Source organism: Lontra canadensis, unplaced genomic scaffold, assembly GCF_010015895.1.
Source record: "Lontra canadensis isolate GAN:19392208 unplaced genomic scaffold, GSC_riverotter_1.0 scaffold115, whole genome shotgun sequence".
Taxonomy (NCBI): Eukaryota; Metazoa; Chordata; class Mammalia; order Carnivora; family Mustelidae; genus Lontra; species Lontra canadensis.
Window position 1 is genome coordinate 5748533 of NW_022631109.1, and position 67053 is coordinate 5815585.

The following is a 67053-nucleotide window of genomic DNA, read 5'->3' on the forward strand; positions in this document are numbered from 1 at the left end:
TATGGTAGTTTCTAGGCTTGGACCCCTGGAAGAGTTTTGTTAGCTCACACCACACTCCAACTTCATGTGGGCAGCAGCTCAGACAGGGCCCAAGAATACACAAATTGCCCTACACAGAGTGAGAAGGGGGGAAAGGGAGGAACTTATCCCTGGGATTCATCTCATTCTTAGCTCTGCTTTGAAGTTCCTTCCCACCAAGACCTGGACCTGTCCTTCCCTCTCTCCCTTCTGGCTTCTCTCTAATGTGGTTTTGGCTTCGCCTCAGGAGCTACAATAGCTTTGTTCTTGAGCAGAAGATTCTAGAAAATGGAGTTGTCCTACACACACACACACACACACACACACACTTCTCACCTAAGGATGCTCCTAGTTGAGGCAAGCACACACTCTTAAGCAACAATTATTAGCCACAATGGCAAGATTGCTTTCCTGGGAGCAAAAGCCAGGCATCTGAGCAGAAGGTGGTTACTGTTTGGTCCTAGTGAAAGGTGGCGGAGCCAAGATAGCAGGAAAGGTAAAGGGGTCACTCCTCTGGGTCTATCAGGGAGACAAGCCTTTGGCACTAGGTAGTATGATGTTCTTGGGGCTGGAGGTGGGGAGCTGTTTCCTGCAGGGCAGGTGCCTGCAGCTCCTTTCTGGGTGCTACACTGAAGGAAGAGGGGGTGACATGACCAGTAAGTGGTCCATATTTGCAAATGGGATTCCAAAAGCTGTGAAACAGTTTGTTCTGCCCCTTCTTCAGAGAGAGGTAAGGGCAAGGCCTCTGTGGTTCTCAGGAGGCCAGAGAGACCCATAAGGTTTGGTCAGAGGCTCTTGACCCACCAAAGCTGGGGCCCTAGCCCTGGCCAGCAGTTTGAGTGTCCAACAGTCTGTGCTCTGTAGAAGAACTCATGGGCTTAGCCCACCTAGGGGAGAGATCAGAAGGGAACCATGGCCCAGAACTGGCAGGGGTAGAAGTGCTGGAGGGAGCAGAAAAACAATGAGAAGAAATTTCAAGAAGTCAACTATGGCAGCAGGAGGAAAGGCTGGCTCCTAGTCCTAGAACGTGAGAAGTCAGCCATGGGGTGTGGCTGCATGTGGCTGCAAAAGAGAGGTGCTCTGCAAGAAATGCAACTGAGGTGCTAAGTGAGAAGTAAGAGAAATCCGGGAAAGTCCTGGTGTGAGGGAGGAGAAACTGAGAAGCCGAGAGGAAAGGTTCAGTTCATCATTGATAGGTGTTTGGGGCTATAGAGTCAATCTGTAGAGGGAAGACCCTCTAGGGAGAGCCCATGAGAGGGTCTTCTCAAGATAAGGGGGACAGGATTGGGTGAGACCTGGATCCTAGCAGGAGGTGGGGTGTTCCCTGCCTCTGCTGACAACATACTTGTATCACTTTTCATCCTCACAACAACCATGAGAGGGACCGTTATTGTCCCCATTTCACAGATAAGAAAACCAAACTTAGGCCTGTGAAGTCACTAATGCAGGACCACACCACCTATTCGCTTGGGAAGCCAGGCTGTGAGTTCACACGACCTGACTCTAAGCCTGGCTTGCTCTAGGAGCCCACTCCTGACACCATCTCGCCTTTCTCTGCTTTCCTCCAACGGTCCTACTTTCCCTGTCCGCCTTCTTTGTCTGCTGCTGGGGACCAACTAGGACCCTGGGGACCAGGGTCCCGCCATTAGTTCCCTCTTACCCAGGCGCTAGGCCCACCCGAGGAGCAGAACCCCCAAGGCGCGAAGGCGCTACGGGAGGGGGAAGAGGGCGGAGGAGTCAGTGTGCGACTCAGAGCCGGGCTCGTGCGAGCCTAGGAGCCGCGGGGGCCGCCACTTCAGCACCTCGGAGAGCGCTGGCGGGGCGGGGCCGGGGGCGGGGCGGGGGCGGAGCTCACGAGACCCCGGCGAGGGCCCGGGGGCGCGCGGCGGAGCTCGCGCCAGTCCCGAGAGCCGCGCGCGGTCCGGAGCCGCGCCCTGCCCTGCGCAGGTGCGCCCGCCGCACCCGCCCGAGCCGCACCCCGCGGCGGCGGCGGTCTCTCGCCGCGCCCCCGCCTCCTTCCCCTCCGCCGCCGCCGCCTTCGCCGCCGCCGCCTCTGCGCCGCGCTCCGCCCGGATGGCCAGGGCTGTGCCGGAGAATGGCGGAGCGAGAGAGCGGCGGCCTGGGCGGGGGGGCCGCGTCCCCGCCTGCCGCCTCCCCGTTCCTGGGGCTGCACATCGCGTCGCCGCCCAATTTCAGGTGAGAGTCCCCGGCCGCTGCGCCCCGCCCTTCAGCCCAGGCTGATCTGCCCCGGCTTCTGCGTCCCCCGGCACCCCCAACGGACCCCAGCCCCCAGCACACACACCCCGATCCCGGGAACGAGGGGGCGGCATGGGGATGGGGTCTCTCCCCTGGACAGAGTCCCCAGAAACCCCCCTCAGCCTCAAGTCCAGGCTGATAGCCGCTGCATAGCCAGTGGTGCAGCTCCCTCCGCCATTCCATGTCCTAGGCTGGGAGATTCCGAGCTGGAATTGGAGGAGGGTCGCGGAGGCCGCCTTCTCCCCCACTTTGGGACTGCGGCAGGGCCTGGGGTCTGGACTGAGATCCCAGAGGAGGCAGGCAGGCTAAGGCTTCGCTTATGCCCAGTCCGAAAGCTTATGAATAGAGATGGGAGCAGGCTGGGGTGCCTCGTGGGTCCCAGTTTCTCAGGGCAACTGACAACCTTGGTGCTGGAAGGAGGAAGTCGGGGCCCCTCCCCCAGCCCTGTCTGGTTAGAGGGGCCTAACTCCCAGGACTGGTATGGCCAGGACCCTCTGTGGATTTGGGCAAGCACGACCCGGTCAGGTGTGTGCGGGTGCAGAAGGCTCAGATTCAACCAGGAGATTGCCCGCCCAGCTCTGGTTGGGGAAGTCTGGTTTGGACAGCCCAGGAGTAGCCAAGGACATTGGGTGGAAGGTTTTCTGCTGGAGCAAGTACCCGGGACCACTCTCTGAGCTCCCCTTCACCCCTCTCTCTGCCCACTCTCTGGTATTGGGAGGTGGATTTTGGAAACATGGACAGTGGATGTTGTGGGGAAGGGATGGATATCCCTCCATCATAATCCTGGCCCTATTTGGAGAGAAGGAAGAGGAGGGTGTAACTGCTCCAGAGCCTAGGAGGAGGCCTACACTCCATTGTTTCTTCATCTAAGGAGCTGGCGCCTTCCCCTCTCCTGGGCCCCTCACCCCAGCCAGGCCCCAGCTGGGCTCTGGCGCCAGCCCCTCTCTGACCAAGGGGTTGCTGGCTCCCTGGCCCTCAGGTGGGTAGGGACCCCTGGGGATCTCTAATGGCATCATCAGCTCTAGAAACCTCCCTGGAGGCCCTGAGCTGAGGAGTCAGGAGGACCGGAGGGAGGGAACCAGATGGAGGAGGCCAAGCGTGAGGGCTCCGGGGCTGGGGCCTTTGTGGTTGGTGCCTCTGAGTCATGAGGCTGAAGCCTGAGACCAGTTCCCCCTGGCATGACACGCACTGCCAAGAGGCAAATACTGCCTGCCTACAGGAGGCCCTTCTGCAGTGGCACAGCATAGAGGAACCTGGGTTCAAATTTGAGCTCCACCACTTTCTAGCTAGCAAAGTGACCCAACAGTCCCATCTGTCAGGCGAGCTACTGAATATTGATTCCTGAGTGTGCATCAAGTCGGTGTTCAACAAGTGTCCGCCCTCCATGCTGGTGACCGCTTCTGTAGCTCGTGACTGTTCAAAGCATTCCCAGTGCAGGTTCCTTTACCCCCACGGGCGTGGGCACCGGTCTGCCCATTTTGTAGATGACAAGATTGAGGCTCAGCAAGGCAGTGGCTTGCCTGAGGACCCCCAGTCAGAGCCTGGGGCCATCTGTGTGTGTTCAGTGCACTCAGCTTCCAGGCCCTGCCTCTGGCCCAGAGGACAGCTTTGCCTCACTCTACCCGCTTCCAGATCCCCAGGAGACAGTGCCCTCCACCCCACCCCATCCCTGGCTAGCAGGTTCTCATGGATGCTTTAGTGAGAGGAACTGATGAGGTGGGCGCCAGCCAGAGAGAGTGCTCTGTCCGGGCCAGGTGGGCGAGAACAGCAGTGCGCCAAGGCTAAGGCGTGGGCCGGCCCTCCAGGACACCGTGGCCTGGCTGTGGAGACAAGGCCAGCTTCTGGGAATAATAAGGGCAGTGTTTCCAGCCCCACATGGCGTTCCCTGCCTGCTCCGGCAGCCCCCGCTGACCTTTCCCTTGTCCTGCCTCACAGAGCCCTGCGCCCAGCTCGGGTTAACCCTGGGTGGTTAAGGCTCTCCCACCGCTCTTTGGTGGGACCGTGGATCCAACTGGCCTGGGTTTACCAGCTGGCTCTGCTTTCCTACTTCTGTGCCCCAAGACAGGGCCCTTAACCCTGGAGCCCCTGTTTCTTCTCTACGATGCCAGCGTTGGCTCCCACTCAGGATGGTCCCGGGACGGCACATGTTGGCTGTTTCAAGGGCTGTGGAGAGCTGTGTTCCTGCAAGGCTGCTGTTGTTAACTCTGTATGCCCCCAGCCCCACTGTCAGCTTCCAGAAGCCAGAAGAGCTGATACCTAAACTTGGGTCTGCACAGTGCCCAGCCCAGAGTCGGTGCTCAGTAATGCCTCCCTGGGTGATGACGCAGATCAGGTGTGCACGGGCCTCCTGGAGCTCGGAGGGTAACAGACCGACTCTGCTATCAGAGGATAAGGTCGGGGCGCGCTGGCCCCCGGGAGGCGCTCACTTTGCCCAGCGCCCCTTGAAGGGCTTTCTGCGCAAGAGCGTCTCATCCTCACCAGATCCGTGTAAACTAAGCATTGCCATTGTCCCCACTTTGCAGATAAGGAGACTGAGGCCTCCAGAGGCTAGGTGAATGGCAGAGCTGGGGTTCGGATGCAGGCGGTCTGACTCCAGAGCCACCCTGAAAAGAGAGCCTGGGACTAGCAGGGGAGAGTGCATGCAGGGAGTGAGCACGCTGGGACACGTGGAGGCTGGAGAGAGAGCACCTGCTTGTTGCTGGTTGGTTTCAATAGATGGGTGGGTTGCTTCTGTTTTCTTTTTTTGGGTTTTTTTGTTTTGTTTTGTTTTTTCCCTTCTGATGATGGAAATGCTCCAGCCAGTTTCCTGTAGTTGTTGATGGGGAACTGGGGAAGGGATTTCACTTATTTGATGCGCCGCTGTTATGATTTGACTTCTTCTCCAAGGAGCATGGGTTACTTCTGTAACTTACACAGTTAGAAAACAGAATTTAAAATTCAAGTGATACATGTTCATTAGAAGGAAAACTCTAGAAAAGAGACTTTAGAAACATAGCTTTTGACTACACTGAGCTGGGCGGGTGGGATAAAGGGGAGGGAGGGTGGACGGCCCATGGAGGATGCAGATGAGGGGACCCCAGAAATCAGCTCGTCCTGACCGCCCCACCTTTTACCGAGGAGGAGACAGGAGAGGGTGAGTGTCATCCCCCAGAACACACAGCACGTGAGTAGCCAACTCCAGGCCCCCTGACTGGCCGGATGGTGTGGTTTCGACCTCCCCGTACTGCCTTGTAGATGAGAGATGTGGCCCCCGAGAGGCGCAGAGACCTCCTCATTTCTCTCTTCACACGACGGCACGCACGTGGCTGTTCCTTCCCCTCACTCAACAAATATTTGCACTTTGGAGGGCTCCCTGGACAGAGGCTCCAGAGACAGTCATGGGCCTAAGCAGTCTGTATAGAGGGGAGACAGACAGACAGACGAGGACTTAGCAGACAAGGTAACAGTGACTGAGGTTCAGGGCCCACGGGAGCCCAGGCCCGTGGGTCGGTGGCAAGCAGCAAAGGTTCAGCAGGAACGGCAGCATCGGCTCGCTGTCTTGGGAAGGTCCCGCCAGCCACTAGGTACAGTGGACAGGGAGGCAGGGAGACCCCTGGAGGCTGGTCATCCTGCGTGCGACAAGCAGGGGTGGGAGAGGACGGGAGGAGGACTTTGGGGGTGGAAGGGATTAGCCCCGTGGGTGAGGTATCTGGTCTTAGGGTTGGGGAGGCTGGCGTCCAGGATGGTGCTGGAGATGGGTTGCGCTGGGGGAGAGAAGGAGCTTGGCAGGCAGGGAGGGGAACTTAGTAGGAGACCTCCTGAGTCTGAGGTTGGTGACCACTGGGGTACCCAACTGGAGCGCTCAGGCTAGGGGTTGGTCTGGGGCCTGGGGTCACTGGAGAGGATGGGGCTGGGGCCAGAGACCCTGGGAGGAGTCTCAGCTTAGAGAGGTCCCCCCACCCCAAAGCCTCAGAGAGGACATTGCTACCCAGGGGGCAGCAGAGAGCGGGGCGATGGGAGAGAACTGGGGCCAGGCTGGTTCCAGCAGCCACGTTTCAGCAGGGGGAGGGGTTCCAGAAATGCCATTGCTGCTGGAGCCACCTTCCCCCCATCCCCAAGCCCTGGGTGCCCCGGTTCCTAGCGAACCCCCAATCTGGGGCCAGAGTGTTGACTTGGCTCACTTGCCAGGATGTGGCCACGCAGGGTCTGCGCCCCCCACCTCTTTGATGTCCATATCCTTGAAGTCAGTCTCTGGATTCTTGGCTTGGGGCCCCGTGGATCCTACAAAATGGGGTCACTGCCACCATCCCCACTTAGGGGATCTTAGCTGTTCTAGGAGGTTATCTCTGCCCCCTGGCCCTCCTCCTGTGTCTTCTCCCAGCCCTGACCATGGGCCTTGCTTTGCTCGGGCCCCCAGAGCAGCCAGCGCTGCCCTTCTTCCTCTACCTCGTGGTCCTTTCCTATCTGGGGTATCCCATGGGACGTCCCAGGGCCCGGGCTCTGTGCGTGCGTTCGCACGAGGGTAGGGAGTCGGTGCCAAGCGGAACACGAGGGCCCCCTGCCCTCAGGAAGGCACTCCGCGACAGGGCCAGCGGCCCCAGAACCCAAGTGGGAGCCTGGTGCACCCTGTCCAGAAAGCTTCTGGGGGATTGGGAAACAGAGGAGAAGAGATCTCCCTGGGTCCCACCATGTCTCCTAGCTGCATCCCTGTTCGTGCTTCTGGGTGCGCGTGATTCCGCTCGTGAGACCATGGACTCTAGCGTTCCCTTCGCTCCTTAATGCCAGTCGTCGTTTTCCACGCTCCCTCCAGAATTTGTAACGTTTGTCCAGGAGCCTATGTGATGTTCCTTCCCTGGACACCCAATCGCACCATCCCGCGCTGAGCTATTTGGCTGTTTTCTGTCTGCGGTTATGCAAAATACGCATTCTCGGGTATGAAGGTATAAAGCTTTCCGTGTATGGGACTGTTTCCCATCGCAGCTTTCCAAAAGCCAGAGCGCTGGGTTTCAGACTTCCGGCTCCATATCAGCCCCGGGCTCTGTAAAGCCATCAGACACATTATAACCCCAAGTAGGGATTGGCCCTGAGGACTTATTTCTGGGGTTGGCCTCGGTGTTTCACTGGCAGTGACCCTGGTGTGGATATGGTCGGGGAGGGACGGATTAGAGGAATAAAGCTCATCTGAGCCCAGCGTCCACTCAGAGCCAAGGGCTCCCCTAACCCCACCGTCTCGGCCAGCACCTCCTTGCAGAGGGCTGCACATTCTACCCCGGGTTCTGACTTAGGTGGGGACTCAGAAAGTTGAGTTGGAAGGGCAACTGACTTAGGGAGTTTTAAGGGGAAAAATCTAGAAAGACCTGTGGTTCACTCAGTCAACATTTATTAAGTAGCTCCCAGGCACTGCTTTGTTGATCAAGACAGACATGATGCTGCCTCTGAGGGAGCCCCCCACTGGGGGCAGAACCCAGAGGTGCAGTCACAGCAATCTAGGAACCCAGCAAGTGGGCCTAAGAGAGCGAGTAGCAGGGCTGTGTGCCAGGTCAGGGAAATCAGGGAAGGCTTTGAGGGAGCCAGTGGGGCAGGAGGTTGGGGGTCGGCAGGGCGGGGTGGGGAGGTGGTGAGGACACCCGAGATTGGGGGAGGCCCTCCTGAGCCTTCAGGCCACAGGGAAGGACCCCTTTCCCTAAGGGCCAGGGAAAGCTACTAAGGGACTCTGAGCTGAGGCGGGGTGACCAGACCAGATTTGCAGGTCAGATGTTGCCTTTGGTGGCCTGGTGGAGAATGGCCTATAGGGGAGCCAGCAGGCAGTGGGGAACCTGCCTCTCTGCGAGCGCACTGGGAGCCAGCTGTCTGTTCAGCACTCACAGGGCAGCAGAGGGACAAGCTGGACACTTGAACCACAGATGCTCTCAGCCTTGAGAGGGGCCCATGGGGCACCATGGCCAGGACCCAAGGTCGCTCAGCTGGCATCCTTACCTGGCTTCCAGAGAGCCAGGAACAGGGAGACAGGAATGGCCTCTGGACAGCCAAATGCCTGGCTCAGGTTTGGCCCTGCTCAGCTAAAGCCTCAGCACTTTGCCACTTAACCCTTCCGCTGCCTGCTCTCCTAACCCAGCCCACTCCTGGGAGGAGGAATTGGCCAGGGCTATGCTGCCATCGGGGGACCGAGGATGCCAGGGAGGCGGGACGGCACATGGAAGGGAAATGGGCACGTAATAAACATCAGAGCACAAAGGCATGTTTGTTCATTTTGGAGGGCTCATGGCAGGAGGAGGTGGGGAGCACGGGGGAGGGGTGGGGGACAGCACGTTTAGAACGCAGCGAGGAGGCTGATCGGCTAGAAGACAGGACTGGGGCGCTCTGGAGTAAGAGGTAGGGTTCGTGCAGGAAGAGGGGGCCTCGAACAGAAACATAGACTCCAGAGGTCCGGGAGGTCCCGGGAGAGCAAACTCATGACACAGAGCCTCCAAATGTCAACCTGATGAGACCTTGGGAGGCATCTCACCCAGACGGGCAAGCAGGTCTGACTGATGGACGGGCTGGCTCCGAGGCCTCCAGGCCGGGAGGGGAGGGAGCCGTCCTCACGTGGTCGTGTGATTCGGCTGGAGGAGAACCCCTGGTGCTCGGGGCTCCAGTTTCCAGGGGAAATGTGGGCACCCTCCCATCAGAAGGGGACACCCTCCCTCCTTCCTCCTCCTCCTCCGTCCTCCCCCCAGCTTTTCCTTCTTCTTCCCTTCCTCCCCACAGTTGCCTTTCTTGTGCTTGGAGGGGCCAAGGGTCTGTTCTCAGCTTTTCCTCCACGAAGGACCCAGAACATCTGGGGCCTTCGAAGCAGGAGCTGAGGGCAGGGACAGCGCAGGTGGGGGGTGACGTGCAAAGGAGACTGCCTGACCGGTCCCTCCCCTTGTCCCTCGGTCGTGACCCCCTCACAGCACTCCAGCCTGCCGCCGCTCCACTCTGTGAACCCCCCGTAGCGCCCTTGGGGAGCAGGTGTAAAGAACTTCACGGCACCTTCTGTCAGGGCCTTCGGGCTCCTCATCTGGATAACAGGCCGAGTCAGACCCTCTCCCCGGGTGGTGGAGAGGATTGAAGGAGACACAGAGTGTGAGGGTGCTTTGGTGTCCAGGGCTCGACAGCTGCTCAAGTGGTGCTGCGGCCAGTCCTGCTAAGTGAGGGCGTCCGTATCTGGTCCCGTGCGTCCTGACCCCAAGCCTGCTGTGGTGACCCCTCTGCCATCCTGCCTCACGTAGGAGAAAAAAGTCAGATAAGAAACTCCCTTCACCTTCCCCACTGGAGCCAGAACCCGGTGAAAGCCCCGCGCTCCCCCCCACTGCCCCGTTCACCCCCGTGCCCTTCATTGCAAGAGGCCAAGGCTGTCCCCGCCTGCCCCCAGACCTGCCATTCCGGGCCGTGGGTGGGCAGAGATGAGCCGAGAAGGTTCCCCCGCAGGCATGCCCTGAACGCTTGGGTTGGGGAGGAGCACGTGGATGCTGAGAATGTCCCTTGGCAAACACCTGCCAGGCGTGTTCCGGAGAACCTGGTGTGTGCGAGACGGCCTCCCCAGCTCTGGCCTCCAGAAACATGCAGTCCAGCTGGAGCTGGGTGAGCGGGGGCCTGCCTGCCTCCCCTGCTGGGTATGAGGGTGGATGACGTGAGCTCTATCCGCCTTTGGGGCAGCCTGGTGGGGTGTCTGATGGAGGCCTGGCTCTGTCTGTCCCCCACAATGCCTTGCATCCATGCAGATGGTGACACCAGCTACAAGTGAGGGAATGCCCGGGAATCGGCGAGCATTGCCAGGAGGGCTGTAAGGCATGGCACAGGCGGGCTAGGAGGGCTTCCTGGAGGAGTGGGCTTAACCAAGCCTTCTTCCAGCAGGCACAGGTTGAAAAGCCTGCCAGGGGCTCCATCCGAGCCCTGGACTAGACCCCGGGGAGGCAGGCGTGGGAGGCGTGGGCAGTCACACCCAGAGCTGGAGACCTTGAATGCCAAACCAAGGAGTCCACCACTAGCAGAGAACCTTAGGGGGTTTTGAGTGGGGGCAGAAGGGTGGTGTTTCTGGCAGCTTTGCGGGGTGGCGAATGGGGTGGAGTGCTTCCAGCATGGGGGCACTGAGGGGAGCAGGCTGGTGTTTGCGGGGCGGGCGGGTGGGGGTCTGGGGCTGCAGAGATAGGAGCTGAGCCGGGACCCAGCAGAGAAGAGAAGGAGAGAGGTGTGCAGGGATTCCTGGCAGAGTAAGGGGCACCCGAGGGCACATCTGGATCAGATGCCCAATGGCCCTGCAGCTCCCTGATGCTGGCAGAGTTCCAGCTGTCCCGGCAGCTGGGGTGTGCTGACCACTTACTTAGTGCCAGCCACTGGCTTCTCATCTCCAGGCCCGAGATGCTAGGCCGTGCTGGCCAGATGGTAGGGCTGTTCTGGTTTCTGGGCCAGCCCAGCCCCTCCCCAGCCTCCCCCAAGTTCCACACCACACCCTCCCCAGCCCTGGGAGCCTACCAGCCTTGGGCTCCTCTGTCCAGCTCCCTCGTCCTGGTCAGAATCCCTCTCTGCTCTTCCCTCTGGCTTCAGTGGGTGGCACTCCGCAGTGACAGGAAGCTCTTTGCCTTCCAGTCCTGCCCCGAGGGGTCCACACCCGGGTCCAGACCCAAGGGGTCTGCCCTTAACCCTGGCTGTGGAGCCCCCTGAGCCCATAGGCACGTCCTGGGTGCTGAAGGATGAAACTCTGGGGGATGCCAGGGTTGTGTCCCGCATCCAGCTTGTCCGTGGAGGCAATCCAGACCCTCCTCGGTCACCCGCCGCTGTGTGGATGCGGCCCGGGCCCACAGAAGCCTCCCTGAGGGGTTGTGAGGGCTGAGCACATTGCCGTGTGGATGGGGGCATCCGTTCGTGGAGAATTTCAGAAGCCCCCCATCTTACCACCAGGCACCCTGAATGTGGTGCTGGCCCTTTAAAGCAGATCAGGGCTGGCTTTTGGGGGGAGACATCCCAGATTTCTGCCATCTGCCCACGAGCCTGGGCCAGGGAGAAGGGCCACCGCAGCCCCTGACAGGGGCATTAGAAGGGCAGGTGGAGCCGGTGGCATCGATCAGATCAGATCGCAGTAACCCGATCCTGAGGGGGAGGTGGCAGCCACGGCAGCTTCAGCGCCACTGCTGGCCTGGCTGGGAAGGCAGCGGCCTGCAGTGGAGGGCTGGGCTGGGAAGCGCTGGGGCTGGGGCCCGGGTGGGCAGCCACTGCCTCTTCTGTTGGCACATCTATTTTTAATGAGCTCCCCGGGCTTCTGCAGCGGGCAGGACGCAGACAGGGAGGCCCAGGCAGTGGAGGCCCGAGGCCCCAGCCCTGCCCTGAGCCCTGGCCTCCCAACCTTTCTGGGCATGAGAGGGCGGCCCTGGGGCCCTGCAGCCCCCCAGCCGGGCAGGGCTCTCCATGAAGCTGGTGCTGAAGATGGATTCGAGCCCAGACAATGACAGCTGGTTGGAGGATCAGTGGGAGCGCTGGTAGGGGGTATAGGGATTGGTGTTGGGCTGGGGGTGGGGGGGATTTGGGGGGCAGCTCCATGGAGCTCTGGGTCTCTGTTTGGTCTGACTAAGGCAAGAGGCAGGGGGTGTGGGCCTCCTAGTTCCCCCTGGGGGCTGGACCACCACCTCTCCCCAGTGACCTTGGACTCCTGGGTATCCCTTGCTCTGTACCTCAATCTCCTTATCTTATTTGGGAGAAGAGGCTCAGAACTGGCCCCAACTTCCCCCAACAGAATTCTCCCAAACATACCATCCACACCAAACCAGGTGGAGTGCCCGGGGCTGGTGGTGAGTCAGGTCTAGGGGACAAGCAGACAGTCGCTGCAGTGGGGTGGCGGCATACAGCGGACCTAGGGGACAGGGGGAGAGGGTTCTAGCACAGCCAGAGTCATGGTGGTGACCTTCTTTGGTTTGTCCTCCGAGTACACAACCCCTCTAGCCCCAACCCCAGGCCTCCCTTGACCCCTCTGCTGTCTTCTGTTTAGGGTCTGTGCACTGGGCAAGCGATTATGTGGTTGGAGAGATGAAATGGAGAGCCCAGAATGGGGGTGTAACCTCTCCTGGGATAGGCAGCAACTCGCCACGTTGACACCAGATTTCCCTTCACTTGCTCCCAGGGCTCAAGAGGCATTGGTTTTCCAGGGGGCGGGGGGCACGGAGCACTGTCCCGAGGCTGGGGAGGGGCCTCTGCCAGCTCGTGGGTTTTTTCACTGCAGGGGTTGCACCGGGAACCCCCCTACTCCAGCCATCCCTTGGAGTCACTTCTCAACTCTGCATCCTCCACTGGCCTCGGCACCTGCCTTGACTCCAGGAGGCATTTCTCTGGCAGAGCCTAGGCTCTGACCAGCTGGGCCTTCTAGGCTCTGCCTCCTGGTTGGCAATAGAGCGGATAGCTCCCAGCTGGGAGGAGCGGGAGTAACCTGGACCTCCCCTTTCCCTGCCTGTTAACCCCGGCCTTGGCGCAGGCGGACACCAAGTCCCACCCTCTGGGGGCTGTGATCTGCCTTCGAGGGGCCACCCCTTGGAAGAGGTACTAGGAAGACTTCGGTGGGCTACGTAGTGCCCCTGGGTTGGTAACTTCGACTTTCTGTGCTCACCAGGCTCACCCATGACATCAGCTTGGAGGAGTTTGAGGATGAAGACCTCTCAGAGATCACCGAGGAGTGTGGCATCAGCCTGCAGTGCAAAGATACTCTGTCCTTGCGGGTAAGAGTGGGCTCTCAGGAGCCCAGGGGGCAGGGGGGTAAGGGGGACAGGGTGGGTCGGGACAGGAGTGTCGGCACCCCCGTATCTCTATATGGCATCCTCAGAAAATGAAATGACATCCAAAAAACACATCCAGTTTAGTATTTGACACATCTTGGGGGTGCTCAAGCAGGATTTTTTGGTTGTTTTTGCCAGGGGGGCTAAAGCAAGAGGCAGCACCTCCAACTGCCCACCAGAAGGGAGAGGGCAGGTCGTCTTCAGGTGTAGGGTTAAAGGAAGGATCAGGCCTACTCTAAACCCTTTCCTGGGCGGCCTTGGCAGAGGGCCTGAGGCAGAGCAAGGGTGGAGTCCGGTGGAATCCGCAGTGCTCCGGGGCTGGAAGAAAAGAGCCAAGGTGCTCCCTCAGCTGCCATTGCACCAACCCATGCCACATAGCCCCGCAGACCCTCCCTGGCCCGCTGTTCTGAGGGCCTCTCTAGAGGGTTCATCCAGCATTGCTGCTGCTTTTGGTCTCCTGGCTTTGTCATGTAGGACAGATAGCTCTCTCCATTCCCTAAGTTCTGAAGCCTGCCAGGAGGTCCTCAGCATCTGGGGAGCTTGGGTCAGACAGGGATCCCCCTGTGTCTTTTCAGAACAGGAAGAAGGGGCCACTGGCCAGGACATGGGAGGACAAGCGTGGGACTAGGTTGCAGAACCCAGAGCTTCTGGCAGTCTCTAGCAGGGGGTGGGTGACCACCCTGGTGGCATTAGGAGAATAGTTCCAGTTAGTAAAGGAGAGCTGCCGTGTGAGCTGGGGTGGGGGGGTCAGCCTCCAGGTGACCTCCTGCCTGTCACAGAGATTGTGTAAGCTCTGCCAGGCAAGAGGAAACCAAGGGGTGAGGATGACCCTGCAGAACCACATACCCCAACCCTCCCCACTCTGGTTAGGCCAGCCAGGGCGGGAATGGTCACAGGGCCCTAACGTAGCTTCTCTAAGGTCACACACCTGTTCCGGAATTCCACACCACCCTTTCACCCAACACACAGCGGCACAGTTTTAGAGAGGGTGGTCCCTACGACAGCCAGGGCCCGAGGCAGTACTAGCTGGAGGTGTACCTCGTGGGGCCTTAGACAAGCTCTGGGGGGGCTCTCACACCCTGTTGCCCGTGAGTCCTCACCTCCCTGGGAAGCTGGGAGGCAGTTAACTGGGGAGGGAATCCGAGGGTCAGGGGATCTGTCCAGGGTGCCCAGGCGTTAGCGGCAGAGCTGTTTAGGATGGCCTGAGGGAACACCCCAGGTCGGAGGGCCTTCAGACTGTGGACGGGTGCCGCGTCCAGGTGCCCCCACTCGCCCCTCCCCCCCCGCACCCCGGCCGCGCTTAGGGCCTCCTGTTCACCCTGCGGCCCTCCACCACCCTCCGCCTGGCTGAGGCTGTTTTCCCAGTTTTCCTCACTTCCCCCTTCAAATACTAACCTCCCCCCTCCATCCCTTGTGGGGCCCCGAACTCCTTGGCGACCCTGTGTACCCATAGCAACAGCGGTGACCTCACTCTGGGCTCGGCTTACAACCCCGGTGAGGTCACTGGCCGTTGCCAAGGGAACGGGAGGGTGCAGAGAGTCAGGAAGGCTGGCATCGTGGGGAGGGGGCGGTATGGACCGCCAAAGAGGCCGACTAGATTGGGGAGCAGTCGGTCTCGCGCATCTTCGCTGGGGTCGGGAGGGCGCGGCCCCCTGTCGCCGGGCCCCCTGCCTCTCTCCCGTGCCCTCCCCCTTTGCGGCCGCAGAATGGACTCGCCCGGGCGGGGGGCGGTGCGTGGCGGAGTCGGCCCCGCCCCGGCCTCGGCCCCGCCCCGGCCCCGCCCCGGCCCCGCCCCCTGACGCCCCTCCGTCCGCGCCGTGCAGCCCCCGCGCGCCGGGCTGCTCTCTGGGGGCGGCGGCGGCGCGGGGAGCCGACTGCAGGCCGAGATGCTGCAGATGGACCTGATCGACGCGGCGGGGGATACTCCCGGCGCCGAGGACGACGACGACGACGAGGAGGATCGCGCGGCGCGGCGGCCGGGAGCGGGGCCGCCGGAGGCCGAACCCCGCCAGGAGCCGGCGCCCCGCGGCCAGGGCCAAGGCCAGGGCCAGGGCCAGGGCGGCGGGGACACTTATCGACCCAAGCGGCCCACCACGCTCAACCTCTTCCCGCAGGTGCCGCGGTCTCAGGTGAGGCGCGAGCGGCGTGGGGCGGGGCTGAAGGGGCGGCGCCCGGGGGCCGGGCACGCGAGGCGTGGGGGGCGCCGGGCAGCTCGCTGCCCACCCCTGGCCCGAGGGCTGGAGGAGCGAGGAGGGGCTGTGTCAGAGTCAGAGGGACCTGCGGGCCAGGGCAGGGAGAAGTCGGCCTGCTGCGACTTCCCAAGGGGGCCGGCCCAGGGGAGGTGGTCTGGGGTGGGGGTGGTGGCAGTGGAATCTGCCTTAAGGGAGAGGGACCAGTTCCGGCCAACAGGATTTGGAGCCTTGAGTCTGAAGGAGTGAAGGGACCGAGAGGGACAGTGGAAGGATCTGGGTAAGGAGAGCAGTGGGGGCTTAAGGAGGACAGAACAGAGCTTTGAGGGCTAGTTGCAAGGGTTTGGAGCTTGGGACCTAAGGCTGGGGCAGGGTTTCCCCTTTAGGGTGTGGGGCTCCTGGAGAAGGGCAGAAGCAGGCCAGGAGAAAAGAGAGTCTAAAGTGGCCGTTGCTGGGGTAAGGTCATGGGAAATTGTGAAGAGGTGGGGACGGGGAGCTCAGAGGCAGCAGGCAGGTGGAAATGTGGGCAGCTGGGAATTCCCAGAAGGCGGGGAAGAGGCATGGGAGGCGGAGCTGCTTGGCTGAGTTGGGGGCCCAGGGTCCCTGGGCTGGATGGCTGGATGCCAAGGAGGGTTGAATAGGGTGGAGGAGAGCCTACTGTGGCCCTTTGTCTTCCAGGCCCAGTCAGGAGAGGTACAGAAGAGGGGCTCAGGGAGCTGGGGCTGTTGGTGGAGGGTGCAGGTCCTGCAGGCAAAGGACTGGTGCCTTTCCCAGAATCGTCTGGGGTGGATTTTGGCAGCCAAACTCCCATGAGGGCCTATGAGAGTGTTCCCCCGGGAGGGGACCTGAACAGTTTGTGGGGAGCCTTGTTTGTAGGCATGGTGGAGAGGGGTCCTAGGGCACCAGCCCAGGAGATCCAGGAGAAAGGCTACTGACAACTACATCTGTCACTCCTCAGTCATTGCTTCTGCAGGGGCGGGAGAGCCATGCTATTGATTCATCATTTGGGTGACTCATCCTGGTCCCCCAGGCCAGCTGCTGAGAGACCCTTCCTCATCCATTTTTCAACTTCTAGAATGTCCCTGTCCCCTAGGCCATAGCGCTCCAGAACCTGGCTGGCAGTGAGCACCTACTGTGTAAAGCCTCTGTGTCTGGGACTGGGGGTCCGGCTGTCTCCCCAGATGGCTCCTGCTTCTCCCCCACTTCTCCCCCATTTACCACCACACATATTGGTCATCACCGCCTTTGAGGAGGCTGATAAGAGCACCTCCCCAAGGGTTGGCCAGCTTCCCTGAGTCAGGATGGAGAGCCATCTAGAGCTAATAGGTCGGGCTGGGAGGGCTGTGACTTGCCACCCCTCCCGCCTGTTCGAGGAGGGTTGGGGGTGAGGCCCTGGTCGGGGGGTGGGGCATGCAGCAAATGGCCTAGGGATGGCCTGATGGGGGCAGGGCCAGGGCCTCCCTGTGCCCGGTACTGTTGACGCCTTCTATCACAAGGGCCTTTTGTTTTCTGCACAGGACACATTGAATAATAATTCTCTGGGCAAGAAGCACAGTTGGCAGGATCGGGTGTCTCGGTCATCCTCACCCCTGAAGACTGGTAAGTCAGGACCGTTTCCTTTATCTGGCCCTACACCTGCCTCAGTTTCCTCAGCAGAGAGCAACCCTGGCAGCCTCCATCTTGCCGAGCTGAGGTAAACTGCCCGTCCCACAGCCTTGAGCAGGCCCATCTGAAGTCAGCTGGGGCGGGAGGGAGAGAGCGCTGGTCCCAGAGTCCCCCAGGGCCCAGGAGCCCTCGCCTGGGTTTCTGTGTCCCACATGCTGAGTGGAGAGGGCAGGTGGCCTGGGAGGCAGGGGTGAGGCCACCCTCTTTGAGCAGCGACCTGCCTGCCCTCCAGGGGAGCAGACGCCGCCACATGAGCACATCTGCCTGAGCGATGAGCTGCCACCCCCAAGCAGCCCCACGGCCACCAAGGACCGAGGCACCTCCACTGACAGCCCTTGCCGCCGCAGCACCGCCACACAGATGGCCCCTCCCGGCGGCCCCACCGCTGCCCCACCGAGCAGCCGGGGCCACTCGCATCGAGACCGCATCCACTACCAGGCCGATGTGCGGCTAGAGGCCACTGAGGAGATCTACCTGACGCCGGTGCAGAGGCCGCCGGACCCCCCGGAGCCCAGTTCTGCCTTCCTGCCCCCAGCAGAGAGCCGGATGTCTGTCAGCTCCGATCCAGACCCTGCCGCCTACCCCTCTGCGGCAGGCCGGCCGCACCCCTCCATCAGCGAGGAGGACGAGGGCTTCGACTGCTTGTCGTCCCCGGAGCGGCCCGAGCTGCAGGGTGGAGGCTGGCGGGGCAGCCTGGGGGAGCCGCCGCCGCCCCCACGGGCCTCGCTGAGCTCGGACACCAGTGCGCTGTCCTACGACTCAGTCAAGTACACGCTGGTGGTGGACGAGCACGCGCAGCTGGAGCTGGTGAGCCTGCGGCCGTGCTTCGGGGACTACAGCGACGAGAGCGACTCGGCCACCGTCTACGACAACTGCGCCTCCGCCTCCTCACCCTACGAGTCGGCCATCGGGGAGGAGTACGAGGAGGCCCCCCGGCCGCGGCCCCCCGCCTGCCTCTCCGAGGACTCCACGCCGGACGAGCCCGACGTCCACTTCTCCAAGAAGTTCCTGAACGTCTTCATGAGCGGCCGCTCGCGCTCCTCCAGTGAGTCTGCGGCCGGCCCGCTGGGGCACCTGGGAGGGGAGGGCACCGAATCGAGGCTGCTCCTGGAAGGTGGCCCTGCCCGTCGGCTTCGATGTGTCAGGACTGAGCGCTTGCCGCCCCACCCCCACCCTCCAGCGGAGTGGGTCCCTTCTCCAGCTCGGCCCCTCGCTTCCAGGTGCTGAGTCCTTTGGGCTCTTCTCCTGTGTCATCAACGGGGAGGAGCAGGAGCAGACGCACCGGGCCATTTTCAGGTAAGAGCCGCAGTGTTGGGCCGGCCAGGCAACCGTGGGGCCGCCCCTCCCTGCCTCTGCCCTCACTCTGGGGCCTAGACCCAGCCTTCCCGCTGGCACTTGTCTCTCCGCCAGCCCCGGGGGCACAGGGCGCACCCGGGCGGGACTCCGGGTGGATGGATTCAGGCCATGCTACCTGTGATGCGCCACCAGGGCCCAGGACCGAGCAGCCCATCTGGAGGGGCAGGGGTGGGGGTCCAGAGCCCGGGAGGGGGTCCGGCAGAGATGCTGCCCAAGCCTGTACAAGGCATAGCCCTCCCCGCCCTCCACAGGGAAGCGCTCACTTCCTGTTACCTCTGTGTTTTCCGAGTAGCTCTGGGCACCTCCTCCCTGAGCCCCCGAGTTCTGGATGGCAGGGGCCCGTCTGTGTGATCTCGAACTTCCCCAGGAACTAGCAGGCCCAGGCGCAGGATACTCTGTGGAGGTTTATTGAACCGGTGCCGCTTTGGCGGCAGCCTGCCCCCCAGAGAGAGGGGGAGCCGACGGATAGCCTGCTGGGGAGGCCCCGGTGGTGAATTCCTCCCATGCCCTTGCGGGGGACAGGTTTGTGCCTCGACACGAGGACGAGCTGGAGCTGGAGGTGGACGACCCCTTGCTGGTGGAGCTGCAGGCCGAGGACTACTGGTATGAGGCCTACAACATGCGCACGGGCGCCCGGGGCGTCTTCCCCGCCTACTACGCCATCGAGGTCACCAAGGAGCCCGAGCACATGGCAGGTAGCGTCCTTTCCCCTCTTCGGCGCCACTGGGCCCCACCTTTGCCCAGACATGCTGCTAGGTGACTCTAAAGCCACAGGGAAGGCCCTCGCAGAGGGGACAACATTAGGTCCAACTCCCTCAGAGAGAAGGGAGGCCCGGGCGAGTTGGGACATCTATGGCCGGCGGGCCCCTCTGCTGTCCCGCCACCCCTCACTTCATGCTTGTTTTCCAGCCCTGACCAAAAACAGCGACTGGGTGGACCAGTTCCGGGTGAAGTTCCTGGGCTCCGTCCAGGTTCCCTACCACAAGGGCAATGACGTGCTCTGTGCTGCTATGCAAAAGGTACCCGGTCCCGCCCCCCGCCTGGGCCCCCTCCTCTCCTGGGGAGACAGACACCCAGTGCCTGATTCCCGTCCCTCACCCACAGATCGCCACCACCCGCCGGCTCACCGTGCACTTTAACCCGCCGTCCAGCTGCGTCCTGGAGATCAGCGTGCGGGGCGTGAAGATCGGCGTCAAGGCTGATGATTCCCAGGAGGCCAAGGTGACCGCCTCTGCCCCCCGGGCCCCCACCAGATCTCCCACCTGTGGCCCTTGCGGGCTGATGACACCCTGCCTCTCATCTCCCTCCTGTAGGGGAATAAATGTAGCCACTTTTTCCAGTTAAAAAACATCTCTTTCTGTGGATACCATCCAAAGAACAACAAGTAAGTGGGAGGGGCACCATGAGGTGTGAGGGGGCAGCCTGGGGCCGTTACGGTCAGGTGCGGGTCTGTGAGTGTGTCGGAGGGGTCTGCGCCCCTGTCCCGCTCTCAGACAGATGGCTGTCCTCCCACAGGTACTTTGGGTTCATCACCAAGCACCCTGCTGACCACCGGTTTGCCTGCCATGTCTTTGTGTCCGAGGAATCCACCAAAGCCCTGGCAGAGTCCGTGGGGTACGGCCCTGTGTGTGTGTGTGTCTGTGTGTCTCCTGCCGAGCGCCCGGCCCCAGAGTGAGCCCTGGGCCCCCTCCCAGCTCTGCAGGCCTCGTGGCTTCGAGCCCAGGCGGGGCGGTCCTGAGGACTAGCTCCCCGCCGGGTCAGGCCCTTCCTTCGGCGGCGGTCTGACCCAAGAAGGGCAACATGCTGAGAGCGGAGCCGAGCCCCTCCATCTGGGGGAGCCCGAGCCCTGCCCAGGGAGCCCCAGGCTCAAGGTGAAAAACCAGGGGTGGAGATGGCGTTGTCCCTGTCACCTGTGTGTCTGCCTGCCTTCTAGGAGAGCGTTCCAGCAGTTCTACAAGCAGTTCGTGGAGTACACCTGCCCCACAGAAGACATCTATCTGGAGTAGCCGCGTGGTCCCGCTCTCTCCACACCCGGGGCCCGCGCCGGAACAGTTGGCTGCCAACAGGACGCAGCACGCTAGCAGAGGGGCGCCCGTCACCTCCGGAGGACGGGGAAGTCGGGGCCTCTGGCCAAGGGTGGGGGAGGGCGGGGTTTCGGGGAGAGGCAAATGCAGTTTATTGTAATATATGGGACTAGATTCATCTATGAAGGACAAAGCAGGCTGCCCAGGGATTGGGAAGGGGCAGGCCTGGGGGGGGATAGCGCCAGGCCTCTGGCCAGGAAGGATGCCCAGAGCGGAGGGCTCTGGCCCATCCTGGGCATCACTTTCTCTGCCAGGGCCTCTGGCTCTCCGGCTGTGGCTCCTGCTTTGACAAAGCCCATGCCACTTGCCAGCGTCCCCTCTGCCCCATCCCCAACTCCCAACCCCAACTGAAGGCCCTGAGCTCACGCTGAGCCCAGCCACCTCCCAAGGACTTCACAGCAGGTGGGGGGGTGCAGTCCCTGTTCCCGGCTCTGTCACCTGGGTGGCCTCTGGCTGGCCGTCATGCTGGCCCCTGGCAGGTGTGGGGCCTCACCAGGGAAGGAGAGCGCTGCGGCAGGGCCCCATCCCGGCAGGAAAAGGCGGCTCCCAGATTGGCCCAGGCCAGCCAGGGCCTCTCGGCTGCTTCGGCTGTAGCCCCAGCTTGGTCCTGTCATCCTGGCCACAACTATTAAAGTGCCATTTCCTGTCTGGACTGCAGTGGCTGTGTCTCCCTCCCCCACCCCCCGGCCCCAGCTGGCGTCCATGTCAGGAAAGCCTAAGCCGTGGCTGCACAGAACAGCTTTATAAGTGGCGCCAGTCACAGGTGTGCGTCGTAGTAATACTCGGCCATGTCTGGCCCATCCCGCTTGCGCTGCTGGGCCTGGGAGAGGAGGGGTCGAGGCCCTCGTGGCCAGGGGTGCTTGGGTCGAACCCCATAGTCTGAGGAGAGAAGAGGGTGTGGGTGGCAGGGGGAATCCACCAAGATCACCCCAGAATGGTGCCATTTGGGATGAAAAGCCCCGGAGGCTGGGTGTGGGTGCCCTCCCCTAGGGCATGTGTCCCCGGTGGCTGGGCAGGGCAGGGCAGGGCTGAGATACTACCATCCACTAGGCCGGAAAGTGGCTGCGAGAGTTCCAGAGGGGCTGAAAATTCTTCAGGAACAGATCGCTGAGGCCTGTGGGAGGTGTTGGGGTGCTCAGCCCAGGCACTTACAGGCCATTAACCACCTACCTCCCTGTGCGGGCTCAGGGTCGGGGACTGCGTGAGCCGCGACACCCAGGACTATGGCACCAGCCAGTCCTCCGGGAAGAGGAGCGGGAGGCAGCACGACAGAGCCTCACCTTCTGTGGGCCCCTGAGCCTGTGCCCCCGGTTGTTACCTCAGTGGCTGGGGGCGGAGGAGTGCAGCTGCCAGGAGGAGGTAGAGGAGCAAGAGGCTCAGCCCAGCCCTGGGACGCAGAGCCCCCAGCATGGCGAGAACCATCTTCTATTCAGGTCCCTGTCCTCTGGCTTCTGCCTGCCCCTCCCCCGGCAGAAGGACGGGAGTGCCCACTCCCGGGCCACCTCACAAAGGGCGGGGTTCCAGGGCTCGGCCAGGCCAGAAACGTCCAGCGGAGCTTTGGTCTTCGTTTCGTGTTGTCGATGCTGTTGGCCAACAGGTGCCAAACAGCTTCTTGCTCTAGTGTCACTGCCCGAGGGTTAAGGGCATAGAATTTTGGCATCTGATCTCCATTCATAGCCCCACCTTGTCTCCTGCGAGGCGGCCATGTCACAGTCGTGGGCCGCCTTCTCGTCTCTGAGGTAAGGTGCATACCTAGGTGCCCAAGGAGTGGCACGCAGGAGAGGTCACGTGGAGAGCCCCAGCCGTTCCCACTCTGCCGCCCCCTGCCTCCTGCTGCCACCGCCCTGTTTCCCCCCCAACCCCCCAGTGATGCCAGGACCGTCCTCCAGCCAGAGGGCATCAAGCAGTCCATTCAGCCCTGGCCCGGGGGTCGGGCTGCTCTAAGAGACACCCCCCAGTTCCCCGAAGCTTCCAACAGCCTGGCCCCGGGGCTCCCCAGGCCCTGCCACCACCCGGGGCTGGACAGAGGGATTTTGAGTCGATGGCAAAGCCTGCTCCCTAGAGTGGAAGCTTCCCGAGGGTAGAGACTGGTTTCGTTCGAGGCAGGATCCCCAGCCACAGCCGGCGGATGCTCAAAAACGATTTGCTGAATGAATAAATGCAACGCGCCAGCACGGAGCAGGGCTCCTCCCGCCCGGGCCGGGGCTGCGGGCCCCTCCCTGGCTTCCTGCCCAGCCCGGAGCGCGCAGCCCAAGCTCCCCTCCCAACCCCGGCCCACTCCAGACCTGTGCACTCAGAACCCGAGGGCCGAGCAGGGCTCTGCACTTTCGGAACCCCATCGCTTCTTAGCAGACCTTCCGGGGGTCCAGCCCCACACCCGTAACTGCCCACGTGCCCAGGGCCGGGAGAGGGACATCCCTGACTCCGGGTCCTCAGTAACCCCCAGGGTGACAAGTGCTGGTATCTCCTTCAGACTGTCCCTGTGTGCTCTGAGCCCACACGCTAACTGCTCAGTGGTCATCTCCCTTTCTGTGTCCTGGACACAGCTGTCCCTCAACAAGCCCGGGTCCCCATCCTCTGTTCTCACCGTGGCCGGGAACCCACAGTTCTGGACACTCCGCCCAACTCAGTCCCTCATCCCTCACCCTCCTGGCCTCTAAGATGCCACCATCTCCCTCTCTAGCCACACCCACTCCCGAGCCTGCCTGAATCCAGGCGCATCCACTGCTGGAGGATCCTGCCACTGTGTCCCTGTGCTCAGCCTCCAGCACTGCCCGATGGGAGCCCCTGCACCAGGCCACTGGGGTGAGGTGTATTTTTTTAGCAAGTTTTTATTTGAGAGAGAAACAAGCAAGTGAGGGGCAGAGGGAGAGGCAGACCCCTGCTGAGCAGGGAGCCAACTTGATCCCGATGCGGATTTGATTCCGGAACTCCAGCATCAGGACCTGAGCCGAAGGCAGCAGGCGCACTACCGACTGAGCCACCCAGGCGTCCCGGGGATGAGGTTTAAAATGCTCCCCTCCCTGCTGCCTTCCGGAGGCAGGTCTGAGTTTCTTGTGACTTGCTGTGCACAACGTCGTCTCCCAGCCGAGGCCTGCAGGGCACTGACGCGGGGTCACCCCCACTAGAACAGAGGCCTCCCTGACGGGTGTGCCCTCCACAGGCATCTGTCCTCTGCTCTCCCACCTCGGACCCGGCCTTCCTCAGGGACCCGCTCCTACCTGTTCTCACGCCCCATGTGCCTCATTTCCGTGTCTCCGCTGGGGGGTGAGTGCCCGGCGGGAGGCCTGCTCCCCTCCCGCTGCACAGACAGACCCGGGCCAGACCCCACTTATAGGGCACATGCCCGGCAACAGTCAGGGCTCCAAGCTGTGACCTCCCTGAAGGGCTTGTCCCTTCACCCTCCAGTCCTGGACCTGGATGTGCCTTCGGGGGGGGCAGGGAAAGGCTGCCCCCCTCCCCACAGCTCCCCCCAGAGTGACAGAGGAAGTGAGGCAGGGTAGAGGCTGGTGCGGATGGAGCCCTTAGAACTCAGAGGGCGGCTCATTGGGCTAGACACTGCAGCAGGAGAGGACAGTCTGTTCACAGGGGACAGGGGTGGCGGCTGAGAAGGGGACGGCCCAGGCAGATCAGTCAGGGTGCAGTCGCTCGGTCTGGGCACTTGCACCTTCCCCAGCAGCGTGCGTGTGCGTGTGTGCGTGTGTGTAGCTCTGGGAGACGTCGTCTCCAGGGAGCTGGCAGGGAGTGTGCATGGAGACCCCAACTCACACTCCCGAACCTGCACCCGCTCCGGCTCTGAGTCCCTCTGACACCCGCCCCCAGGATTGGCCCCATGGCTGGCTGGTGCCTATGGGAGAAAACCTCCCGCCATCAAATGGGGGCTGGGGGCTCCAGGGGTCACCAAACCAAGCTGGGCCCACCATTCACCAGGCTCCGGCACAGAAAGGCTGGCAGGCTGGAGCGACAGGGCCCTGCAGGGAGGGGGCAGACAGAGGCTCTGGCCAGAGGCCACACAGGCAGCTGTCACTGCCTGCCCAGCTGGGCCTTGCCTGTTGTCACCAGGATCGGGGACAGCGGTATGGGATTAACCTCCGCAGCTGCCACGGCTAGCAGCTTCCCACGCTGGCAGAGACCAGATCCCAGCTCTCTGTGGCCGGAGAAGCCCAGGCCTCCATCCCAACCGAGGCTTCTCAGCCTAGAGATGAGGGGCAGGAGGCAGTGGCTCCGTGGCCAGAGATGTTCGGGAGGTGCTCGGGTGGCCCGGCTGCTGGGTGGGGTTGCCAGGAGCGCCGGGCAGCGGGATGGAGACGCCACAGGCGGGCTCGCTGCCAGAGTCGGTTTATTAGGGTGAAGGGGCCCCAGGGGACCGAGCGGCTGGGGCACCCCTGCCCCTCCCTGCACCCACTCCTGGGATAGGTCAGCCCCAACTGTAGAAATAAATTTTCTGCCAGGCAGGCAGGTAATCCATGAGTGGCCCTGCAATGAGAGGGAGTTCGGAGCTGAGGGCCGGACTCCAACCTGGCCCCAACCTGACTCCGCTCTACCTGAGGCCCTTCTCGGCTGCAGCGGCCCCAACCCAGCTGCTCACATCTGCTGGGCGACCAGCCCCACAGACTCTCCCACCTGCCTGCCCCTAGGAAAGCAGCAGCAGCAGTGACCTTTGTCCCCTTTGCAAAAAGACCCTCAGGCTTCAAGAAGCCACAGGGCTGGTCCCACTGTGGACACTGATGGCCTCTATGCTGAGGGGAGAGCTCCAAACAGCCTGGTGGGCACCAGAAAGCCCCAGAGAAGCCAGCGGTATATGGCTCCGGGGTCCCGGGGCAGCTAAGGCTGACAGCCCAGGGTGGCCCTACACTTCTCCCAGGACAGGACACCCCCTTTCAGCCACCCCTGAGGCTCTATGGGCCAGCCTGGCCCTGCCCAGGAGCTGTCACCCGCCCGACCTGACCTCTGGGCTCCCTCTCCTGACTCTGTCAAGAATCAAATGACAAGGAGATAAAGAGACAACAGTCAAGGACACGGGCCACTGGACAGACCCGTGACACTCTGTAATCATCACACCCCTATCCCGCACTTACTTGCCACCAGGCCAACACCCGGAACGTTGTCTGCCAGCAGCTGGAGCAGGAAGAGGATCCTCGCCCTGCAGAGACATGAGCAGGAAGCAGGCTGAGTAGGGGGTCTGTGTGCCTATGACCCCGGCCATAGGCCTGGACCGCCCACAGCTCAGCTCCTGACTTGGCCTTACTCGTGGCACCACACACACTCCTCTCTCGTCCTGCCCTTCCTTCTCCTGAGCCAATGCATTCCTGGGGCACTGCACATAGGCCAGTCCCAGCACAGGGATGGTGAGGGCCCAGAAGGACATCCCCACCTTCGAGAAGCCCTGTGAACCAGAAGAACTGAGCCACACTGAAACCTCATGAGCCAATGTTGAGTGACCAGTGCCCCCCTGAGGGGGGCACTCTCAGAGGAAAGGGCCAGGGCCAAAGCCTTATTTTTTGTTTTTTTTTAAGAGACGGCACTTTCCCATGGGAGGACCTAGGGTGACACGACAGTGCCAGGGAGGGTAACAAGAGAAATGACAAGACTCGGTATCTGCTGGGTGATTCTGTACCAAGCACCCCCCTACGTCCGAGGTCACAGAAGGCCTCCCACAACCCTTTGAGGCGGGCACGATCACGTCCCCGTCATTCAGATGAGGCACAGAGAGGTTCAGTAACCTCTCTCTGGTTCAGTAACTTGCCCAAGGTCACACAACTGGAAGGCAGCCCGGCCCCAGAGATGACACTCGGTCTCTGACAGGAAGGACAGGGGTATCCCCGCACAGCCTGCGCCCCAGAGCCGCTCAGCAGCCCACTCCCTGTCCTCTGGGGAAACAGGAATTGGCAGGTTTCTAGACCTTTCTCAGTCTGAGCCACTGCTGTAAGGGTACGAGGCTGGTCCGCTCGGCAGGAGCCACACTAGAGGCTCGCTGCCTATGGGGCCACCTCTGCCGGTATGGTCGCCTCAAAATGCCTCAGTTCCGAGATCCTGGGGCTACGCTTCCTCTGCAAAGGGCAGACCGTTTGTGGGGGGAGCTCATGTGGTCCATGTAAGTCTCTGGAATATTCCTTCAGAGCAGGGAATAGGATTTGGCTTTAGTAGCTTGTGAGCTTGCAAACTTAGCTGGAAACAGGGACAGCCAGGCCCGGCTGTTCTCACTGAGGTGGCATTAAGTGTGGCCCAAACTCACTTCCTATTGCCTCAGAAACAAAGCAAACCGAACCCAAACAGAGGCTGTGCAGTCCTAGCAGGAAATGTGATTCCGGGTATGACTGCAATCTTCCAGCAGAGGACTTACTAAGACAGGAGCCTCCGGTCTGTCTCCTGGCCCCCGTCGCCATACAGGGACGCCCCCCCAATCGCAGTCACCCCTCAGGCAGTCACCTGGCAGACCTTGGAGCACTTGGTCCCAAGCCACCCCCCACTTGCCGCCAGTGGGCCGTCTGAGCCTGGCTAAGGCCGGAAGCTCTGGGCCCTCAAAGGAGACAGAGCAGGGGCTGGGCAAGGTAGGGACAGGCTAAGAGAGAGCATGGCGGTGGCCCCTGGCTCTGCCACAGGCTAGCTAAGCGGCTCGGTTTAAGGCGCCCAGTTTCTGTGAACCTCAAGGGCCTCTCTGCAAGGTCGGGCTCCAAACCACTCAGCAGGAAGAAAGCCCCTCCCCCCACCATCCCCACGGCCCCGCCCTCAGCATGCCCAGGGCTGGGCCGGGGGCCTGAACACCCCAAGGCAGTGGGTGCAGCCGGGCCAGGCCGAGGGTGGGCCTCGCCCCTCCTGGGGCCCGTCCTCACTCGGAGAAGCGGTCGTAGAATGGGGAACGCAGCAGGTAGTAGAGCAGCAAGATGGTCCGTCGCCGCAGCTCCAGACGCTCCCTCCGGCTCAGGCCCTTCCTGTCGCTCAGGAGGCTCAGGCTGGGGGCAGAAGAGAACGCGGTCAGGGCCAGCAACAGGGGAGGGGGGGCCCCCCCATCTGCTCCGGTGGAGACAGGTCTGCAGCACAAAACCCAGCAGAGGGAGTGGTCTCCTCAGGCAGCCCCAGGCTCACCTGGTCACATCCACGACCCCAGAGAGGAGCCAGGGTGTCCACGACCGCTGACCCCACAGGCCCAGGCTGAGCACTGACGGCCACGGTGTCAAGGAGGTCTCCAGCACATGGCCCACCCCGCCCCCCGCTCCCCATAGGCCCGCCCTGCAGGGCTGGCCAGCTGTGGGCTGAGGATACAGTGCAGCAGCGGCCGGGTGATGTACAAGGACTCTGCGATGGTCTCCTGCAGGCCCAGAGGGGTGGGGGTGACACTCAGCTCCTCGCGCTGCTGCTGTTGCTGCCGTCCCTCCCGCTGCTGGGGGGCTCCCCAGTGCCTCGAGTGCAGGGATGGGGCTAGAAACACAAGGGCCGCGGCTGAGCAGTCAGGCCCGGGCTGACCTCAGCCCTGAGGCGCCCAGGCCACAACATCCTACACTTACTGTTCTGGAGAGTTCGTACCACTCGGTTTGACCGTTTCCCCACATATGACTGCTCCTGGCTGCCAGTGCTCTGGTCACCATCTAGCAGGGACAGACAGAAGGCCATGCTGTCAGAGGGCCACGTTTCCAGCAGAGCCTGTGGAGAACACGCGGGCCGTGAACGCTCCTGGGGGGCTGAGGGGAGAACAGGTGAGCGTGGACAAGCCTGGACCAAGGCAGCGGCTGAGGCAGGACGCAGTCGCCAGTGATGTGGGGTCAGCACCCTCCCCGGCCTGGGAAAAGTGCAGCATCACCGGTGGCAGGGGAGCCAGCCAAGAAGCCAGACCTCCCCAGGGACTGGAGGGAGGGAGGGAAGAGGGAGAGCCCAGGCCTTCTCAGGCCTTTGCATTCAATATGACCAGGAGAAGCAAAGAATGGTCCCCATGGAGGGCCAGAAGCATCAGGCCAACCGGTAAGGAGTAGGAAGCCCCGAAGGGACAGATCTCCCGGGTACCCAGCCTCACACAACTGTGGCACTTGAGATACAGAACAAGGCCCAGGCTTGGCAGGACTTCTGTCTCCACCTCATGCTGTCCCTCGTTCCTGCCACCCGCAAAAAAGAATGAAAACTCTGGCGCCAGGAGTCCTGAGTTCAAGTTCTGATTATGCCTCTAGCCTCATCCTTCTTTTTTCCCCTCTGTACAATACAGGGGAATGAGAGCAAACAGAACTGTTGGGGATAGATGTGCTCCCTGAACAGACAACACGCCACTCCCGCCGGCCCGCTCAAAACCCACGAATTAGTTCCATGTGCCAGGCCGCTCCAGAGAGTGGCAACAGCTTACCAGGGGGCCGTGCCTGGGTCTCCCTGTCCAGCGGAACAATGGGGGGTGAGGTCTGGAGGCCAGCCTTGAACCAGATCAGCAGGAACATCCGCAGGACAGCCCTGGGTTGGGAGTATGACAGGGCTGCGGGGGCAATGGCTAGCCAGCAGGGGGTCAGGGGTGCTCTGGTGAACCCCATCCGAACTGCTGGCCTGAGTCCCCTCCACCCAGGGCCTGCCCTCCTCAGTCCCGACGTACTTGGCCAGCTGGATGAGGGCGATGACGAGCCAACGGCCCACTTCACCCCACACCTTGGCGGCCCCCATCTCCATGAACACTTCCACACACTCCAGCACGCTCAGCCACGTCAGCAGCTTCTGCTGGGACAGCGACTGCAAGGACCCCAGGCCAAGAGGTCAGGGCTGGGCGGACCCGTCCCAGGCCTTCCCCCTAGGGGAGGTGGATTTTCCCCTAGAACTACCCGTGTAGGCCTGAGTTCTCCAGGGGGCAGAGGCTGCCCCACGCCGCTGAAACTCCGTCTCTTCCTCTGAGACAGGGGCGCTAACAACTCGACCCTTCCCCTGAGGAGACGGCCTGAACGTCGGCAGACGTGGCCATGCCGCACGCTGAGACGGTAACACGTGCTACACACGCTGTCCCAAAGCTTCCCGCCCTCAGCTCCTGCCAGAATTCTCACCACAGGCAACTTTTTCCGGAGCGCGCTCCGCAGGATCCCATCATTAAGCAGCACGAGCAGGTTAGAGGCAGAATACACTGAGAGGGAGAGGTGTGGCCTTCAGGGGCTGGTCCTGCAGCCTCGCCACCCTCCCCTTCTCCCCAGAGCTGCAGGGATCACCTGTTACCTGCTCTACTCCTCCTGTCCCAGACTGTGTGGAAACCAACCCGCCTCCCCACCCACTTCCTCAGAGCTCCGCGCTCCCCGGTAAGATCTCGTGTGGGTGGCTGGAACACGAAGGGATGGTTTGATCTCTGTGACAAAGCAGTGACTGCCCTGCCCCAGAGCCCGGGTTGGCCGGCTGCCCAGAACTGCCCCTCGCTGTCACAGCCATGGATGGGTGGTCTTATCTCCCGGCCTCGTCTCTGCAGCCTGCCCCCCTCCCCCCACCCAGAGGCAGCTCCAGTTCCACCTCCCGTGCTCCCTGTGCAAACACGACTGAAGCAATTACAGTCTGAGGCTCTTCGAATGTGAGAAATCTGGGCTTGAATCCTGCCTCTGGGATCATCAGTAGCTGTCCCCTAACCTCACTGAACTGCCCCTTTAACTGGACACTGAGGACAGTTACACTACCCACCTCCTATGACTACAGGGAGGATTAACTGGGCAAAGGCAGGCAAGGTACTTGGGTCAGTGGCCCGACCAGTCAAGGTCCCCCAGATTTGTCTCTGGTCTATTCTGGGTGGGGGGGGGGGAGACGTCAAGACAGTGGACTCTGGAGCTGTGTCCGATTCAGCACAGGATCATGTAACGGAAAACCTAGGACTGCGGACCGGGGTGGTCCCCGCTCTGGGAAGCCTCGCCGCCCCCCACCCACCCCAGAGCCCCACTCACCCAGCTCTGACAGCTCGTGCGAATCGGAGAAGCGACCTGGGGAGAAGGCACAGGAGGCGGGTGAGCATTCGCCTCAGCCTGCGGCTTCGGGCGCAGACGTCCCCTCCCTATGCCCGACGGGAACCTGGACGGAACTTCTCAAGCACAGCGATCACTACCCTGACTCCGAAGGGAAGGGGCCAGTGGGGGTCAGGGGTCAGAGCCCCTAAGGGCTGGGGCAAAGGTCAGGGTAGCACCTGCCAGCAGGTAACTGAGGCCCCGCACTGCAGTCTCCAGCTGGGCCGTGGCGGCCGGGTGACGAGTCACGTACTCCTGGTAGCGGAGGCTCAGAAGCCGCAGTTTCTCCATCCTGCCCTCGGGACGGATAGACTCACGGACCGACGGCACGACCAGCTGCAACACCCTGCTTCCTGCGCCCTCCTTCCTGCTTCCGGTCGTAGGCCCGCCTCTTCGTTGCTTAACTTCCGAGGGCCAGAAGGATAATGACGCGAAGGGCCATTGAACCACCCTTCACCCCATTGCCTAAATCACCTCCCTCCAGGGTAGCGCTTAGCAACCGCGGGCCTGATCCCGCCCTCCCTGCTCCTTCAGGTCATTGGTTAACACACACTCCGCCCCCGACCCTCCCAACGGCGTCGGGACCCGGTTCTTCCGCCTTCCGGGTGGGCGGCCCTTGCGCTTGCGCAGTTAGCAGTTCCAGGAACGCTCCCGCGGTAGTCTGAGCAGTTCATTCTAGAGAATGGACTGGGACTCTGGAGTCTTTCCAATAGAACGCCGAGAGGCTCGAACGGGAGGACCGTATTTTAAGGGGCGGGGAGGTAGCTTGCTAAAGGAATTTCGATCAGACTTGAGGAGGCGCGGGGACAGTCCTGGCAGGCGCCCTTTTGGCCACTTGCCTCGTCTCCCGACCCCCACCAGAGGTAGTGCTGGGGAAACCGAGGCAAGGAAGAATCCAGCCCTCCACGCAGTCTCGATCCCTGGTCAGCCACTGTTAGTGTTGGGCTTCGGCCACAGCTCCCGCATGCACTGTGCGGGCGTGCAGTCCCATCCTCGCGGAGAAAACTGTTTCCGCCTTCGGTTCTTGGCTTGGGGTGACTTGGTCGAGTGGTTCCCTTCTCTGGGTCTCGAGTTTTCCTATCTGTAAAATGGTTTGAGGGGAGCCTTGGTCCTTGAACTCCGGCTCAATCTCAGAGCGCTTTTCGGCCCTCGGATGCACCTTCCGGTCCTCAGCTGCTCCCCAAGGGACGGGCGAGAATACCGGGAATCTTCCCAAACCGGGCGGCTTCCCTGAAAGAAGCTGTGGCGGGACAGGAGCCGCCAGAGGCAGGGCATCTGACGCCCCGGGGAGGCCGCCACTGATTGGCTGTGGGGAAAGGGGCGGGGCCTGGGTGGGGTCAAGGGTCTGAGCCTTTGGGGACCTGGCTCCCTGGTTCAGGGAACTCTGAAAGTAGTAACATGTTGTTTTACCTGATTCCCTCTACGGAATATTATCAGCAGGTGTGAAAAGGATCTGCTTAAGAACGCCCAGCCACATTTGAATCTTGCTGTAGTCTGACCACAGAGCCTAGGCGCCTTCAACAACACGCCTCACTAGGAAGCCACAGCCCCTCATAGACCTCCCCACTCCCTCACCCTCCTCTCCAGCTTAGTTTTCTTCTATAGCAGGTGGGGAAACACAGCTGCCCTCCCTACTCATGACAAGCAATGATGACCCAGGGTGATGTGTCCAGGGGCCTCGGGAGAGGCTAAAGTTCTTGGAGAACAGAGGGGGCAGTCGTGGGTATCATCAACACGGTTTCTCACCACCTCCTGGATGCCAGGCTTACTCCTAGACCACTCTTTCTGGCAACTTTGCCAGCTAGGTGTGAACTTTTTCACAGATGGGGAATAAGAGGCCCCAGTAGGCGAAAAGGCTTAGGGCAGGTGGTGTGGCAATGGCCAGATGGACCACAATGTGCGTCTCCCACAGCAGTGCCCTCTCTCCCACTGCCCACAGCCCAGCAAGGGCAGTGACACAGTGAGGCCACGTGGCCGTGAGTCTAGCTAGCAGATGGGGTTAAGACCAGGGCTCAGGGCATTCAGTGTGGGGCTCTTTCTCCTTTCCTCCCAGTACCCCACCATCTTAATGAACCTGTTCTCGAACCTCCCCAGTGGGCACTCCCCCAGTCTCTCCCTCTGCAGCCCGTGGAGAAAGTGAGGACAGGACGGGGACTGTGAAGTTTCTGTGATACTCGCAGGGCGGACGGGCCTGTGGTTCTGGGGAGAAAAGGTGTGGAGGACAGAGCAGCAGCGTCCCCCAGACACAGTGAGGGGCACTGGCCTCTGTTTCTCCACCTTCCCTGCAGGACTGGGAGAGGAGAGCCGGCCCAGCCACTTTGGAAGCAGCAGGGTTGCCTGAATTTCCTCTCCAGATCTCAGGCCTGATTAGGTCCCAGAAACAGAGTGGCCATGTGTGGAGGAGGTACTCAGCAAAGCCCCTCCCTGCTGGGTCCTTCTACCTGGCATTGGTCACCTGGCTGGGATGGAAGGGCCTCTGGGCAAGTTGGGCCAGAACCTCCCATCGGTTGGCCCTGAGCCACAGGAGAAGAGAGCTAGACCAGTCTAACCAGTACAGAGAAGGTCAATGAGGCCCAGAGAGGGGGCCTGACCGGTCTAAGGTCACACAGCAAAGTCCTGGGCAGAGCTGGGTCAAACAAGGTTTCAGGCCTAGAAGACTGCCCTTTCATATGGCCACACCTGTCTCCCACTCCCCCGGCCCCATAGCAACCTGTCGGAGGCCCAGGAGGGGTCTCAGCAAGCAGCTTCCCTTGAGTGGTAAGGTTAATCGAGGGCTGGGGCCAGTCACGGTTAAGTTCTGCTGCCCCAGCTCCTGTCGCACTCCCTGGCCAGGCCCTGACTGTGTGTTCTACTCTCTCGCTCACATTACCCACCCCCCACTCCCATCCAGTCTTTGTTGAGGGGCCTGGGGAGGAATTCATCCATCTGTACTCTGGCTCCAGGCTAGAGATGAGGGCCAGAGGGGCTGAAGGCTCAAAATTCCAAGCGCCAGGGCAGCCTCTGCATCCCCGTCTCCTTTTAATTCCCAGATGTGCAGAGAGCCACCATCAGTCTCCAAGGCAACCGTGACCCTGGCCTCCCAAACTGGACCTTCCTGGAAAAACCCCATCTCCCAGAGAAAGGTATCCTGGCGTCTTGAAGGAGGAGACTTGAGAGGGTCTCATGCTGGACTGCTTTCCACAGCTTCTTTTGGGTTAGGATCTCCCAGGCCCTCATTTTCATAGGTGAAGTTTCGCTAACCGGGCTGGCAGAGAGGCCTGGTGTATTCCATCCACTTTCAGCACTGACTTTGTGCTCCGTGGGTGCTGGACCCTGGCTAGGCTCCTGGGCCCAGTACAGGACAAGATAGACAAGGCTCCAGGCCCAGGATTAGCCTTCTTCTCGGTGGGGAGACCTGCTATAAACAGGTCCACGAGGTCAACTTCCAGGAGGGCTAGGAATAAAATAAACCAAGGGAAGTGGAAGGAGGAGCCCGCCTTCGGGAAGGTGGGGGTAGGCAACCTGGTGGAATCCAGGCAGAAGGAACATCAGGGGCAAGTCCCGGGGCAGGAAGCATTAGAGTAGAGCAGCGGGACACTTTGCCGTCAGGGAAGAGCCTAGGAAGGGGTCTGGGTGTTGGAACAGGTCACTTCCCTCCTCGGGAGAATAACGCCTGCGTCACAGGACCGAAGGGAGGGTTAACCGAGACGAGGGGAGGGTTAACCGAGACGAGGCTCGGCAAACCTCAGCACCGGGCCTGGCACGAATGTCCGCTCAGCCAGCCGTGACTGTTCTCCTTCACTGGCCAGAGCGCGCACCGTTCCCTCCAGGGCCGAGGCCGGGCTGCGGTCGGCTGCGGGGTGCGAGGTGGGGCCGAGTCAGAGATCCAGTCCCAGCCCCAGTCACAAGGCGCAGGTCTAGGCAAGGGTGGGGAATCCCGGTCCCCGCGTCAGGGAGGCCCCTCGCCAGCTCCCGGGCAGGAGTCGATCTTCGCAAGGCGGCTTTGTCCGTGTTGCCAGAAATGAATGGGGGTGGGGCGGCCCGGGAGCTCCAGGTGCTCCGCGGCTCTAGGGCAGGGCTCGACCAGCCCCGCCTCCAGTGCCCGGAGCAGGTGTCCCGGACCCTCGAGGCCCCGCATTCCACTCCTTCTGCCTTAACCCGGCCGTCCCTTTGATCCCGGGCCCGGGGTCACGGGCCCCTCCCCCGATGGGAGGTTAAGTGAAGGAGATGGGGCCTCAGAGCTGGAAGAGGGGGATGGGCTTAGGGCAGGTGGCGGGGACCATGCCTTCCTGGGTGGCTGCCCCCGCTCCCTCCAGCCAGCCTGGGGGTTCCCCGGGTTCCTCCCGGGCTTTGGGGGGAGCGTCGGATGCCGGGGCGGAGGGCGGGGCCAGCCACCCCACAACCCCCGGGGTCTCCCCGCCCCTTTGGGCTCAGCCGAGCGGAGGTGAAACCTGAACCCAGGTTGGGGGCGGGGCTGGCTCCCGCTCTGGACGGGCCTGGCCTGCGCCTCCACCCCCTTCCCCTGCACCCCGGCCGCCTTCGGGAAGAGGAAGGTCGGGGTTCCCGAGCCGCTGGAGCAGGTGAGGTGGCTACTGAGAGCGGGACGGAAGACCAGGCGGCCGTCGGGCCTCGTCGCCCAAGGTTGATCCTCCTGCCTCCCTCCCCGATCTTCAGGGACCGCGATGGAGCCCACAGCCCGGGGTCGCGCCCCGCCCTGAGCGCCCCCGCCGGCAGCTATGCTGCCCCGAGGGCGCCCCCGGGCGCTGGGGGCCGCGGCGCTGCTGCTCCTGCTGCTTCTGATCGGATTCCTCCTGTTCGGCGGGGACTTGGAGTGTGAGCGCGGCGAGCGCGGAGGCGAGCGGAGGGGCCCGGGATCCTTCCCCTGCCCGCTGACGCCACGTGTCTCTGCAGACGGGCGGCCGCCGGGCGCTGGTGCCCTAGACGGAGACCCGTCTGCGGACCGCGGGGGCCACAACCACTCGGACTGCGTCCCGCCGCCGCCGCCGCCGCTGGCGAGGTGCGAGGTAGGTGCGCGCGGCCCCTGGCGGCGGAAATCTCAGGGGCGCCGCGCCCCCAGCCGGGCCTCCCCGGCACCTGTGGGAATGGCGACACCTGGCGAGACTCCGCCAGGTGGCTCTGACACTGACCAGCCGGCCGGGGACGACTCCCCTGCTCCGGGCCTTAATTTCCCCTTTTGTGAAATAGGGGTGGACTCCTGCTCCGCGTGCCCTCACCCCAGTCTTCCTTAGCTCTGTTGCCGGGCGGGGCTCCGCTGCCCTAGGCCTGGCCAGCCCCGTCGTGGGCTCCGGTGGGGGAGGGGCTGCTGCTCACCTTGTCATCCCCTCCCCAGCTATTGCACGTGGCCATCGTGTGTGCGGGACACAACTCCAGCCGAGACCTCGTCACCCTGGTGAAGTCCGTGCTCTTCTACAGGTATAACCAGGTGTCTGGGTTGGGGGGTGGGGAGTCAGCCAGTGGGGAAGGGAACACAGGCTTGGGCGGGATCTGGGAGCTCCAGTGACCCCACCTGCACCACAGGGACAGTGTCCCTTCCTCCCTTGAAGGTGGTTCTAACAGCATCCGAAGCTGGGGACGGAAAAGCTCTGCAGAAGCTTGTGCTTCCACTTCTGAGCCCCTCCGGTGGGTCTTGTCTTGAGTTCTTCTTTCTTGGGCCTATCAGCTTTCCTCACCTGTCCTTCCCAAAGGAAAAATCCGCTGCACTTCCATCTGGTGACTGATGCCGTGGCCAGGAACATTCTGGAGATGCTCTTCTACACGTGGATGGTTCCCGCTGTCCGGGTCAGCTTCTATGACGCAGAGGAGCTCAAGGCAGGGGCCCTGGCCCTTCTGGACTTCTTTCTGGCGGTGTCCAGTCCTTTCCTTCCTCCCAGGGCATGGGGGGGGGCGTGGAGGAGAGGTTAGAGCTGCCTTGGACCCCCCAATCCCATCACACCCACAGAAGCTCAAATCCCTAATCCTCCCTGGGGCCCATGCCTTCTTCCCCTTGTGTCACCCCTGGCGTATGTTCTGGCCCTCATAGGCCCTTCTCTGCTGGGTTCAAGCCCTGTCCTTCCCACCGCCTCCCCCCACACAGCCCCAGGTCTCCTGGATTCCCAACAAGCACTACTCTGGCCTGTACGGCCTCATGAAGCTAGTGCTGCCTGCTGCCCTGCCCCCTGACCTGGCCCGTGTCATTGTCCTGGACACAGATGTCACCTTCGCCTCTGATATCGCAGAGCTCTGGGCACTCTTTGCTCACTTTTCTGGTGAGAGGCCTGGGACCCAGCCCCAGCCAGTCCCCCCTCCCTGGCCTGTCCAGGCCCAGCTGTGGCCTAGCCCTGAGCCGAGGGCCAGTGGCAGCCTCAGGCAGCTCCCTCATGCCCTCCCCTCCCAGACGAGCAGGTGATCGGTCTTGTGGAGAATCAGAGCGACTGGTACCTGGGCAACCTCTGGAGGAACCACAGGCCTTGGCCTGCCTTGGGCCGGGGATTTAACACAGGTGGGACAGTGGTCGGGGGAGGCTGGAGGGGTGACCACTGGTCAGGACAAAGGATGCTAGGGACCCCCCCCCCCCCCACACACACACAGATAGTGCTATGGACACCAGGAGAAGAGCTGGAAAACCGTTCCAACCTTGGCTGTGCTGGATGACTTTGGCTAAGCCACCTGGTCCCCCGGGCCTCTTGATTTCTCATCCATGAAATGGGGATGATGTTGCCAGCCGTGGGATCACTTGAGTGGGAGAAGATGGCTGTGGAGGTGCTCTGTAAGCTGGGCGGTGCCCCCCTTTCACCCCCAAAAGGAATGATGGTTGGCTGAAGTGGTCCATGCTCCTGTCTGAACAGTCAGAAAATACCAATAAGTCAAAAAGTAGACGTTCAAAAGACATCTTCATAAACCCTGACCCCAGGAGCAGGGTTAGCCCAGGTGGGCATGACGACCCCTTCCCCCGGGCAGGTGTGATCCTCCTGCGGCTGGACCGGCTCCGGCAGGCTGGCTGGGGGCAGATGTGGAAGCTGACGGCCACACGGGAGCTCCTCACCCTGCCAGCCACCTCACTGGCGGACCAGGTCTGGGGGGGACCTCTGACGGCGAGCGATGGGAGGGTGAGGGGGGCAGGCTCCGGGCCACGACACAATGGCTGTCTCTGCCCAGGACATCTTCAATGCTGTAATCAAGGAACACCCAGGGTTGGTGCAGCCCCTGCCCTGCATCTGGAACGTTCAGCTGTCAGACCACACGCTGGCTGAGCGCTGCTACTCGGAGGCGTCTGATCTCAAGGTCAGTGGGGTTGGGGCCGAGCGGTGGGCTTCTGGTCCCCGCGCGCATCCCCCGAACACCACCCTCCTGGGTCCCAGGTAATCCACTGGAACTCACCCAAGAAGCTTCGAGTGAAGAACAAGCACGTGGGATACTTCCGCAACCTCCACCTGACCTTCCTGGGGTATGACGGCAACCTCCTGCGGAGAGAGCTCTTCGGCTGCCCCAGCCCACCCCCGTCCGGGGCCGAGCAGGTGAGAGGGAGCCACCTTCCCTCACCTTAGGGAGGCTCTGCCCCCTCCCTGTTCTGATGGGACCCGGCCTTGTCTGGGGACTTGGCCTCCCGCCCCAGCCCCGGCGCTCGTCTCCCCGAAACCCCCTCAGGTGCAGCGGGCCCTGGCGCACCTGGACGAGGAAGATGCCTGCTTCGAGTTCCAACAGCAGCAGCTCACCGTGCACCGCGTGCACCTGACCTTCCTGCCCCATGAGCCACCGCCCCCCAGGCCTCACGACGTCACGCTGGTGGCCCAGCTCTCTATGGACCGGTGAGAGTACCGGGGAGCAAGGCAGGGGCTGGGACGGGGGATTCCGAGAGGACGGTTTCAGTGGGTGGGAGGAAGAGCTCTTGTTCGCTGCCTGAGGATTGAGGAGTTCCCGGATCCAGAGACATGGGCTGTGGTTAAGAGCTTGGGTGCCTGGGCACCGACGTCCACAACTGGGGGACCACGGGCAAGTCTGCATATCTCTAGCCTTTGCTGTTCTTACCTGTTCCCTGGGAAGGGGCCCCCTTGTGGGGTCGTTGTGCAGGTCCTAAGACCGGCTTAGAAAGGCCCGGGAAGGTGCTCAGTCATTCATGGCAAGGGGTGTCTGTGGCAGCTGCCCCGGGGAGCTGCCCCAGTGGGCTGACCACCCCCCTCGCCCCAGGCTGCAGATGCTGGAAGCCCTGTGCAGGCACTGGCCGGGCCCCATGAGCCTGGCCTTATACCTCACAGACGCAGAGGCCCAGCAGTTCCTGCGTTTCGTCGAGGCCTCGGCAGTGCTCTCTGCCCGGCAGAACGTGGCCTACCACGTGGTATACCGCGAGGGTCCCCTCTACCCTGTCAACCAGCTGCGGAATGTGGCATTGGCCCAGTCCCTCACGCCTTACGTCTTCCTCAGCGACATTGACTTCCTGCCTGCCTATTCCCTCTACGACTACCTCAGGTGGGCCCGGGGAGCGGGGAGTGGAGCGGCAGACTGGTGTGTGTGGACTGGGACCCTAGGCAAGTGTGTGGTGGCTCCTTTGTGGGCTTCCATGTCCCCTGTAAGATGGGGTTCGTAGCAGGGTGGAGGGGCCGTATCAGCTCTCCCGGCTGCCTTCGGAGAGGAGGGGAGGCTGGGAGCTGCTTCCCGCAGCAGCCCCCCACTTGTCCGTCTCCCGCGGGCGGTCGGGCCAGCTAGCCTTGGGTCCTGCGGCAAAGGAAAGGGAATCGCTGGGCCCGGAGCCTTCCTCGCCTCCGGCGCTTATGGGCGCTCCCCGCTCAGGGCCTCCATCGAGCAGCTGAAGCTGGGCAGAGAGCGGAAAGCGGCCCTGGTGGTGCCAGCGTTCGAGACCCTGCACTACCGCTTCCGCTTCCCCAGTTCCAAGGCCGAGCTGCTGGCCTTGCTGGACTCCGGCTCTCTCTACACCTTCAGGTAGGGGAGGCCCCTGCTCGGCTCTACTCCCCTGCCCATACGGCTCCCCCCACCCTCTCACCGAGGCCCATCCTGTTCCACAGGTACCACGAGTGGCCCCAGGGTCACGCGCCCACAGACTATGCCCGCTGGCGGGAGGCTCAGACCCCATACCGGGTACAGTGGGCTGCTGACTACGAGCCCTATGTGGTGGTGCCTCGTGATTGTCCCCGCTATGACCCCCGATTTGTAGGCTTTGGCTGGAACAAGGTGGCCCACATCGTGGAGCTGGATGCACAGGTGAGGATGTGCCTCACTGCCTCCAGTTTCAATTTGGATACCTCCAGGCCCAGGGAGCTCACTATACCTCGGCTTGGCACACAGCACCCTTAAGCAGTACTATTAGAAATTTCACTGGTGTAGAACTAAAATCTGCCCTTTGACCCTTACTTTGGCTATTAGAGGCGATCAGATAAGCCTGTTCCCCATCCCCTGGAGCTGCAGCCCTCCCCCCAGCACAGACAGTGGGTGTCTGTCTGCTTCTGTCCTATAGGAATACGAGCTCCTGGTGCTGCCCGAGGCCTTCACCATCCACCTGCCGCATGCCCCGAGCCTTGACATCTCTCGCTTCCGCTCCAGCCCCACCTATCGTGACTGCCTCCAGGTCCTCAAGGATGAGTTCCACCAGGACTTGTCCCGTCACTACGGGGCTGCTGCCCTCAAATACCTCACCGCCCTGCAGCCGCCCCGAAGCCCCGCCTGACCTCCTGGAGGCTGGGCCTTGCATGGCTCACCCCTGGGCTTCCCCTTGGCTCTCGCGGGCTCCCTTGTAGACACTGGAGCGACCTGGCCACCCTCCCTACTCCCCCTGCTACTTAAATTATTGAAGGTCTCATTGGAAAGGGCTTCCGTTGGAGCACCTGTAGGGCGGGTTCTGGGGGCCTCCCCCTGCTGCTACAGCTGGGGTCTACTCTCCTGGTGCCCCAGCTGTTTGGGGCTGGTTCCCCACCTTCATCTGTACATCCCTTTTTTGTAATTAAAGTTCTCTTTTTCATGTTCCATCTGGTTTGGGGCATGAGGGTGTGGGTCAGCCGGGAAGGGGCTGAGTCTCCCCGGAGTTGCAGGAAGGCCGGGACCCGAGTATGTCTTGCCCACCCTCCCCTGCCCCAAACCCAACACCATGAGGCTGAGAGACTTTATTTGGCTTTATTTAGTAAAATGTTAAAATAAATAAATACAAATTGATCAGCTGCTCTGGATCCCCCCCACCCCCTCAAAACAAAAATGAAACAAACAAAAACAAAAACTTTGAAGCACAAAACTCCAAATACAAGTTCTACCAAGACTGAAATCACAAAGGGCGTGGACAAGAGACAGGATTGGGGGCTGGCTGGCTCTTTTCTGCTCGGAGCTCGCTGACCTCTGGCTGCCCGTCCTGTCCTGCCTGACTGCAGCTTACCCTGGGCTGAGGACCCAACGACACAGAGGCGCAGAGGCCAAAGGCTGCTGTGGGGGGTGGGGGAGTCCTCAGGGAGGAAGGGCCCCGTGGGAGGGGGGAGCAAAGCGGAATTTGTGAGCCCTGCCCTTCCTCTTCGAGGGCGATTTTTCAGTTCTACCCTGGCTCTCTGGAGGGGGCGACCTGGTGGCCTCCCCTTCACTAATGCCGGAGGGCCAGGGCTGTGTTCCCGGGGGCCACCCCCTCCCTTGGAGAGGAGCGGACACCGAGGACGGCTGTAAGCCAGGGTGCGAACGGGTCTCCTGTTTTCCACCGGGGTGCCCAGCCGAGGGGTGGGGGTGAGGCCCACAGTCCTTTACACTGAGCAAAGTTGCCCCTATCCAACAGAAGCCATGGAACCTGGAGGACCCAGGGCCTGGAGAATACCTGGGCCACCATCCGCCCTACTACCCAGAAGAGCCTTTTACCCCTGGGGTAAAAGTCTCCTAAATTAAGCCCTTTGGATAAATAAGAAAGACCACACCCTAAAAGGGAGTGAAGGGAGGAAACCGCTTAGAGCGCGTCCTGCGACTTGGGAGTGAGAGCCCAGAGGGGCTCTGCTGGCCCCAAGAGGAAGTCTCAGAGATGGCTGGAGGGCCAACGGGACATGCAGACTCCGTGCGCGGGAGACGGTCCCCCTCACGGAGAGAAGCGTGGGGGCAGCTGCTGTGCCAGTTCGCACCGCCTGTCGGGCCCGAGCCAGGAAGAAGCCGGGACAGGCCGGCCCCGCGGGGAAACGGGCACTCAGATGCTGCAGGCCGGAGGTGGCCGGGGTGCAGCCCCACACGGGAAGGCCCCACCGGGGCTGCCCCGAGCCTGGTTGCCCCAAGGGGCCTGATCAGGAAGGGAGAAAGCACAACTCTGGATGAGCTCAGCAGCGGTGAGACAAGACCCAGCAGGCTCCCGGAGAGAAAAAGGACCTGCGGGCGGCATTGGCAAGAACGCGAGAGGCGGGAAGAGGACAGTAACATGAGCTCACCGGCTCCAGGGTGCGGTGCCTGCACCACTGGCCTCCTGATCAAGGGCCCGGGGGGCAGCCAGCTCCTCGTGCCAGATCAGCCACTCCTCAGCCTCTGAAGCGGCTGCCAAGCCAGCTGGTCTGAGATGTGCCTGTGAGCAGCTGGGCCCGGGCATGGCGGGAGAGCAGAGGAGAGGAGAGGAGAGCGGTGGAGACAGCCCAGGTGAGGCAGTCCTGAATGTGTGTCTCAGGGGGTCACAAGCACCCAAGGTCTAGGGCACAGAGAGACGGTCTTCTCCTGGCAGGACAGTAGAGGAAAAGGAGACAGGGTGACCAGGGCCTTTTCTTGGCAGTAAGTAGAGTTTGGGAATTTGAGGCCAGAATGTGGGGGCCTGGAGGCAGGGCTGCATTTCGTACTCCATGCTGGCTGGCTCACAGAACAGCTTGGTAGGAACAATCCATATCCCAACCTCAGGCAAGGCCAGAGTGTGAGTTCTCACAGCAGCAGGCAAGATACCGGTCAATGCCTAGCTCTACCCACCCCCGCCCCCGTCTCCGCCGACACCCCAAAAATTCTCAGGCAGCTCCTCCCTGAGCAAAGGCTTCTAGTGATGATCGCTTCCTAACTTCTTTCAAGAAAAGACAGGTATCATATGGCAACTCCCAGTCCCTGGGCCCAGACAAGTCTAGTGGGAGAGCTTAAGACCGGGCGTACAGCCTGCTGCTGGGCTCTGAACCTCTGCCAGCCATGCCTCCAACCAGTGCAGGCATCGCCAAAGCCCCCTGACTAGACGTAGCACCTTGGTTTCTGCAGGAGAAAAGGGGAGCTCCCTGTCCCCCTCAGGCAACCTCGCAGCCAGGGCCTGACTCGGAGGCCTGTGCAGCCACTCTTAATCCCCTAACATTCCTGGGAAGGTGAAATGGCCAGTAGAGATGAGGCATATTTGACTAAGAAGTGTCCCTTTCTCTTGGATTTGCTTTCAGGTTTCTAATGGGGATCTCTGGGACTTACCGGGCAAAGGAGAAACTAACGGGACCTTTTCTGCCCCTTCTAGACTCTGGCCATTATGCAGTATGGGGCGGACTTGATAGAGCTGTCCCAGGAGAGCTGGGGTGAGGAGCGCCTGCCTCCCTTCTATTGGCCACACAACATCGGGCCAAGGTCTCCGACGACAGCACACACCTGACAAAATTTACTTCCCACGGGGCAAGATGAGAGAAATGTTCCAAGCCTTTCAGAACCCTGGCTTTTTCAAGAAGGAGACGGGTCACGCCGAGGCAAGCACAGCGATTCTAGCCAAAGGTCACCCAGGAAGCTTGTGGATGGGCAAAGGGCAGTAAACTCTATCTCGGGTACCAGGAGCCAGCAGGCAGAAAAAGCGGCTGCAGAGTCAGACCTCTTCAAAGGCAAGACAGACACGAAGGCCACCCCGGGGCTCTTTGTCTCAGAGACACCATGTACCCTCAAGACATCTCACTCCTTCATCCTTTCTCAGCACCAAGGGCTGATGCAGCCAGCCTGCCCCTTGCACCCTCCCACCAAGGCCAGGGTGCATGGGCACCAATGAGTGTCACTGGCCATGTCCTTCAAAGCTGTCCCCCAGGCACTCACAATGCTGGTGGCTGAAAGACGGAGAGCAGCACCAAAGGAAGGGATCTTATTTAGGCACCAGCCTTTTGCTCTAGCAAAATCCGAGGAGACAATGGGTAGGGTAGGGCCCTGATACCAACCACACTCCACGTGGGCTTCAAGAACAGAAGCCCAGATCCCTGTGCCAAGAAGAGAGGACAGTCCTTTCCGAGGAGAGGAGAGTGGTGGGAGGGCTCGGCTGCTGCCCATCAGGGCTGCAGCCGTCCAGAGGACAGAAATCATGGACACTAGCCCACCAGTCTTGAGACACCAAACACAGCAACATGTCATCATGATCAGCAGGTTCTGTGCTAAAAAATTATAACTACACAGCATTTTCTCCAGTTCTGACACCTTTTTAATAGAAATCACTGTTTTTAGGAAACAAATAGCACTTTTGTAATTTTTTTTTTACAATGTTTCTTACCTTGATCTTAATTTAAGTAACACTAGGAAGACCTCAATATCTTTTATTTTCCTTTTTAATTTAAAAAAAAGTTGTTGTTGTTTTCCCCAGATACAAAGATTTTTGCCCTTGCATAAAAAACAGTGCCCGGACGATGACACAAGGACTCACACGGACTCACTGGACCTCACTGACACTATGACTCCTACCCTACCATGCACGGCCTCGACTACCCTTAATTGACTGTCAGCCTGAAAAACAGCTTTTCTATTCCTTATTTTAGTTTTTGTTACCAAAAAAGTAAAATAAACAACAAAATAAAACTTTTCTTAAAGAAAAACAAAACAAAACAAAACAAAAATTAAAAAAAAAAAAAAAACATCTCCATTCAGTTCACACACACCTGGGTCGCGTGCTGCTTCGCTCAGAATCTTCTCTTCTTATAAATATAGAAAAGGGATGGAGCTTGTTTTCAAGTAAAAATCACTGATCCACCTTTTTTTTTCCTTCCTGGACACACACACCCTTCTTCCCTGCCCCGAGCAATGGCCCGCTGGGGCGGCCTCTTGCCTGTTCTTGGAGAGGGAAGGTGACCATTCACGGGACGCACGCCAATTTGCCAAAGCGGGGAAGGAGCGCGGGGAGTGGCGGGGGCGCCCAGGGCGGGAGGTGGGGTGTGCGGGAGAAGGACCCCGTGGCTGCCCTCGGTGTCCCCCCTCTCCGTGCACTGGGCCCCACCCCAGACAATAGGAAATACTGCTTATTTGATAGACTTTTCCCACCCCGGCTCCCCCCCATTCCCTCCCATCCCTCCTCTGGGCACTGGGGTTGGTTAAATCTCGATTTCCTTTTTTTGGTTTTATAGTAGTGAAGGTTTAGAAACAGGAAAGCCCACACACTCTTTGGACTTGTCTTCTCTACCTAAACAAACGGCTCGGCAAATAAGGATCTGAAACCTGCTCTCCTCCCTCCGCCCGTCCCTGCTCCCCACCCGACAAAACAAAAACAAACCCATGGTGGCTGTGGAGGCTGCTGCAGGCACACACTGGTGTATAATAGAGAGAGTAAATATATTATTTCACTTGGCATGGTGCTGGCAAAGGACCTCCAGCTGGCACTATTTCATGTAACATGGTCCAATCTTTGCATGTACACACAGAATAAGAAGGATCGATTGGCAAACTCTGGTGCCGCCTGGCACAAGCATCTTCTCTCTCTCTGGAACCAAAGAACCAAAAGAATTCTGTACTTTCCAGAAGAAATCCGGCTTTGCTTTTCTAGAGTCTTCAGTGTTTTTGCTCTCCTGGCTGCCGGGATCCCGTGGCTTCTCCTCGCGGGGCTCTGTTATTTAGTCTCGTCCCCCTGGGTACAGTTTGCTGTGCAGCTCTGGGAGGATGGGGAGTGGGCCGGCGTGGAGGTGGCGGCGTTGGCAGGGGGGGTGCAGTCCGGGCCGTTGGAAATGGCCCCCACAGTGGCCTCAGAGTCTACAGGTTTGGAGAGGTCGATGCCGTGGATGAGGCGGATCAGCTGCTTTACCTTCTCCAGGGAGCTGTGCATCTCCTTCTGCCGGGCCAAGATGGTGTTCTTCATTTCCATGCATTTCTGCAGCAAATGAGAAGGGAAGTGGCACTGAGCCTCCGTGGCTTTTCTGGCAGGCCTGGCGGCCCTCTCCAGGGAAAAGAACCCTGCTGGCTGGTGTGCAGCCCCTAGACCTTGCTCTGCTCTGCACTGGAGGCAGCGCTACTGCCCAACGGAAGGAGGAGGCCCGACAGGCAGGAGGGAGAGTGCAAGTGCGTGCTTTAAAAGCCAACCCTGCTTGACACTAGGACACTAGGACTTAAAACCAAATGTGAATTACCACTCTAACACTACAAAAGAAAAACAATTTAAAAACAACATTCCCAGAGCCGTGCTGAGGCTGCTGGGACAGGTTTTGGTACGCTTCTGCCGTGCAAATGGATGCTAACGTGCTCAGGACTGGGCCGAGCTTTCGAGGATAGAAAATGAGCCAGTGGCACCTGGGTCCCATCGGAGGGCTACTGAGGATCACTGGTCGGCAAGAATTTAGAGCGGCCTGGGGCGGCACAGTGATATTTGGGAGAATCAAACACTACAGCCAACAGAAACCCTTCTGCTCGGTCATGGACTCGGGAGTCTTTTGCCCTTTTGCTCAAGGTCTCCCACAGCTCCTGGCTTCTGTTCTAGGCAGGAAGAGATGCAAAACCCGCATGCCATGGGGAGTATGGTGATGAGGAGAAGGCAGCCGAGTGGGACAGCCCAACTGCCACCAAGTCCAGGGTCCCACCTGCTGTCCACGAGGGCTGAGGCCACCCGGCTCTAACAAGGGGAGGGGCACCCACTCAACGAGAAGTAAAACTTGCTCTGGAAGGGGCCTCAGAATCTCTGCTGCAAATACAATCTGATCTCCACCTGGACAGGCCAGGCTGGGCAGTATTTACTTCCAGTACTTGTCTCCAGGAACCTCTCTTCCTCAGGCTGGTCAGGAAAACCTGGATAGACGCCATCAGCAGGGTGTGGAAGAAAGGACGGGAACGAGAGGCCATGCAGACAGACCACTAACTAGGACGATGAGAAAGCTTCTATGCAGGGGCCTGATCTGTGTTTCCCTGGCACGGGGAGAGGCTTCACACTCCTCCCAAACCCACCGAGGAACACACACGGGTATGGCCATCCTGCTGTAGCTGCTACAGCATCTCTTCAGCCTGGAGACTGAAAATCCTCTCTCAGACCAAAAGCCAGTGGGAGGTTCCAGAACTTGGTGAAGGCACCATATACCAACTGGCCACCTGTCCTGAGGGCCAGACTGTAACTGGAGGCAAACTCTGCGTCCACCCCAAGTCTCCTGTGTTAGTAAGCTGACGGACCTGAACCCGCCCCGGGAGCCACACGGACGACTGAGGCCGTGCAAGGGCCCCGGTCTGTAGCCACAGCTGAAGGCACGAGCTCTACTTACACTTATAGAACTGCTGAGCTGTTTCACCTTCTGCTCTAGCTGTTCTCGTTCTTGTTTTAAGTCTGAACTCCATTTAAGTAATTTCTGTTTCTCTTCTTCTTTTGCTGAAAAAAAAAAAAAAAAAAGAAACTGTTTTTAACAGTAAATTCTTTGAAAAGGCCATTGTGTTCAGAATGCTAGCCAAAGAAGGTATTTTGCCCAAAGTTCTCCTGCGCTCCAGCTGGCGTGCAGATCATGCCCACCTAGAGCTTCCCATATTCTGTGTGCGGCCAGGTACGCTAAGGAGACTGGCGGTGGTGTGGGCCTGGCTCTAAGTAGGACTTCCGCCCCAAGAAAATACTACACAATCTTTTTATTTTAAGAAAAGCTATTCATTTTTAACTTTAAATTTCCTTTTGAAAGCAAAACAAATGCAACCTTCTAATACTTTTTTTTTTTTTTTTTTAAGCAAGGGGAGGCTTACACAAAAGGGGATGAGGATGATTCTTTACCTGCTTTGTAGGCGATATAGGAATGAACAATTGCTAAAGTTCCAGGCCATGGAATTGCTTCTTCCTTCTTCAGCATCTGAAATGAGGGTCAGAATTTTACCTTGAAAGGTGGCATAAACATATCCCCTGTGTAGTGACAAGCAACACTGTCTGTAGCTATTGGCAGACACAATCCAGGAAGGACTTATGGTGGCAGGGTTGCAAAACCCTGGTCTATACTTTCTAGACTATGAAGTTCCAGATACTCCTGACAGGATGAGGTTCAATGACAGGAAAAGCCAAGGCACTTGGGCCCCAGCTTGGGAGGAGGCTGGGACTTGGCTGGGCATTCCCAGCTTCTCATCTATGCCACATAAAAGGCCTAACTGCTCTGACAGCCAGGACCACCGGCAGACAAGCCACAGGCCTGCAGGATAGCAGCAACCACTGGTAGTTTTATCCTTGATCGGCATGTCTCAATTTATGTTTTTCATGACCCTCAAAGATAGCCTGACCAAGAAAATTAAATATTAGTTCCAAATACTAAAGCATAATCTAGACCTTGTGTAGAAAATTATCAGACGGTCACAGAGCAGCATCAGGAGAGAACACAGAGAGAATGGTCTCTACTACCTCTCGAAGACAGTAGGATGAAGACCAGGATTAAAAGGGGAAAACTGGGGTGCCTGGGGGGCTCAGTCAGTTAAGCGGCTGCCTTTGGCTCAGGTCATGATCCCTGGCTCTTGGGATCAAGTCCCATTGTCAGGCTCCCTGCTCAGCAGGGAGCCTGCTTCTCCCCTGCCAGCCATTCCCCCTGGTTGTGCTTGCTCTCTGTCTCTCGCTTGCTCTCTGTCAAATAAATAAAATCTTAAAATAAAATAAAATAAAATAAAAGGGTAAAAGCAGAATTCTCTCAAACAGGATTCCAAAGAACTGAGCAGCATCCCAAAGCTTACTAAGCTACTTGGTCTATTTATTATTTATACTTAGCCTACTTCCAAAAAACGCTGAGAGAGCTTATCATAAAAACATAAAGGTACGTGGAGAGCTGAGAAAAAGAAACCAGAAACTAAACAGAGAAGAAGGGAAGAGGCTAGGACAGTTAATGTTTGCCTTTCAAGTCCATGAAATAGCAAGATGGCCACTTTACAGTTAGTTCTCTGATCCCGGCGACAACACAGGTTAAAGGGGAAACTGTTGTTTATTTGAATTAAACAGTCAATTGGGCACTTTCCTTTGAGGGTTTTTATGTCCAAAAGAAGAGTCTCAAACCACCTACTGGGTTTGGACCATTCTTAGAGAAAGAGGCAGAAAGTCTTATGGCTTTGAAAGAGCAAGGTCATGAGAAGATAAGTCATTTTAAACAAAGGGAAGCAGTTAAGAGTCTTTCCACCTATACACAGACTCACCACCTCAGTCATAGGACAGAGAAGCTTGAGAGGACGGACACTACATGGCTGACTGCAGTGCCAGGAACAGACCAGAGGCGGCCAGGGGAACTATCAGGAGAGGGAAGAGACTCGCCATGCCCCCGGATCTGAGGGGAAAGGAGGTGCTCCTGACCGCACGTCTCCTCCTGAGCCCATCACTCTGTCTGACCCACTCAGAGTACCTGGTCCTGACATCTGGGACAGATCCACATGCCCTTGGGAATCGTTTTCAGAGGAGGGTCTAAGCAGTCCAGATGATACACACGGGAACACGTGTCACACATGAGCAACTGGCCACTTTTTCTGCAAACGCTGCAAAAATCCTCATGGATATCACCCTAGGAAATGGAGAGGAAAGGTAAGAGAAAGGACAAAAAGGTGAAATGTGAATGCTGACATGCACATTCTGGACATGTATGTTTCAGGACAACCAGTTGTGCCCCCTCCAACATGTTACAAAAGTATTCGAGGAAAGTAGGAAATAGCAGTGGCACAGCCCCCACTTGTCCACACAGCTGACCCTGGGCAGGGGCAGTATCCTTAAACTAGAGTTTCCAGAAAAGCCGTGTAATCACCATGGCCCTAATTCACTTTATAGCAATTATGTTTTGGTAGAGTCCAACCCACAAATCATAAAGTTTGAACCACTGAAATCCATTCATCAAAGTGTTCCACAATATGATACAAACAATTCTCGTTACCCATCATTTTTAGGGGAGTACAGGATTGGGAAAAGAAGACAGATAAGAAATGGAATTTTTTTTAAAAAATGAAATTTTACTAAATTCTTTGCTTGCTCAGGGAGAAAAAATACAGTGCACATACAAATAGTAAAAGATTAAGTCAGGAACAAATTAAACTCACATGAGCTTTCTAACATGAAGAATTTAAAAGCCAGAGCAACAGCTGACAATGTTCTCTTAAAACCACTATTTGGCATTTGCTATTCAACGGACCATTCTATGCTGGGAGGCTTTTTATTCCTCCCCATAAAATACGTCACCAGACGGAAAAAGATGAGCAGCCCCAGTGTCCCCTGCCTGTCTCCCAGCCCCCAGCACTGACAGTGCTGCCGCTCTAAGTCTGTTGGACCTTCTGAACAGAAGGAGAACGCTGGAACAACAACAAAAAAAGGTATTTAGGAAAAAGGTATTTTTCAGCAGGTTCATCCCTGGCCTGTTCTGGGAAGAGGACTGATAAAGGCACACAGGAAGGAAGACTGAAGGGGACGTGCCAGACGCTGGCCGGCAACGCAGGGCCATGTCCTGGAGCCCCGTCTTCGCTTCCGGTGTGTTGTTTTACGTTTCTAGGCTGTTCTGCCAGAAGGCCTGATACACAAACTCTGCACAGACCGCAATGCTCGAGTCTTCCTTCCTATGCTGTTAACCCCTCAGCCACCACTGCTGGAGGAACGCCTCCCAGACCTACAGTTTCTCTCTAAAGAAAAGGAAACTTTCTCTGTAATTCACTGAGGTATCCAGAGCCTAGAAAACTGGCTGCAAAAAGTTGTAAGATAATCAGAGTGTGGACCAATTTTAGTCTTTCTTAGTAAGAAAATGTCATCTCTGGGCAATAAAAAGTAGTATACGAGCAAAAATACTGCATGAGTGTGCGGCCTCAAGGTTCCGCTCTGAGGCAGCTAAAGAGGTGAAGGGTTCATGCCTCGATTAACGGAACTTTCTTCTTTTGTTAAAATCAGGCTGAACGGCACTCTTCTCTAGAGAAACAGTCTTTCTTGAACCTGTGTGAGTCTGCATCTTTATGAAGTTTATACAAATTTTAAGGTTTCAGAGATCTTGTCAGATGAACTCAAGATAAATTACTAGTGATGCAGTAAAACAAAGCAAAACAAAACAAAACAAAAATGGACATTTTGTTCCATTGGCTCAAGAGTTCTCACTGTCTTTTGCTCCTGAGAGGAGCACTGCAAGAACTGGAGGCCAGACAGTATGTAAATAAAGGCTAAATAATTTCTTTCAAGTTTCTAAAGAGAAGAAGACGTCCTATCCTATTTCCATGTTCGAGAACAATAGTTCTGTCTGTTCGGTGTCAGACCCCTTTATAAATCTTAAAACTTATATTTATTTATATGTATTTTATATATATAAATGTTTATATATAATATATATTTATATATATAAATAATATATGCTTATATATTATTTATATATTATTTGAGTTAGACTTAGAAGTTTCAAGTTTTCATTTTTGAAGTAATTACAGAATTACAGGAAGTTACAAAAACAGTGTACTGAAAAACCGTCAGACCCCAGAACACACTAAGGGCACATTCCATGAGCCCTCAGAGTTAGGACGTCGTTACAGGTCAGGTAATATCTGGAAAACTCTACTGGTTACTCTTGAGAGAAAGAGAATGAAAATGGCAAAGAATATTTTAGTATTACCATGAAAATAGTTTTGCTTTTATGGACCCCGAAAAGAGTCTCAGGGACCACACCTGGACAATGACTGCCCAAAGAAATGAATAATACAATGACCAGGTACAGATGTTATCCACCCAGAACGGGTTCTCTGCTTAGCTTTAAGAGAGCACCATGGAGGTGCTGCTCCCGGTCAAAAGGCTCCGGCTTTGGTGACTGCTTTGCTACCATAAACCAAATGTTAAACTGAAAGATGGTGACCCATGATTCTCTGATAGGAGCCGAGTGTGTATGTTTTTTGCAAACACCCTGGCTATATCTACTGCAACTTCATCATCCGCTGAAAGAATCGTCTAACTGTGTCAACATATCTTCCCTTCTCACAAAGTGCAAGGGCAACGAGGTATGTGCTGAGGATTAGTGTCTGGCTGGGTTTTGCATTACCAGGTCCTTCTAGACGGTTATTGATCCCCAGGAAATGCTTGCTGCTCAGCTGTGATTATTTAATTAATGTTGTTGGGGCTTGTTCTACCCAGCAGCAAACATACAGAATCCTGTGTGCTGATTTTAATCACTGCTACTGTTGGGATACTGTAAAAGTAGAAGTCAATTATCTTTAAAAAAAAAAAAAAATCCATTCCACTAGGTTTAACTCAGAAAGTTCTAACGTATTTAGTGGTTTTCGAAAAGCTTTCTTTTACTTTTAGATTTCTGAAAAGTGCAGTGTTTGCATTTTAAGACAAAACCTGGCAGAAGCTTTTGTTATTTGATCTGAATAGATCCTTGGGGTTCAGTCTCTCAAAGAAAGCCACAGATCCCCATCAGGGGTGAACACTTTGGAAAGAGACTCACGCACAGAACCACAGAATCACCTGTTCCCCCGCATTTGTATCCCACTCTGTGGAAGACCCCTACCAAGAGGTCAGAGGCCGCCAATTCTTCCAGCAATGCTTCAGCTGTAGAGAAGTTGGGACAATCTTTTGTGCCAGCAAACAAGGTTTCTGACAAGGACCCCTGGTCCTCATTACTTCGGACGGGTAGAAAACCTGCATCAATTACTCATGCCAAAAGTCAGGCGGGCTGGATGAAATTCTGAATTTCAAGAGCAGAGCTGAATCTGTAGTCACCAGTTATGTACAAGAAGGAAGGCCACCAGAGAACAGAACTCCACTATGACCTGGTCCTGCAAAGAGGACACTTCCTTTGCTGCTTGTAGAATTTAAACTCAGAATGTACATATGGAATTCTTTTGTTCTTTGGAAAAGGGTAGTTCATTAGTAAGCACTAAGAACCTTCCAGTTCAAGGGACCTTTTACCTGAAGGTGATCCTAAAGACAAACTCTGTAATTCACAAAAGAAATGGGACATGTATAAAATGAAACTCTCGGTTTCCCTCCTCAAACCCACTCCTCTTGCCATCTCGAGGAAAGGACAGTTTTATCCTACTGGTTGCTTAGGCTGAAAACTCTGGATTCACCCTTGACTATTCTCTTTCTCTCATACCTCACATCTACTCCTGCTGGCTCTTCAAAATATACGCAGACCTGGTCACTCTCCTCCAGCCCTAGGTCTACCACGCTACCAGGTCAAGTCATCCTCAGCTCTTGCCTCCTAACTGGTCTTCCTGCTCCCATCCTATCCTCTCCACAGTCTCTTCTGCAGATTTCAGACACAGTAGTCCTTTTAAAATCCACGTTGATTCTGTAAACACCTTAAAAATAGTAAGAACCACCAAAAGATGCTAAAACCACTGGGTAACAGCTTGCTGGGAAACTGGATATTTATACAGCTCAAAACTATCTCTGTCCGAGAAAGAGGCACCTTTACAAGTGGAGAAATTTCACACAATCTATGTTAAAAGATGAAAGCTAACATCGCCGACGACAGGACAGACTGACTGACGGCACGTGGTACCTGTCATGGAAAGGACTCACCATCACGCAATCAGTGTACCTACAAAATGCAAACCCTGAGTCTACTGAGGAGACAACGAGATCATACAAATGGGAGGGACACGCTATGCAGCAACTGGCCTACCTTTTAAGGACTGTCAGTGTCATGAACGACAAAGAAAGGCTGAGAAACTGCTCTAGAGTAAGGAGACGGAAGAGAGAATACCATGACAACAGTTATCAAGAGTGATCTTAACCTGGATTCTGGAGCAAAAAACCCCAAAGTGTGCTAAGGCAATTACTGAGACAACCGGAGAAACCTGAATACGGAATATATATTACAGAATCGTATCTACTCAATATTAAGTGTCCTCAATTTGATAACTGCCTTGTGACTCTATCAGAGAACACCTCTGTTCTTGGAAGAAGAAATACGCTGAAGGGTTTGGGTAAAGATTCATGGTGTTTGCAACTCCTTAACTAGTTTACCAAAGAGCATGCGTGTGTGCGTGTGTATAGCAGGGAGCATATGGCAAAATGGTAACAATCAGTGAATCTGGGTGAAACGTATATATTTGTTCTTTGTATTTTCTTGTAACTACTCTGCAGGTCTGAAATTTTTCAAAATAAAAAGTTGAAAAATTACATCACTCCTCTCCTCAAAACCCTCCAGCGCTCCCCACCTCTCCCTCCAAGCAAAAGCCCCAAGGCCCTGCGCCCTGGGCCCCGCCACCTCTGGAGTGTCATCTCCCACTGTCTCATTGCTCCCTTGGCCCTGCTGTCCAGGCCTTCTAGCTTTTCTTCCACCCTATGTAGGGGCCTATCTCACGGCTTCCACACTGCTGCTCCCTCTGCATGGAATGGTCTCCCCCTGACACACTCTCACACCCTCCACCTCCCACCAGAGAGGCTCTCTCTTCCCTCCCCTTGTAAAACAGAGGAGCCTGCTGCCCTCCTTCTTCATTTCCACTAATTCTGTCCCTGTTTTCTCAACAGCACTTACCACTACCTTTTATGTGTTCATTTGCTTATTGCCTGCCTCTGGCACTGTAACAGGAGCTCCCGGAGGGCAGGCAGCTGGTTTTGTTCCCCGTTCTGTCCCCAGCCTCTAGCACAGCACCTGCCCAGCAGAGTAGTGCTGGGGAAGTATTTGCTGACTAAACTCACGGCTACGTAAATGCTCATTTAAGATCTTAGTGCGCTTGTGAGAGGACACACTGACGGTCAGCAGAGGGGCGGGGCTGGGAGGATGGAGGAGACAGGTGAAGGGGACTCAAGAGCACAACTAACGTGGCGAGCCTTGAGTAGCGCAACCAACTGCTGCATCACTGTATTGTACTCCTGAACCTCATAACTGTGCTGTATGATAACTAGACTGGGATTAAAGTTAAAAACTTCAAAATTAAGTAAAATAAAAACAAAAAACACGAAATCTCAGGGTACTAGCTTCGAATCCTGCAGTTTCCACGTGCAGGCTACTAAGTATCTGACACTTTCCAGGAACCTGTTTGGTCCGCTCTGCTGAATAAAGTGACTTGAAAGAAAAGTTTTCCACCTCTGGAATTCTGCTTGAAGCAGGAAGCAAGGACTGCTGCACCATAGCGTGCCTTGCTCCTTTCCCTCACCCCAAAACACGGACGATGGAAACCTGGGCAACTTTCAACTACATGAGCTGACTTCCCACCCCATCTGTCTTCCTGAGAGCTCATTCACAGCAGACCAAATGCAGATTTTAAAGACTCTGACTGAGCCTCCTGATGTTGTAGGTGATTCTCAAGGACATGCGGGACCTGGGGCCCCAGCACGAGGCTGCCTTCCGTGGTCTAGTGTCCTGTAGGGATTACTGCTATTCCAGGGTTAGTCAAGGAGATGCAGCTGGTAAGGACACAACACATGATAACGGTTTCCCCAGTTTAAGCTCTCAGAAAGAGAGCGTGCTTTTCCCAAGTTACTTACGTCTGTGGAGGTGGGGCTGGGCAGGGACACAGGCTGAACAGGTGCAGGGAAAGTGAATGTGGTCTCTGTCTTTTCATTTTCAGGGGAGTCAGGATGACTGGATGGGGGGGATGTTGGGGTAAGGGCTCCAAACCCCAGCACTGCATTGTATTTTGGAGGACGACCTATATACCAAGAGAAGGGAACAAAAGGGGAAAAAGGGGGAGGGAAAGAAAGGGGGAAAAATGATCTTACATACCTTTGGCCAGTGTTCCTCATTGGCTAGCATGGAAAAGGAAGTGAGGTAGCAGACAGAAGGTTAATACAACAGTCTCAAAGAGAGGAAGAGAAGCAAAGATTTAAATGTCATTAGAAACAACTGCATGAGTCTCAAAAGAGAGGAGGATAAGAGAGCCTTAGAGAATGACAGGAGGGCTGCGTCATGTCAAAGGGCCTGGCCTTGGGTGGATCACAGTGACACGCTTGGATTATTATGATTTGAGATTTCTAGGGTGAGAATAAGACACCGAAGCTCCATAGGGGCCACAGCTAGGAATAGGAGTTTGTTTTTCCACCACTTCTACATACTGTTCTCTGAAGTTTCTCTGTTAACCATCATCCTTGCAATCAGTAATGAGTCCCTGTTCCCCCAAATGGGTTTATTTAGGATCTCTGCTTTTTCCTTTTCTCTCCTATCTATATTTTGGTCATTTCACTGCTTGTGAGGATGGAGGAAGGCACATTGAGGAGGCAAAATTCAAGTTAACTATTCTTACCCCTTGCTGATCGAGCTAGAAGAAATATGTCCTGGGACTAGCTGGAATCTGAGAGCTAAAAGGATGATCTGATCTTAACAATGACTTTAAGTATGTCTGGATTCAGATCCCCTCCACAGTTGCTCAACAACTGTCTCCCCGCTTCCGTCTCGAACGCTCTGGTGAACTCCATATCTAAAGACTGGGGCCTGTCAGCAAATCTCAGAGAAGACCCTGCCATCAGCAATGCCACTAGAAGACTGGCTGGAGGAAGAGCCCTGGGAATCAAGCCCCACGGCTACAGAGGATCTATGAATGGACCCTGACAGGTGTGGCAACACTGTTCAACCACTCCTGCTTTATGATACACCTAAGCCAGGGTCCTTGTCAGAAGGACCAGGATCAAAGCTTTTAAGCTTTGAGTGATCAAAAGTATATGTTCAGCACAGCAAAGGGAAAAAAAAAAAAGCTAGAGAGGCACACAATTGCCTACAAGCACTGATGAAAGGTACAGGGGTTCACAACTTGGCCAACAGTTGTAATTTATGTCAGGATTATGCACAAGAGTCACGATTCTGTCAGACATTACACAAATCTTACCTATCTGTGTTAAACTGACAATGTCTGCAGTACAAACAGAACATACAGGTTTGTCTTTTCTAGGGAATTTAGGGTTGCCCAAAGGGGAAGTGAAAGATGAATGCTCTTTGTTTACCCGCAGAAGGCACACGTAGGCATTGTGAATACAGGCTTTCATCCTCTGACCTTGGCAAGTGAGGCCAAGGTCTTTTTGGCTCGTTTAACCCCTGTCCTCTTAGCAGATACTCCCCACCAGCACACCAATTAACTGGCTTCTGACTGGGGGCTCCTTTCTGAGAACTGGGTCAGAGGTCACTAAAAATTACCAAAAACAAAACAACAAAAAGTAACCCACGACACTGGTTACTGTGGCCCAGGAATCAACAGGAAGGAACGACTTAGGATTTCCCATGGAAATATATGCGGCCACCTAGAGGACAGGTAGGTAATGAACCATTAGAACGGGTCGCTGCAGGGGGGTACGCGATCTGATCTGGCGAGGAGGTGGTAATGGTACAGTTGCAGCCCTGCCTATGGCAGACAAAAGAAAAGGGTCAGGATAACCTCCTAGGCTTCCAAGAGCTCTGAGACAGCATGTGCTTATGCAAAAATTAGTATGCTACTCCACTCACTCTGCAACCTTTCTAGCCTGGAACTATAATTCAGGGACACATTATGATGTGGAGAAAGGGAACTTGGGATGTACTACTGACATCAAAGAACAATTTCAGAACCTTGTTTATAAGCTCAAACCCAGAGCTATTAAGACCTACTCAGACCTGCATGGAAGGCTGCTGCCTCTGCCCCGCCCACAAGGAAGGGGCACCAGCGCCCTGTCAGGCCTGAAATATGGGATGGGGCTCTTTAGGAACTTCTACTTCAGGGAGCCTGTTTCGACCATGACCTACTCTTCCTTAGCTGGAGAAGTCCTCAACTCACAGATTCTAAGTCCTCAGTGTGGCTATGTCTTTCTTCCTGGAAAGCCTGCAGCTCACAGAGACCCGAGTCATGCTCTGGTCTTGCTGGCAGCAGGACAACTTGGACACTACTAAGAACACCTTGGCAACAGCAGTGCTCTGCTCTGCTCAATGATGCTAAAATGCTTCCTTTCACACAATGTTCTGTTCGCTGTGCTATTCATGGACAGCCTGATGGGCCTGGGGCAGAAATGCTGTATTAAGCCATTTCCTTGAGTCAGCTCTGCCAGAATCCTAGGAAAGGCAGCTTGCGGTTCAGTATACAGAACTCTAAGGAGAAGTCTCCCTCTCTTCTCCCCCCATTTTCAGAGGACAACAACAACAAAACTATGTTCCAGGGATTTAGGAGTCAGGCTCTAGGACAAGGGGAGGAAGGAGGGGCAGGAAACACGACACAGAAAGCAGAAGCAACAGCGAGGGAGAGCTCCAAAAAGATACTCACCTCTCTTCCGGGTCCCAGGATGCACTGTACTGTTCAGGTATGTGACTGCGCTCTTCTTACGCTTTGAGGATTGAAGAAAGAAAGGTAACTAGCTGAACAGCACGGTTCCTACCAATACCGGCATAAGCTATGGCCACGCACAGCATGCCTGCCAACACGCCAGCGAGTGAGTGTGAGTAACCCAAGGTCTCAGGGCTAACGGGCTTTAGTGTATCTACTTGGCTCCGAGAGAATAGAATATTCCAGAGAGGTATGCCTCTGCTTCGGATGACAGCTGTGTTTAAGCCAAGATGAGTTAAATTTTTAAGGTAGGTTTGTATTTACTCCAACTTAGGGAAAAAACGAAGGGGAAAGCAGTGAATGATACAAATGAAACAGTATGATTAGCCCGAGGAAAACCCATCATTTCACAAAGCTGGCCAACTATAATCAGTGCACTGTTCTTCAGCAGGTTTTTCAGATGGGAGAAGATGGAAAAAATCATAAATAAAACTAGAACAGAGAGGGGAGGGCCAAGGTCTGGCCAGGAATACCTCTGGCTCAAAGACGGCTCCGCTGTACACTGGATTTGCCGTCGTTCTTCTTTTTCGCTCTTGCCTCTTGCTTTGGATTTCTTGGGAAAGCAAAAGGTTTGAATTAGAAGGGAGGTATAGAGAACCTCAAAAACGGAACTTCATTGTTTATCTTTTGGTTTTCCCATGACAAATGAGAAACGGGGGCACATCTCTCTGTGTCACCGCAGCCTGAGCAGAGGCAAGCACACTGCTGGGAACAAAGGCGTGGGGCCATCTATTCTCACCTCTCAGAAAGCAAGACCATGCTGTCCCACAGGGTGGCTCTCTGTGACCCAGAGCTGAACAGCAGATTACACTTATAAACAAGCTGTCCTCGTCTACTTTTAGTTCACTGGAATACAGGTGTGGATGAACTCTATCCACAGACCTAGACTGACCATAGTTCACCATTCTTGAGTTAAATAACTAGGACAGGTGTAGCTTTGTAACTTCTTAAGATTTGGATAACCCAGAGTGATTGAAAAACACAAAGATTTGTCAGAGGGGCATCTGATACTTCGTGCTGTCAGGGGAAAAAAGAGAGTTCCTCTAAAGGGAACAGCAGTCGGTTTAATACAAGCATCTGGGGAGTTTCCCTTGGATAGCAGTGTGGATGAAAACAGGGAGGGGAGGGGATGAAGGTAGAGGAAAGGCAAGTTTGACTCCAAAGGAAAGAAAGGCCACACTAGCTGAATCACACACTACTGGCGTTCCAGTGTTCTACGTTCTAACAATAAATTCAACACCATTTCCAAGAACAAAGCTCTGGGCCACAAGCAAGGCAGCACCATATCTTCTCTTACCTTCTAGATGGTCATGTGTTACCAATCCTAGAGACACCATGAAGGCAAGTTTCTGTGCCAGAGAAACAAGAACGTACTTCAGTTTGGGTTCTCACAAAGCCAATTGCATGTTCCTAGTTAGACTCCTCGGCAAAGCCAGCCCAATGGGCTGGTCACGTGAAGGAAGGAGGCCAGGTTCAGGTGACCAAAGAACAGACACCTTCCAGAGTAACTGTGGAGGCTTTCTGGTCTCAAAGGATCACAAAAGAAGGACTGTGGCTTGCATCTTCTACTTTCTCAATGACAGAAATCAGCATCTTTGAGTGCCCTAAGTTTTTTTGTTTGTTTTTCCAGAAAAATCCTCTGACAGGGAAGAGGATTTCATACTCAGAAAACATGCAGAGGTTACAAAAAAGAGCCTCCCATACAACAAGCTCCAACTTCACTTGTCATAGCAGGCCAGGGTTTCTTACATTTTTACTACCAACGACTGGACAATGCTAGCTCAAAGCTAAATGAGTTTTAGGAACAATAGCTGATGGTTCTGCTTAATACTATGGTTTTAAAATCAAACATGGACCTAAAAATTATGGAGGAATCCCTCTTTGGAGACCACTTAGGGCTCCATCAGAAGTTCCACTGATTAGAAAACTGAATCCCAAAGCTGGAACATTAGATGCTTAGAGTTGGAGAGAGCAACAAACTGATTCCTATTTTGCTCAGCAGTCACATGTGGTCTGGAAAGTATGTTTTCATTTGCACGTGGCTGCTAAATATGCCAAACAAAAGATCACCAACTTCTCTCACTGATTATTATCAGAAAAGAATATCATCAACTGTTAGGACATAGTCCTATGGAATTGTCTGTATCACCGTTTGGTCTTTAAAAATCCTGACAGCTTACCCTCCACATTCAATACCATGGTATTTTGGCCTGAAGTGAGAGATTCAAGCTGTTTAAGATACTGAGTATTTTAGGAAGAAACAGTCCCTGAACAAGCCACTTGAGAACACAGAAGTGTCCTTTACTGGTATGCTCAGAGTTCTGAAGAAATGTTTTTATTTTACTTCTTATTTCAAAAACTTAGGTGGGAGCCTATCCCCCTGACCGCCAGCATACTTCGGTAAGGAAAAGCTCTCTCAGCCCTGCTGCCCATTTTCCACACTGCACGTTGAAATGGCACACACTCGGTGATTGCCAATGAACTACATTCCTGCTTTTCACTATTCTTCACAACCTGATCAAGATTAGAAGGCTGTCTACCAGCTGTTCTCTGTAGAGCAGCGTGTAGTTTGACATCCAGATGCAAACCTTCTTTTAATCAAGTGGCAGTACTCTTCTTGGCTAGTCACAAACAACTCATCTTTGCCAGTCTACTTGGAGCTCACCAAAAAAAAAAAAAAAAAAAAAAAGGAAAAAAAGGAAAAACAAAATCTCCTCTCCTCTGGAACAGATTTTCAGTGATAAAGAGAATAAAAAGTTGTCAAGAACTTCTGCGTCATGTAGGCATCACACGTATACCAAAAACTAATTTATTCTCTTTTGGGCAGTGATTCTGTCCAATTCGAAGGGGAATAATCTACCACTCTACATGGTAGTGGTGCTCGCTTGCCCACACTGGGCTACCAACATAAGATATCCTTTTTCTTTGGTAATTTTGTGGATGACTTCGTAAGTTCCTCAGCAATTTGCATCACTGGTACTTCTTTCTAGTTCAAGTTTTGGTCCCTTCTTTACAGATAAATTAAAAACAAACCCATTTCAGGGGAGCCTGGGTGGGTCAGTCATTAAGCATCTACCTTTGGCTCAGGTCATGATCCCAGGATTGAGCCCCGTATCAGGCTCCCTGCTCTGCGGGAAGCCTGCTTCTCCCTCTCCCACTCCCCCTGCTTGTGTTCCCTCTCTCGCTGTGTCTCTTTCTGTCAAATAAATAAATAAAATCTTAAAAAAAAAAAAGAAAGAAATGAAACTAATATAACAGTGTTATATTAACCAACTGGAATTATAATAAAAACTCTAAAAATATATTTAAAAAAACCAAATCCATTTCATATCAGAATTATAATTTATACTTGTTTTAGAAAAACCTGAACTGGCTTAACTTAATAAATCATCACTTAAAAAAAAAAGACATGAAGTTTTGATGGCTTCATGCCACTATTTGACATGGTTTCATTAAAAAGAATGCACAGAGGACAGAAGGAAATAGATTGCTGGTTTAATAAAATCCAACTATCAGATTTTTATCATCATATTACCTGTCCACATTTTTCTTTTAGAGCTGCTTATCCATGAACCAAACTAAAAAATTCTCTTGTCTAAGGGGACACACAAATTCACATTGTGTATTGTACCAGTCCTGTTGGCTATGTAAGTTTGTAACTCTATCCTAAGTTATAGTACAGATGTTACTATTTTCATCCCTACTTTTATGCTTCAATGAACAACTTTTGGGCTACTGATTCATTTGGGATTTGGGAATCTGGTGCAATACAATGGTAGAAACAAAAATGCACATATAACAACTATAATCAATAACATAAATAGACCTTAGCCGAGTGAACTGGATGGACCTCTTAGAAATGTTGGCTGAGACAAAATCTAATTATCATGAGGGAAAATTATCATTAATCTTACATTTCAAGTTTGTACGTTGCAGGAAATGCCTGTATGCCAGCTCATGGACACTCCAGACCATACTCTTAATCTGCTTTAGGCCAAACTGATTTGGCAATATGTTACTGAATAGTGAGGAAGCACAAGAAATGGAAAACCAAGTGACTCAGACAGCAAGTGTCCCACCTCGTTAGTTGAGAATAAGTCATGTCTCATGACTGAACCATGCCTTTGGAGGGCTGAGCCTACCTGAGGGTTCTCCTCCCGTTTTGGTTTGGGTGCAGCAGGTGGAGTGATGGTACGGCTCTCTGTTTGTTTCTCATCTGTTTCTGTGTGGGATTTAATTGTCTAGGGAAGGAAAATTAAATGAAAATTCAGAATTCACTTTTTATTTAAAAAAATGAAAAAACAGTTTAACTGTAGCCAAAAGAAAAAAAAAGAACATACTCAAATTAGAAACATATTAATAAAGGAGGTAATATGGATTATACTTTGGAAGGGGAAAAATAAGATGTACAGCCCCAGTTGAAATAATTAAACTGTATAACTAGAGTAGATATGAAGACAGAGTAGATATGTTGTAGATATAACTACAACAGTCTAAATTATACAAAAAGAAAAATCCACAGCTTAATTCCAATGTATAAAAATGAGTATAGGCTGCTCTGATTTCACTGTATTTTAGGATATAGGAACAGTTTTCCAGTTTTGTTACATGTGGGTCAAACTCCAGTCCACAGCATGCTTAAGATCTGAATGTAAAAAAGAAATCTTACATACACTTTCTCCTATTTCCAATTCCAATCATAACCTAAGAGAAGATGCAGAACTACCATCGCTTGGGATATTTAACACCTGCCTGTTTCATTCATTAGAGGAGAGATGCACTTGCCAAGGAAAGGTCATCTTGCAAGAGGCTGACCCTCTGATTACCCCCAACCTTGTCTTCCAGATGCATCCATTCAAACAAAAGAACACCAGTAGCATTATCATGTTTAAGCACAAATGGCAGCTAGCAAATTGGCAGACTGGGCTTGCATTACTATTCTTATTATGACTCAATGGCTTATTCATTTTATGAACCCTTCTGTAAATACTGAAATGATATTAGAACAGTGGATATAAAACTGCGAACATGAACCTAATTTACTTTCTCAAATTAAAAAAAAAATGTGGATGCTAATTGTCTTTCTGTATGGCAGCAAAGAACTAAATAAATGAGAATGAAACTGATCACTGATGAGGAAGAAGCTTCGGTCCTGTAAGCAGGACAATCAAAAGTTTTCAACAATCATTATGTTGTGAAATATGCTACCAGATCTGAAAGACAAATACGATCACAAAGATCTTTCACTTTCTTTCCTAGCCACTTCTGTATTCTCCTTCTGCTTCTCATATTATTACTTTAGGAGAATGTCAGCGTCTGCCTTATCAATACTGTGGCAGCCACTGTTCTGAGGCACAAATGCTGCCTGATATTCTATTTTTCATCACTTTCCTGTCCGATTTCCTCCTCTCTATGATAAACTACTTGAGAGCAGGCATTATTCTACACAGGTTTGCAGTCCTCTGTGCCTAGTACCATCCCTTCTAGAAGAATCACTCACTTCACCTCTCACATACATTTTTTAACCAAAAAGGACACATTTCCTCCATAAAACAAACCACTAAACATACCACAAGGGGACACAATGGGGAAGCAGTTTATAGTGTCATCTTTAAGGCCCTGGGTGTCCAGAAAGCTTATTTTCATGGCTTTCTGAGTGAGGAAGGGCAGGAGTCTGAGGGAGGGATAAGAGGTCAACTGCAAGGGTCGGCTGCTCCTCCGAGGCTGTGTGAGGTTTCTTGGGGTCTCTTGGTTCCATCTTGAGGGCTGAGGGACACATGTAGTGGTAATGCCTCCGGGGAAGGGCAAACCAATTCCTTTCCACTAAGAAATTATCCAGGGTTCAGATTTTCTCTCTCACTCAAAAGGAGTGCAATTATCTGAGGGTTGGATAAAGTACACAAAAAGCGTCAAAAAACAAATAAATAAAACAATCAAAACACCGGGGAGATCCCTTTCTCTCACGGAGCTGTTGCTCTGGGGGAAACCAGGCCATGTAGTGGGCAGCACTATGCAGAGGTCTGTGTGGTGAGGAACTGAACCTCCTCGGCCAGCAGCCCGAGTGAGTGTAGTGCCATCTGCCGACATCCACACCACTGAGTTTGGAAGTGAATTATCCAGTGCCAGCTGAGCCTTTAGAGGAGGTGAGCCCTGGTCAACTTGTCTGAATGCAAACTTGTGAGGGATGCTGAGCCAGAAGCACCTAGCTAGGATGCAAGCGGATTCCTGACCCTCACAAGCTAAATGGGGTAATAAATACTTGTTGTTTTAAGCTGCTTAAAACAAACCCAAAACATTAGGGGAGGGGGAGTGACAGAAATGGCAGAATAGGGAGCTCTAAGAATTAGTACTTCCACTGGAGCAATCATTAAGCTGGCAAAAATGGAATCAACTTTTTAGAACTCTGGACTCTAATAAAAACCTTATAGTAACCAGGGGACACTCAGTGAAGAAAGAGGCTGGTAAATTTCCCTAAGAAAGCATTTTTCCTCACCTACATACAAACCCCATTGCATAGCTTTGGGACTGAGGCTTTAGGGACAGCACCCTGTGTTCCTAGTGTGGCTTGCTGGTGCCATAGGATCCAACGTGGACCTTGTTCTCAAAGCTTTTTGTGCACTTTGACCTGTTTGGGGGGGGTTCCCTGAGGACTGGCGAGCCTGACCTTTGTTTTGCCCATCTTAGGCTAAAAGTGCCTTTTGGGGTGGAATCTGATGAAAGCATCTAAGGCCATGTTACCCAATCACCTGGTGTAAGGGATGGTGGATGGAGTATACGGCAGACAGACCCAAAGGCCTGGGAAGAAGGAGGCTGAGGAGGAAGATTCTCTTAATAGTAAGGGCTTTGAAGGGGTATCACATATACTGGGGAATCCAGAGTGCACTGCATATTCCCAGGGCTAGATGCATGCTCAGATGAGAGAACCCTAGGCTTATACCTCTGGCTGAATCTTTGAATTCTGTCCAAGAAAGAGGTGAAGGCTAAGACAGAGTTAGAGACAGCCTGGCTTAGCATTGAAGAAGTAAGTACTCCTGCTCAGAGCCAATCTGTAAAAATAGGAAAGTTTCTTTTTAAATTTAGTTGTTGTTGTTATTACTATTTTCATCATCATCATTATTTGGTCTTTTGGGCTCCAGTTGTTTAAGGAAATCTGTCAGGTCACGAGTTGACCGAAGACAACAGAACACAGAATTCAGAGACTATCCATGACAAGAAATACAGTTGGAAAAGGCACTAAACAATCAATAACAGCAAAATCTGTGGTGGGAGGAGAATCTAATTTCCAGAATTATCACACTGGAATTTCAAGACGAACAGTTTAACAAAAAATTGGAAAGCATACAAAGAAACAGGAAAGTATGGTCCATTTGGAGGAAAAAAAGAAATCAAGAGAAACTGGCCTTAAGGAAACCTAGACTCTCGGACTCTCTAGAGAAAGACTATCTTAAATATACTCAAAGAACTAACAGAAATCATGGACAAAGAACTAAAAGAAACCAGGGGAACAATTTCCCAGCAAAAACAGACGATCAATAAAAGAGACAGAAATTACTGAAAAGAACCAAACAGAAACAGTGGAGCTGAAAAGTATAAAAGCTTAAATGAAAAATTCACTAGAAGGATTCAGGCAAAAGAAAAAATCAGTGAACTCAAGATAGGACAACTGAAATTATCCAGTTTGAGGGACAGAAAGGAAAAACATGAAGAAAAATAAACAGAGCCTAAGGGCCCTGTGGGGCATTATCAACATATGCATTATGGACTCCCATGGGGAGAGCAGAGACAGAGAGAAGCAGAAATAATATTTGAAGGAATAACTGCTCAAAACTTCCCAAATTTGATTAAAGACAGGAATCTACACATCCAAGAAGCTCACTGACATCCATATAGAATAAACTAAAAAAGATTCACGGTCTGGGGGAAGATGGCAGAGTAGAAGGACCCAGAGCTCTCCCTGTCCCTATATTTACAACTAGGTATCAACCATACCCAAGTCAATAAACCAGAGAGCAATCAGAAGACTGGCAGAACAAACTTCCTAACTAAATAAACAGAAGAAGCAGGATCTGAAAGGTTAGGAAGTTCAGAAAGGTGGAGGGAGGCTGCCTGCAGATGGGAGAGAGCTGTGTGCATGGAGAAGGCAGAGCAATGCGCCCTTACACCAGAGAGCTCAGCTGGGGGGAAGACTGAGCCCCATAATGTTTGGCTTCAAAAATGGGGCTGGGGGCACCTGGGTAGCTCAGTGGGTTAAAGCCTCTGCCTTCGGCTCAGGTCATGATCTCAGAGTCCTGGGATCGAGCCCCAAATCGGGCTCTCTGCTCAGCAGGGAGCCTGCTTCCCCCTCTCTCTCTACCTGCCTCTCTGCCTACATGTCATCTCTCTCTCTCTGTCAAATAAATAAATAAAATCTTTAAAAAAAAAAAAAAAGTCAACCACAATCTGGAAAGACCTCAAAATCATGGAGATTAAATAACATGCTACTAAACGATGAATGGGTCAACCAGGAACTAAAGGAAGAAACAAAAAAGGACATGGAAACCAATTAAAATGAAAACATAACATACTAAAACCTCTGGGATGCAGCAAAAGTGGTTCTAAGAGGGAAGTATATAGCAATACAGGCCTACCTCAAGGAGTAAGAAAAATCTCAAATAAACATCTCAAACAAACTATGCTTAAACACCTAAAGGAGCTAGAAAAAGAAGAGCAAACAAAACCTAAAATTAGCAGAAGGAAGGAAATAATAAAGACAGAGCAGAAATAAGTGATATAGAAAAGAGCAGAAATAAGTGACATAGAAACTAAAATAACAACAGAACAGATCAGAGTTGGTTCTTTGGGAGGGAGGTAGGGGGAAGCAAGCCAGACTTATCAAGAAAAAAAGAGAAAGGACCCCCAAATAAGTGGAATCACAAATGGAAGAAGAGAAGTAACTACCAAAACCACAGAAATACAAACAATTATAAGAGAATATTATGGAAAACTATATGCCAACGAACTGGACAATCCGGAAGTAGAAAAATTCCTAGAAACATATAAACTACCAAAAGTGAAACAGGAAGAAACAGAAAACTTGAACAGACCAATAAACATCAAAGAAACCAAATCAGTAATGAAAAAACTCCCAATAAACAAAGTCCAGGACCAGATGGCTTCACAGGAAAACTCTATCAAACTTTAAAGAAGAGTTAATACCTCTTCTTCTCAAAATATTCCAAAACATAGAAAAGGAAGGAAAACTTCCAAATTCATTCAATGAGGCTGGCATTCTCCTGATACCAAAACTGAATAAAGACACCACTTAAAAAGAGAACTAAAGGCCAGTATCTGTGATGAACATGAATGCAAAAATCCTCAACAAAATACTAGCAAACCAATTTCAATAATACACTTAAAAAAATCATTTACCACCATGACCAGTGGGACTTATTCCTGACTTGCAAGGGTGGTTCAATATTCACAAATCAATTAATGTGATACATCATATCAATGAGAAAGGATAAGAACCATATGATCA

General features: G+C 55.5%; 5 protein-coding genes across 9 annotated transcripts in view; 2 read left to right on the forward strand and 3 right to left on the reverse strand.

Annotated features, from left to right (window-relative positions):
• Positions 1-1940: 1940 nt before the first annotated feature.
• MAPK8IP1 (mitogen-activated protein kinase 8 interacting protein 1) lies at positions 1941-20494 on the forward strand. 2 transcript variants are annotated; one of them, XM_032840702.1, is made up of 12 exons: positions 1941-2214; positions 12869-12974; positions 14855-15160; positions 16738-16819; positions 17118-17930; positions 18106-18181; positions 18764-18936; positions 19151-19260; positions 19346-19462; positions 19555-19625; positions 19757-19855; positions 20175-20494. In XM_032840702.1, exons 1-12 carry the CDS (start codon positions 2114-2116, stop codon positions 20245-20247), a joined length of 2127 nt encoding a protein of 708 aa, XP_032696593.1. In that variant the 5' UTR covers positions 1941-2113; the 3' UTR covers positions 20248-20494. The 2 variants fall into 2 exon arrangements, with proteins under 2 accessions (XP_032696593.1, XP_032696594.1); XM_032840703.1 differs by lacking the exon at positions 1941-2214 and adding an exon at positions 11286-11747.
• Positions 20495-21038: 544 nt separating this feature from the next.
• On the reverse strand, positions 21039-21788 carry CUNH11orf94 (chromosome unknown C11orf94 homolog). Its single transcript, XM_032840708.1, has 3 exons — positions 21644-21788; positions 21366-21439; positions 21039-21204 (listed from the first exon to the last, which is right to left on the reverse strand). Exons 1-3 carry the CDS (start codon positions 21745-21747, stop codon positions 21083-21085), a joined length of 300 nt encoding a protein of 99 aa, XP_032696599.1. The 5' UTR covers positions 21748-21788; the 3' UTR covers positions 21039-21082.
• Positions 21789-24647: 2859 nt separating this feature from the next.
• PEX16 (peroxisomal biogenesis factor 16) lies at positions 24648-31495 on the reverse strand. Its single transcript, XM_032840687.1, has 11 exons — positions 30440-31495; positions 30204-30239; positions 29331-29407; positions 28892-29025; positions 28655-28755; positions 27831-27911; positions 27589-27744; positions 27412-27484; positions 27159-27278; positions 25404-25468; positions 24648-24801 (listed from the first exon to the last, which is right to left on the reverse strand). The coding sequence occupies exons 1-11, from the start codon at positions 30549-30551 to the stop codon at positions 24743-24745; spliced, it is 1014 nt and encodes a 337-aa protein (XP_032696578.1). The 5' UTR covers positions 30552-31495; the 3' UTR covers positions 24648-24742.
• Positions 31496-34682: 3187 nt separating this feature from the next.
• Positions 34683-39963, forward strand: LARGE2 (LARGE xylosyl- and glucuronyltransferase 2). 3 transcript variants are annotated; one of them, XM_032840690.1, is made up of 15 exons: positions 34688-34819; positions 34914-35072; positions 35151-35263; positions 35590-35672; positions 35945-36068; positions 36334-36505; positions 36634-36738; positions 37197-37309; positions 37395-37520; positions 37598-37753; positions 37884-38044; positions 38424-38702; positions 39024-39173; positions 39257-39452; positions 39706-39963. In XM_032840690.1, the coding sequence occupies exons 2-15, from the start codon at positions 34976-34978 to the stop codon at positions 39913-39915; spliced, it is 2085 nt and encodes a 694-aa protein (XP_032696581.1). In that variant the 5' UTR covers positions 34688-34819; positions 34914-34975; the 3' UTR covers positions 39916-39963. The 3 variants fall into 3 exon arrangements, with proteins under 3 accessions (XP_032696580.1, XP_032696579.1, XP_032696581.1); XM_032840689.1 differs by having other exon boundaries at positions 34683-34819; positions 34914-35263; positions 35945-36038; XM_032840688.1 differs by having other exon boundaries at positions 34684-34819; positions 34914-35263.
• Positions 39964-44489: 4526 nt separating this feature from the next.
• Positions 44490-67053, reverse strand: part of PHF21A (PHD finger protein 21A) — a 142905-nt gene continuing 120341 nt past the window's right edge. For both annotated transcript variants that reach the window (XM_032840658.1, XM_032840657.1), the window contains exons 7-15: positions 61679-61777; positions 58834-58885; positions 58010-58089; positions 57477-57537; positions 54745-54908; positions 48698-48853; positions 47107-47182; positions 46616-46719; positions 44490-45243 (exon numbers count right to left, since the gene is read on the reverse strand). In XM_032840658.1, coding sequence (XP_032696549.1) covers positions 44986-45243; positions 46616-46719; positions 47107-47182; positions 48698-48853; positions 54745-54908; positions 57477-57537; positions 58010-58089; positions 58834-58885; positions 61679-61777 — 1050 coding nt within the window. In that variant the 3' untranslated portion in view covers positions 44490-44985. The remainder of the gene's footprint in view (positions 45244-46615; positions 46720-47106; positions 47183-48697; positions 48854-54744; positions 54909-57476; positions 57538-58009; positions 58090-58833; positions 58886-61678; positions 61778-67053) is intronic.

Bases quoted from the DNA above. Each gene is read 5' to 3' on its own strand.
- MAPK8IP1 (XM_032840702.1), top strand. From the start codon at position 2,114: ATGGCGGAGCGAGAGAGCGGCGGCCTGGGCGGGGGGGCCGCGTCCCCG. The intron at 2,215-12,868 runs GTGAGAGTCCCC...TGTGCTCACCAG, and splicing joins GCGTCGCCGCCCAATTTCAG to GCTCACCCATGACATCAGCT. The intron at 17,931-18,105 runs GTGAGTCTGCGG...CCTCGCTTCCAG, and splicing joins CGGCCGCTCGCGCTCCTCCA to GTGCTGAGTCCTTTGGGCTC.
- PEX16 (XM_032840687.1), bottom strand. From the start codon at position 30,551: ATGGAGAAACTGCGGCTTCTGAGCCTCCGCTACCAGGAGTACGTGACT. The intron at 29,026-29,330 runs GTGAGAATTCTG...GGGTCCTTGCAG, and splicing joins TCCGGAAAAAGTTGCCTGTG to TCGCTGTCCCAGCAGAAGCT. The intron at 25,469-27,158 runs GTGAGGACGGGC...ATGTCTCTGCAG, and splicing joins TTCTACGACCGCTTCTCCGA to GGCGAGGATCCTCTTCCTGC.
- CUNH11orf94 (XM_032840708.1), bottom strand. From the start codon at position 21,747: ATGGTTCTCGCCATGCTGGGGGCTCTGCGTCCCAGGGCTGGGCTGAGC. The intron at 21,440-21,643 runs GTAACAACCGGG...CACCTCCCACAG, and splicing joins CTCCGCCCCCAGCCACTGAG to GCCTCAGCGATCTGTTCCTG. The intron at 21,205-21,365 runs GTAGTATCTCAG...TTCTCTCCTCAG, and splicing joins ACTTTCCGGCCTAGTGGATG to ACTATGGGGTTCGACCCAAG.
- LARGE2 (XM_032840688.1), top strand. From the start codon at position 34,976: ATGCTGCCCCGAGGGCGCCCCCGGGCGCTGGGGGCCGCGGCGCTGCTG. The intron at 36,069-36,333 runs GCAGGGGCCCTG...CCCCCCACACAG, and splicing joins ATGACGCAGAGGAGCTCAAG to CCCCAGGTCTCCTGGATTCC. The intron at 37,310-37,394 runs GTCTGGGGGGGA...GTCTCTGCCCAG, and splicing joins CCACCTCACTGGCGGACCAG to GACATCTTCAATGCTGTAAT.